The sequence below is a fragment of the Conger conger genome, chromosome 2, assembly GCF_963514075.1.
Source record: "Conger conger chromosome 2, fConCon1.1, whole genome shotgun sequence".
NCBI classification, from domain to species: Eukaryota; Metazoa; Chordata; class Actinopteri; order Anguilliformes; family Congridae; genus Conger; species Conger conger.
Window position 1 is genome coordinate 48,795,238 of NC_083761.1, and position 72,089 is coordinate 48,867,326.

At 41.3% G+C, this 72,089-nt stretch overlaps 4 protein-coding genes across 7 annotated transcripts in view; all 4 read right to left on the reverse strand.

Moving 5' to 3' along the window:
* Nucleotides 1–24,267: 24,267 nt before the first annotated feature.
* ndufa4a (NDUFA4 mitochondrial complex associated a) lies at nt 24,268–27,631 on the reverse strand. Its single transcript, XM_061231691.1, has 4 exons — nt 27,308–27,631; nt 26,049–26,137; nt 25,743–25,803; nt 24,268–24,680 (listed from the first exon to the last, which is right to left on the reverse strand). Exons 1-4 carry the CDS (start codon nt 27,347–27,349, stop codon nt 24,624–24,626), a joined length of 249 nt encoding a protein of 82 aa, XP_061087675.1. The 5' UTR covers nt 27,350–27,631; the 3' UTR covers nt 24,268–24,623.
* A 1,326-nt stretch (nt 27,632–28,957) lies between these two features.
* slc35b1 (solute carrier family 35 member B1) lies at nt 28,958–39,147 on the reverse strand. The gene is made up of 9 exons (XM_061231769.1): nt 38,347–39,147; nt 37,937–38,040; nt 37,586–37,716; nt 35,228–35,258; nt 34,211–34,365; nt 33,012–33,138; nt 31,892–31,998; nt 31,540–31,693; nt 28,958–31,295 (listed from the first exon to the last, which is right to left on the reverse strand). The coding sequence occupies exons 1-9, from the start codon at nt 38,466–38,468 to the stop codon at nt 31,243–31,245; spliced, it is 984 nt and encodes a 327-aa protein (XP_061087753.1). The 5' UTR covers nt 38,469–39,147; the 3' UTR covers nt 28,958–31,242.
* A 6,658-nt stretch (nt 39,148–45,805) lies between these two features.
* LOC133122695 (protein FAM117A-like) lies at nt 45,806–57,734 on the reverse strand. The gene is made up of 8 exons (XM_061232798.1): nt 57,170–57,734; nt 54,687–54,832; nt 52,608–52,703; nt 50,696–50,812; nt 48,466–48,594; nt 47,822–47,990; nt 47,359–47,527; nt 45,806–46,410 (listed from the first exon to the last, which is right to left on the reverse strand). The coding sequence occupies exons 1-8, from the start codon at nt 57,291–57,293 to the stop codon at nt 46,149–46,151; spliced, it is 1,212 nt and encodes a 403-aa protein (XP_061088782.1). The 5' UTR covers nt 57,294–57,734; the 3' UTR covers nt 45,806–46,148.
* A 5,592-nt stretch (nt 57,735–63,326) lies between these two features.
* rundc3aa (RUN domain containing 3Aa) overlaps nt 63,327–72,089 on the reverse strand; it is a 17,667-nt gene continuing 8,904 nt past the window's right edge. For 2 of the 4 annotated variants that reach the window (XM_061232229.1, XM_061232227.1), the window contains 5 exons: nt 71,574–71,739; nt 70,539–70,696; nt 69,592–69,711; nt 67,271–67,371; nt 63,327–64,552 (listed from right to left, as the gene is read on the reverse strand). In XM_061232229.1, the coding sequence (XP_061088213.1) occupies nt 64,410–64,552; nt 67,271–67,371; nt 69,592–69,711; nt 70,539–70,696; nt 71,574–71,739 (688 nt within the window). In that variant the 3' untranslated portion in view covers nt 63,327–64,409. The remainder of the gene's footprint in view (nt 64,553–67,270; nt 67,372–69,591; nt 69,712–70,538; nt 70,697–71,573; nt 71,740–72,089) is intronic. The other 2 variants (XM_061232228.1, XM_061232231.1) reach the window with 2 other exon arrangements.

Here is a 72,089-nt window from a genome sequence, read left to right on the forward strand (position 1 = left end):
CCAGGACATTAACTCCAATCAATTTAGAAAGTGCAGAAAAGGAAATGGGTTATTCACTTTACAGGAGCTCGCTGGAAAGTCAATTATCAGAAAGTAATGGGGGCCAACATTTGTTTGTAAGCTTCAGTTGTTTGCTTAATTACAGATCTATTAACGACATTTGCTCTCATTTACATATGTAAATCATAGCAGGGCATCCAAGCTGATTTTGTACTCCTTGCATTTGCCACGGACTCAGCATATAGATCTCCGCAGGGACTCCATTCTGTTTAACAGAAGGGTTCACTGGGGGCATTATAATATCTGATTTCCATTCCAGTGGTTCACATAGTAATTTAAGATTTGACCCCATTCTTCAGAGCAGTCTCAATCTGATCAGCTGAGATCTTTATGATATTTTCTAAATTAGATTCCTGTGTACTGGGCTCTACAGCTCAGTCATCTTTGGGTACTATCTCCAGAGTGAAACACCTCTATCAATGCTCAAATTAGACATTTTTTGCCTGGTATGCTTAAAACCTTCCAGGGCAAATGGTCAGTCAGTCGAACTGCAATTATATTTTTGTCTGGAACTTTCCCCCATTTCAGCAAGTACACAGTATGTTTAATTCATTTCATCAAGATGACAAATAATGCTCTTATTTAATTTAGTTGTTGATTGCTGATCAAATCCTATTATGGTTCAATTGTGGTGAATAGTGAAACATTAAAGAATTAAAGAAAGAAAAACAGACTGACCCATAGAGAAATCTAATGTAGGGACATGCATATGGCCCTATATAAAAACAAGACCGATATAGATGTGAGATACATACAATATAGTATTTCAGTATGGGGAACCTTGGCCAGCATTCACTTGCTACCATACCTCTAAAAGGACCAGACCTCATTACAAATCTATGACTCTTTTTAGCCTTTTTATTTATATTTTTTCTTAATAAAGCTGTTATTTTTATTTCTTTTGTAAAGCGTCTTTGGGTACCATGAAAAGCGCTATATAAATTTGATGTATTATTATTATTATTATTATTATTACTCTTACTATCTATGCCCATACAGCCAGCTGTGAACTGGCCTTCAATGCTTTCAATGTCATGCTTTCAAGGTTATGCTTTCAATGTCATATGTGTAGAGTTCTGCATCACAGCATCTGTAGAAAAATAGAACAAAAAGGACATTATTCTCTCTATAAGGCAAAACATTTGAGGGATCACTGTACTTAAAGAATTTCATTAAATGATTGTTTCAGCTGGTTTAATTTTGTACAACAATGAAGAAATAAAGATTTTGGCTTGAGAAAAAGTCAAATAAAAATTAATAGCTCCTTACATCTAGCATTGCCCAATTTTCTAAATAAATGTCTGATTCTAAATGTAGAGCATTTTGTTTTCAGTGCATAGAAAAAGATTTCTGTGCTGGCACTGTGCCACCCAGTGAAGGCTTGTGAAACAGTGAAATACTGTAAGGATACTTAATTGTCATATTTTTTCGTGTTAAATGAATGAAATAAATATCTTCCAACTGTTGATTTGCATTACTTGAACAAAGCTAAACAACCAGAAGCCAATGAACAACATTATTTGAAATAATTCTTTAAATTATTTTAATTGTGCACATATTAAATATGTTAATAACCATTCATTAATTACCGTTTCTCATCAAGAAATGAGCAAGCATTTTACAGCCGACATTAGTTCATGAACAAATTATTGATATTTACTAAACAAGTTAATTATAGCTAAAGCAAGTACATGCACAAAATATGTGATTTATATTATTACTACTTCACACTTATCATATCTATAATTCATTCATTCATTCATTATCCTAACCCGCTTATCCTGAACAGGGTCGCTGGAGCCTATCCCAGCATACATTGGGCGAAAGGCAGGAATACACCCTGGATAGGTCGCCAGTCCATCGCAGGGCACACACACCATTCAGTCACACACTCATACTTATGGGCAATTTAGACTCTCCAATCAGCTTAACCTGCATGTCTTTGGACTGTGGGAGGAAACCAGAGTACCCGGAGGAAACCCACACAGACACGAGGAGAACATACAAGCTCCGCACAGAGAGGCCCCGGCCGGCGTGGATTCAAACCCAGGACCTCCTTGCTGTGAGGCGGCAGTGCTACCCACTGCACCATCCGTGCCGCCCCATATCTATAATTCCATCCATCCATCCATCCATTATCTGAATCCGCTTATCCTGAACAGGGTTGCAGGGGGGCTGGAGCCTATCCCAGCATACATTGGGCGAAAGGCAGGAATACGCCCTGGACAGGTCGCCAGTCCATCGCAGGGCACACACACCATTCACTCACACACTCATACCTACAGGCAATTTAGACTCTCCAATCAGCCTAACCTGCATGTCTTTGGACTGTGGGAGGAAACCGGAGTACCCGGAGGAAGCCCACGCAGACACGGGGAGAACATGCAAACTCCGCAGAGAGAGGCCCCGGCCGAATTCAATGAACAGTGAACAAGTAAATCAGTAAATCAGTGTTGGACCCATATGAATAGCCGGTACAGCCAGTATTCACTATGGCATATACAAATCAAACAAATTATGCAGGAAGAACTACACCATTCTTCCACAAGAAAGTCAATCGACTGGAGCTTAATTGATTGCAATGGAATGCTGTCCCAGGAGTTGCATCACAATATCCCCTAAATGTTTTATTAGGTTCACTGCTGGAGAATGCCATTACTTATGGACAATGTAACTGTCCTGTTCCTCAAACTATTGGGTGACAACTCATGCTCTGTGAACAGAGGGATTTGTTCTGCAGAAAATAAATGCTTTAACATTGATGATCACGCAGGGTAAAGACGTCGATCTTACAAGGGTATGAGTTTATCCAACGCATGTCATTGTTTAAACTGCTTGGTCTCCATTTTTTCACTATGTGTGCATTCATTTTGATGTGATGTGCTGTAAATATGACATACTATTGCTTTCAAACTACATACCGAAGTATTATATTGCTCTATTTCATTTATTTGACAATCAACCCAAGAATGGAGAAGATTGTCATATAGGGGACCCCTAGTATTTGCTTTTTAAAATGGTATTTTGAATTAAAAGATAATATAAATTAGATACACGGTATATGTCTTTATTTCATAAACACTCATTTTGGAAGAAAAAGAAGGTTCCAGCATTTAGTGAGGTTAATATATAACACTATGGATGGTCTTCCAAGAATAGCTTACACATTGGACTACATTCATTGCAATGTCAAAAAAACATAATTGATCCACAAGATTGTGATGAAAATCTGCTGCTGACATGTTTCTTCTTCCATCCTTTTGTTGGTTTATATTTTATAACCAGAGTTTTCCCCATTTTCCCAACCACTTAACTCAAACTTGATCTCTCACCAGCAGCCACTCGTCCCAATGTCAGGAGAGGCAAGGACACGCATGTTAGGCTAGCTGAATGGTCTCAACTGCCGATACAAGTAAGAGTGTGTGAATGAACAGTGTGTGTGCCCTGCAATAGATCAGTGACCTGTCCAGGGTGCATTCCTGCCTTTCGCCAAATATATTCTGGGATAGGCTCCAGTCTCCCCATGGCCCTGACCAGAAATAAGCAGTTTACAGTAGACAATGGATGGAAGATTCATTTCCTAATAGGTTTAGGTTCTGTTGAGCCTTCTTACGAGAGACTGGCAGTGCTGAGGTATATTTTCATAAAGACCACCTTATTGTTTTAATTTCACAGATTTCACAAGGCACAGCATTTCTGATTCTCACAAATCTCCAAATATGTCGAGCATCCAAAGTGTCATAAATGCATTTGCGTGTTCTACAGGCAAGTCTGATAGTACCGAATTCGTACTGTATGTGTGATTTGTCCTCCCTGTTACACGAATAGCCGTCTCCTTCATAACACAAGCAGTCCTAATTATGTTTCTATATATTTTAACAAGTTTGGAGCTGTGCAGTAGCTGCCACCCTGACAGAACAAAATGCTAATCAGCCCTCTTTGCTCACTGGCAGCTGGTGCGCAGGCCCCGGTGCTAAAATGGGCGCAGATTACACAAGGAATGCATTGATTTATCACCGTCTTTAGTGGGCACATTGACTAAACTTACACAGTAGCAATGAGTACTCTGCAATTACCCTTGTCAATCAGAAAATAATAGAATTAATCATGGAATAAATTAAACCAAAACGTCTACAACGTCCTTTTTTTGTACCTGTGCTAAAATCCGATTTCACTGAGGGGTATCATTGGCAAGCAAACCAAAGTCTGAAGGATTGCAAAGCGTACTATCCTTTGAAAAATAGCAGCATAAAGCAGATTTCAATCCCTCCAATTTTACCTGTCTGAAATGTACTGCCAGGCCTAGATGTTGAATCACAGTTTGGACCTGAAGCACAGACAGCAGAAGGGAGTATGATGAGAATTACCGGTCTCTCTTTATTTGTTTGCGTAAATAACATAATTCTGCAGCATGGGGAAGTCGGTCCCAGTGCATTGGTGTGTTATTAATTCATTTTAACAGCAGGAGGTGGGGGGGGGGGGGGGCATGAGCTTTGGGTGGATCTCTCACAAGAGTGCCAGCAGAAGAAAGCAGTCGCACCAGCTCCCGGTTTGGCACGGCTTAATAAGAAGGAGTGCGTCTCTCTAGCTCGTGTGACGTCAGCAGACTGCGAGAGGCATCCCGCTCTGGGATTCCGCGCAGAAACACGGCAATCACATTCCTCTCCATGTGTCAGGTTGTTTGTTCTCCCTGTCTTACTTATCTGTTTCCCCCCTGCTGCACCGCGCTTCATGGAGATTAGGGTGTTTTCATGTGCGTACGCAGAATGACCTGCACTCTGTGCCCGCCTACATGGTCCTGTCTCTTTCCCTGTGCCACACAACACCGACCCGCACCTTCAGCCCCTCAGCTGCCCTGTGCGGTCTGACATTCGTCTGACATAAGAGCAGTCGTCTGGCAGTCGGAGGGTTGCCGTTTCTATCCCTGCCCTGGGTGTGTCGAAGTGTCCTAACCCCCAAATGCTCCTGATGAGCTGGTTGGTGCCTTGCGTTGGCAGCCAATCGCCGTTGGTGTGTGAGTGTGTGTATGAATGAGTGAATGAGAAGCATCAATTGTACAGCGCTTTGGATAAAGACGCTATATAAATTCCAACCATTTACCATGTAGCTGGTGCCAATCTACTAACACCCACCTCAGTTAGTCTCATAAATGTAAAAGCATCTCCTTTAGATCCTATACTGGTAACTTCTTCCCTGCTCTAGTTGGATACTGCTGTTGTACCCTTGAGCAAGGCACTTAGCCTGTAATGCTTTAGTCAATATCCCCCACTATGAAAGGACAAATACTATATCTAATCTATGTACATCTTGCCCATACTCTGACATGTTCTAAGCAAAGATACAGTAATGTAGACTCGAAAGCAGATGACGGGAGAGTAACATGTGGCTTAGTGGTTAAAGTAGCTGGGCACGTACATCTGAACTGGACATACAGATCAATGGGCACAAGTTTGATTACTGGGCAGTCGCTGTCACTGTACCTACAAGCCTGGTTACTTAACCACAATGGCCTCAGTTAAAAAACGGCTCTATAAATGGATAATATAGAAAAATTCTCCCCTGCAGACACCTGCTATGCAAATAAATAACATAAGCAATGTATATGACTGCCAAGGTCCACATGTAGACCAAGATGGCAATAATAAAGATCATTTATTTCTGCTTCATTCCACAAGCTGTCTACTGACTGGAGTAAAGCACCCCCAAAAGAGCAAAGCCAATAAACCCAAAATAACACCATGAAAGTCTGCTGAAAATGTGGCGGACTGAACATATGGCGTACATGAATATGAATTCATTTCAATATTGAATTTGTAAGATTACATACAGATAACTTGACCAAAGACCTTGGCATTATGTGTGTTTTGTTCTTTAGAAGATGAAACCCCGGACAAAATGAATGATGTGGAAAAAAGGGGAGGAATTCTCCTCAGGGCCCAAATGGCAACCAGAGCAAACCTTTCCCCAGCATTCGGCCAGATGTGTGCCAGCTTCAGTGAATCCTCCATGCAGAAAGGACAGTGGCAGGACTGAGAAAGGCACAGGCTCATTGCAAGCCCTTATTTTTCACCTCTTTTTTTATTTTCCTTGCTCCTGACCTGGACATCAATCAAGGTCCGCTATCTTTAAAGACATTCCAACCCGTTAAATATTCCTTCTAGGAGCCAGAAGTAGAAGTTAGGAACTCCCAATCTTTCCTTTGACCAAGGAAACATCAGCACATCCTTTGCAGTCATTTTTGGGAAAGCCTTGACCTTGTGGAATGATCTCTACCCAACTGCTACGCACCTGCCACATCTGTAACCGACGTGGCTTTGAATTGACATTTGAAGGAGCAAATCCTTCACGTTCCCTCGATTTCCCCTGTCTTCATTTATTTTTTCTTGTATCTTTTCCTAGCCTCTCTCGATGGGCAGAGAGTAGGATAAGGAGCAAAGAAAATAAAAAAGAGGTGAAAAATAAGTGATTGGAATGAGACCATAATGTCTCAGAATAAATGACACCTAGACTCTGGAAAGGAAGCATGAAAGGAAGGTCTTTAAGTGCCATGATATAAACCTTTATTTGACGAGGAAGTCACATTGAGATTAAAACCTCTTTTACAAATGAGACCTAGCCAATAGCAGCATAAAATGACAAAATCACAATCACGGGACCATTACAATACAGTACTATACAGAAGTATGTACGTATATACAATACAAAATGCATTACAAGACATAAAATGACAGAACATAACACTTGGCAACAGTAAAATAACACATCTGTCAGAGTCCAGAACAATAGACCCAGTAGCAAGACCACAGGAGTAAGTTTAAAGTCTTTATTAAACTTGCAGCAGAGTAAACAGGCGTGGGTTGATAACGAGCAAACAGAATCAGCAGAGAACAGGCAGTTTGTTAACAATAGTCCAGGAAATGGGACGGAACACCAGCAAACAGATATGTCAGGGATAATCCAATATGAAGTTGAAGTCACTGGCAAAGGGTCAATAACAAATGTGCAAGCCAAACAAAAACAGAATCCTGAAACGAAAGTCGACAATCCAAAACGGGTCTCGAAACTATTGATCAAAACAAACAGAAGGACAAAGCATGAGGCGGATAATACAGAACAGGTCGTAACAGAAATCAATCAGAAATAAACTGGGGACTATGACAGTAGACAAGAAGGAAGTAGATATAAGGAGTGAAAAGGGAGAGACATGAAATGAAACACAGATGAAATGAACAAATGAATGAAAGGAATAACCAGGAAACTACAGTGTGCACAGAGGGTAGCAATACACAGAAACGCTAACAACTTAGACAAAACTAAACAATTAAAAAGACAGAACCTGACAACATCAGTGTTACTAAAAACAGTTGCAGTCTTCAGTACCTGGAAGGAGAATCAGAGCATCAACACATGGGTTCAGGTCAAAAGGAGAGGCAGTAGCAGTCAGTGAGGAAAAAAACTAACAAACAGGACACACTGGGCCAAAGCGTGTGGTGGTAGGAAATACACACCAAAGAGAATTCCATGAGCAGGACAGCCTGTAAAAGGGGGCATCTGCATCAGGTGTTAACACAACATGGCCGGAGCTATCAATCTCAGATGGCATGAAGCAGCCTGGGTAACAGGCTGGCTATTATGAGCAGGAGGAGGAGCTGTCCTCTGAAAATCATAGCCAATAAACAAAGCAACAAAACAAACTTCTCAGGTAACATTTAACCATGCTCCTTGACATTCAATGGAAAGTTAGCAAGCAGGGTAACAAATTGCAGATAGATGATGCAACAAGGAGTTGCTAATGGAACTTTAGCTTCACTCTGCTGAGCATTATAGCCCGAGCCTGCCCCTCCACTTCTTCAGCACACAGCTTGGCACGCCATTGTGTTCAAGAGAAGTCAGCATGGATGTTGTAGGTCTAAAGAGCAATGAAGCTATATGCATGGTTGCTAACTATACTTTTTTCTGAGTCATTCCCTCACTGCTTTTCATAGATCTGAAAAAAAACAAGTCTGTGGTGTAAAAATGGTTTAGCTTTTCAGGATTCTCCAGATGGTGCAAAACCAATGAAGCATATGTTGAAAATGGACTGGATACAAACTGGAAAAAAAAACCTTAAAAGAGTAACTTCAACCAAAGAAGGAAAATAAATGTTTGTTCGTGACTCAAATACATTTCCTGAACCACAAACTAAAAAAGAACCAAGTTAAAATCCTCACAGCATTCAAAGCCAAGCTCTCTGTAGCAACATGTGTTAAAAGAATTAGCTTTGGCATCTTCTAACACAGCTAGAATGAAAATGCTTTGTGGGAGCTCTGATGCCTAAATTTTCAACCTGTCGCTGAAGAGCATTTCATTCAAAATTGACATATGTAGTTTGATTTATAATTTCTTTTTTCCACTTCCGCTGCTGGAGCGGGTGTGTTCAGAGATGCTCTTCTGCATACCACTGTCGCAACGCAAGGTTGTCCCTTTCCTGTCAGCTTGACCCTGTCTGGCCATTCTCCTCTGTCCTCTCTTCTCATCAAGGAGTTTTTGCCCACAGAACTGCCAGTCACTGGATGTTTCTTGTTTCATCACACCATTCTCTGTAAACTCTAGAGACTGTTCAGATCAGCAGTTTCTGAGGTACTCAAACCACCGCATCTGGCCCCAACAATCATTCCACATTCACTTATATCACATTTCTTTCCCATTCTTATGTTTGGTCTGAACAATAACTGAACCTGTTGGCCATTGCTGCATGCTTTTATGCATTGAGTTGCAGCCATGTTTGGCTGATTAGATATTTGTATTAACAAGTCAGTGAACAGGTCTAACTAATAAAGTGGTCGCCCAGTTACCGATTAAACTAAGATTAACTCAAATAAAATGTTATCAACCATTTCAGTTTTTTAATTTTATTTACTTGTTAGGGGTGCCAATAATTTTGACACCCGTGGTTTTCAGAAAACAATTAGATTACTTAATAAAAAACATTAGCGTAAATGTATTGAAATAAAAAGATGTTGTTTTCTCATAAATTTGCACATAACATATAGATTATTATCTATGTTATTTATTATATCCAGCCTTTTCATTCTTCATTTTCTTCGCTGTATCTCCACAGTGGGTTTCATTCTAAAAAACATAAACACCCACCCCATTAAAGAGGAAAAAGCCTGCTGGAATATGGTGATATTGAAGGACTATAGGCGTTTTCAGTGTTTTCAATATTTGTCTCACAGATTATCTGGGTCAGTCTATTCCCCTATTACCACAAGACTGCTATCCAAACAAACATAGGCAGAAAGATAGTTATGGATGTAGGATTTTCTGGTTCATAAACTGAATTTCACCAAGAAAAGAATTGGTGAACCAACAGTAGTGAAATCAAGTGCTCCTGCACACAACAATTTCAGTTTACAAAGAGATGATTTAATTTCATTTAGTATTTTATTTGACAGGAACAATGCACATGAAGAACAACTTTCAAAACTTTCATCAGCAACTGAGTATAATCATATAGCATTTTTTTTCATCATTTATCATGCAGTGCATATAGTCTGTGTAAAAGCATTCTTATCTATCTTCAATATAAACAGAAACAATACAGTATCAAGGTGAAACCAAGCTAATTGTGCTAATCTGCAGACCTAGGATTAATCATAATACAAAGACAACAACCAATCAAAAAATTTCCCCTGGCAAAGGCTGTTGTAATGAGCACCCATAAGAGTCCTGTGAAATTGTCAAGTTATAGACACACTTTAAAGAGGTAGGCTACTGTCAGATATAGTATGCCAACTTGTAAAATGCAGTTTTATACCATGGTCCTGGTGGCATACTCAGAAGCCCCAAACTGTGTTCTCCTTCACATTATTTTGGATCCAACATTTAGCACCAATTGTGATGAACAGACATAAGGTGGCAACTAAAGACTTACAAAAGTCTGAAAATGCTATATATTACTGAAATTAAAAAAACTAACAAAAAAACAACAACATTATTTAATAGTATTTTTTTAAACTGCCAAGACAGACCAACAGATGGATGGACAGAGAGGCTTTTGCATTAAGAAGCCTCAGGCAACGAAGTCATAAATGCATCCCGTGAGACACAGTGTCAGTCACCATTATAGTAATGATCACACCGAAGACGCATGAAGGCAATAACAAGCAATGGGATTAGACTTCTCATAAAAGCTAAATAAGGGAGATATAGGATATTTGTCACTGCTCTTGCTACAGATATTGCTGTATTTTGCGATTTCCTGGCATAAAGCCGTTTAACCCCCGTTAAACTGTGAACATCCGTAATGTGGCTTCTTTATTACGCTTGTCTGGGAATGTTATTTGTTGTGCTCACATTAATCAGGTGAGTGCACTTCCACTTCTCCAGCAGGGTATGTCGCTCTGTTAATTGTAATGTTTTCCAATATGTATTAATTGGACACGTTTTAGTTACTAGTCCACTCGGAGTAACTGTGGGGTGTAAACAAGTGCGTATTGTTCAAGCAAAAATGTGTCTAGCATCGTGTGAATGTCTGTGAATAAATTGTACGGGGAAAAAATCCAAAGAAACTGTGCACTATCAAATCATTGTGATCAAATCAAAGCCTACCAACGAAAATAAAAAGCAAAAATTCCGCTGAGGACGAATTAGTTGGATATTAGAGGTATGTCGAGTTGGTCACACAGACTGAAAAGGGTGGGCCTACCATGAACCTTTGACTTTCCAAGTAAACTGATGATTTGGATTAGGGCACTGAAAATAGCCTACTCGTTTTGGATGACCCATCATTTCTCGGTTTTCCAGTGATGAATGCGTATCCAGATTAATCAAAATACCCTTCCCAAGCCAAAGCCGCGAGTGCCACCACAAAACTGATGATTGGAAAAGAGTTCAATTTGCTCTTGTGCAGGGTAAAGTAATGATAACCTACCGTTTTGATTGTGCGGATATTTTCTGGTCTTGAAAAAAAGGAAAAGAAAATGGGGAATGAAATGGCTTTGTAAAGCGACCATTGACATTCTACGGGCGATGTATCATCACCACGGGCACGGCGAGAAAGCCCATCTGCTGGTGGTGCCGCAGTAATCGCCTCTGTTACAGCCTGGCCATTTCTCGGATCTGATTGTGACTTGATTCCTGGCGCTGCCGTCTGCTATCTCCTGGGACACACTGGGCAGCCGAGGAGGAAAATTAATATTTTTCACTTCACTCTCCTGCTGGTATTCCCCGGTAAACGCAGACAGGGAAGGATGAAAATGCCCCGCTGAGGGAAGCTGGTGGACTCTCGAACCTCAATTCGGCCGAAGTAACATTGGGTGGCTTGTAACATTAATTTTGTCTGATTAGTTTGGGATTGCTATGTCATTCGAAAATAAATACACAAATTTCACAAAGAGAGAGGAACGATTCAAAACAGAAAACCAAAATAAATGGGAAAAAGAACTTTTTTTGCAATAGGGGATTGTATAGAGGCCCCAAAGAAATATGTAGCTGACTGTATCCAAACTATCTTCTTGTATTTCCTTTGCTTGAGATACAAATGTTCCCGTTAAAAAGTAAAATAAAACAAGCAATAATACATCTCAAACCACATTGTTTAACTGTCAGATGCGGGATCTCTGCACGGTATATTCACAACAGGCACTCACACAGGATACACAGACAAAGGGATACCAGGTCTCTGTCACCATAATACAACTCGCCAGCATCAGTGTAATATTCCAATATAATCAAGTAAATCACGTGGTGGGTGAGTGGACAATAATCTAGAATGATGTTTCATGTAATGGCACTGTTATTATTTTTTTTAAAGAAATCAATTTTGGAATGCCCAATTATGTACATATAGCTGTGATCATGCTGCAACTCTGCAGGCAATGCAGGAGAGTCTAGAAAAGCATAAACTGTCCTCCAACGCACGTGTCACCAGCTGCTTCCCCTTAAACCGCAAAACCCACGAGCCAAACTCTCACAAACGCGGGTTGGAGGCAGACGCTTCACGTGCAGCTTTAGGAAGCAGACCTTGGGCACCCAGCAGGGGGTCGGTAGAGAGTGTCAAGATCCCAGCCAACTGAATCCTTTCTAACCCTGGGCAATGCTACCACTAATTATGTGCTGCCTTGCGGGGCTATTGGCCACAGTAGGACTGTATGAGGCTTCATAAGCCTGGAGTGTGTTTGAGCAACAGTGACAGCAGTGATAAGAGCGTGCCCCACGCTGGCTTTTTTACATGCACACAGGCATGCCATCCATTATTCTTCAAAGCTAACATGTAATTACATTTTTTGTTGGAAATATTTATTATGGTGTAGCCTACCTAAGACAGCTGCATAAGTATGTATGATCTAAAAAGATGTTTTTAACATTTATAATTTAGTAAACTATAAAATCATTCTGTTCATATGCGCAGTTTCTGGAAACATGACATCACTATTCAAGCTGCTTGCGAGTGAAGTGTATTTCCTTGCTTTAGCATGGAGCTGTCTCTAGAAACTTCTTATACCTAAAACGTCCTTCATTAACATGTACTATTAATGCACAGATATTCAATTAATAGATAAACTCTTTTCTAGGACACATTATTTTCCTGAGACAATGTACATTTCAGAACTGACACTTTATGTTAGAGGTGTTCTCCTGCTATAGCAAGGTCCCTTGATATCACATCAAGTAAAGCTTTGCATAAACAGACATTACTAAGGAAAAACAAGAGGGGGGCTTACCTTTGTATGTTCACGGTGGAGTCGGTGAGTGTGAAAAGAAATTACACACGTTTGCATGCTCCATGTTAAGAACTCAGAATATGAAGACGGCCACCTAGGAAGTGCCAATACAGCCCTCCAGTGGCCATAATATGTAATTGCACAAACGTCTTTATATTGGGCGCAATTTGAACACCAATAGAGCTTTATCGCTCGTGGGAGTTACAGTTGTTAAAATAAACATCTTAGACAGCCTCAATAAACCTCTGGTATCCTTAGAAGGCAATGAGATAAATGCAACTTCTTAAATCTCTGCACTATTTCCCTTCACTCCTTGGTTTATATGATGTAATGGCTAGCTGAGAGAGAGAGGTAGGGCATGTACAGATGCTAAGTGCAGTAACAGCTGGCAGGGTGGGCACACCCGTCACTGGCTCTCCCGCTCCACATTCCACTGGGCCAACAGATGGAGTCCTGGGCTCTGTCTCATTTGCCAGCACTGCTCTCAGTCAGCTTCCACAGTATGGTGGACATGCCAGGGGAACACAAGGGCAGTGTCCTTTAGCAGCCTGTTTATTCCAGAGGGTAAAGCCTTTGGAGGAACAGCTACCCGCATGCTAACACTGGATGCTGGACATCAGGCTCAGAGTGTGGTGGGACAAACTCATGAGAAAGCACACCTTTGTGCTTTTACTGAAGGAACAAGCATTTTCTTTAATACAATGTTAACATTCTGCCCCCGCAATGTATACCCTCATTGTACACAGTTATTGCAGAAATCCCCAATCACATTCATCCAGTGAATATCTGGGAGCTGGGCATTGCTATATCCACCCAACCCTTATCTAACCCCCTTATTCCTGATCAGGGTCACAGGCAGCTTATCCCAGCATGCATTGGGCAACAGGCAAGAATGCACCCTGGATAGGTCATCAATCACACCATTCACTCACTCGGATAATTTACGGTCTCCAATTAGCCTAACCTGCATAAAGCTACTCAGCTACAAACCTGGTTGAAAATTAAATAAATTTTATGTTGACAAACAAGTAATAATAGTTCACTAACTAGTATCCCAAAATAAATTCAACAGCTTCTCAGTTGCTGAGTTAGTGACAGTGGCCCTGGCTAACTTTACCACTATTATTCTACAGATATATATTCCTGGAATTCTCTATTCTCATGGCAAACGATAACTGGGACCTAATCTTTTAAGATTAACAACATCAACATGTTTGATTTATTTGTTTATTTGTTCATTTTAGAAAGGCACTTTGCTTTGAAGCATACGAATGCATTATCTATTATCAAAACAAATACAGGCGTTTTGACTGGTGCTTTCGACTTGTGATATTAGCTAAATGATTATTCCTTTAAAAAGCAACACAAAGTAACCGAAAAATAAACATGACATGAAGTAAATGTCCATCTATTAGTGACTATGAGTGCTTCTTTTCATTTTCAAATTGATTTTCTGTTCACAATATCTGCTGAATAAAATGGATAATAAGCGTTAAACTGGCAGAAATGTGTTCATTAAAACAGAATATGGATGTCCTGAATCACAAAATTACAAAAGGCCAATGTTTTGTTTCTATGCCAACCTGTTAAGAAAGAAAACCACACTAACAACCCTGGCAAGTACCTACAAATTCAAGTTAACCATTGCAAGTATTTATTTAGTGTTGTATGAATGAGTTTTTTTACCTCAGACCTCATGTATTCATTATTTCTGTAACAACCAGCCCATATTTTCGTCCTGGAGTTGTGACATTAGCTGAATAGAAGTGTTCTAGCTAAAAATAAACCCAGAGATATACAGAACCTGTTACCCATGATACTCTGTGCTGGGGGGGGTGTGAGAACTAATAATTTGAATACTAGTCATTTAATGAAGTGCCCATTAAAACAGAGCTTATTTGGATGGAAACTGCCATTGGAAGATGAAGCAGCACAGAATGCCAGTAAGTGGAGTGCATGTTAAAAGCCTAATGGTGTGTGTGCTTTTATCATTTTATACTGTATATTGTATAAGAGCTGACTATGTGCTGACTAGTATACCCAAACAGCACATCACTCAGCAAAAGTGATGCAAAACACCTAAAGGATATCCATAAGGCGCACATCTTTTTCGCAGCAGTATTTTGGTTTGTTATATCCAGCAAATCCTCTCTCAAACGGCTCTCTCTCTCGTATCGCAGGACAACTGGCACAATGAAGGACGTAGCCCTCGGGGAACCCGTTTGGCTGAGGAAATGGAGGGGCCTGGCAGGGGCCAAACCCATACCGTTTGCATTTTGCTCGACCAGAGCGGCGTGTGGCCAGAGCTCAGAGTGACCACTGGCTCCTGTTCAGCACGGTCAAGAAATAATGAGGCTCTGGGGGGAGGAAAGCCATTCTGGTCTGGGACAGGGGGTCACTGAGGGCACCTGGGTGTAGGAGAGCAGAGGAGAGGCAATAGGGCTATACGCTATGAACTAGTACCCATATAAGGCCCTGCCAGAATGTTAAATATGGTTGTTATTTTATCAGCAAATCTGCAGCAAATGTATACTTGGTTGAAAGAAGATGAATGGTAATTGTCTAGTCAAAACCTTTTTTTGCAAATGCATATGTAAGAATATTTTTTTCTTGTTTTTTCTCTGGGCTGTTCAATGCCAAGTATAGTCCCCACAAAAAGTATTGGAACAACAAGGCCAATCCCTTTGTTTTTGCAATACACTGAATACATTTGGGCTTGAGATAAAAATATGAACACGAGATCAGAATTTCAGCTTCTAGAACATAGCACCTTTGGTATCATACCACCCAATTTGTAGGTGAGCAAAAGTATTGGAACAGAGAGTATTTAAGCAAATGAAAGTAAATAACACTTAATATTTGGTAGTATATCCCTTGCTTGCAATAACTGCCTGCGACACATTGACATCACCAAACAGTTGCATACTTATTTTGTGATGCTTCTCCTGGCTTTTACTGCAGCCTCTTTCAGTTGTTGTTTGTTCCAGGGGTTTTTTCACTTCAATCTCCTCAAGGACACTTTCTCTCCCTTATGAAGTCCTTTGTTGTGTTGGCAGTGTGTTTTGGGTCATTGTCTTGCTGCATGATGAAGTTCCTCCCAATTAGCTTGGACTCATTTCTCCATAAGTTGGCAGACAGAATGTTTTTGTAGACTTCTGAATTCATCCTGTTGCTACCATCACGAGTTACATCATTAATAAACATTAGTGAGCCCACTCCAGAAGTAGCCATGCAAGCCCAAGCCTGTGCATCACAGATGAGCTTGTATGTTTTGGATCATGAGCCAATCCCTTCTTTCTCCACACTTTCTGTAGAGGTTAATCTTGGTCTCATTAGTCCATAAAACTTTGTTCCAGAACTTTTGTGGCTTATCTCTGTACTTCTTCGCCAATTGTAATCTCAATTTACGATTTGTACTACTGATGAGTGGTTTGCATCTTGTGGTATAGCCTCTACATTGCTGCTCTTATTCGAACGGTTGATTGAGATACCTTCACCCCTGCCCTATGTTTGTGATTTTCATGTTTTGGGGGGTTTCTTCACAGCTCTCACAATGTTTCTGTCATCAAGTGCTTTTGTTTTCCTTGGTCAACCTGTTCGATGTCGGTTGCTCAGTACACCAGCGGTTTCTTTCTTTCTCAGGACATTTCAAGTTGTTGTACAAGCTACCCCCAATGCTTGTGCAGTAGTTCTGATAATAGTCCCCTTTTCTAAGCTTCAAAATGGCTTGCTTTTCTCCTAAAGACAGCTCTCTGGTCTTCATGTTGGTTTATCTTTTCTAACACAAATGCAGTCTTCACAGGCAAAACCCAAGACTAAAACCAAGAGCAGACATTCAGAACTATTTATTGTTTAACCAATCAATCTAACAGGACACATCTGGGCAACAAGAAACACTTGTTTTTTTCCAATTTGCTCACCTAAAAATTGGTCTGATACAAAAGGTGATATGTTCGAAGCTGTTAACAAATCTAGATAAAAATACCAAGAAATAAAAGCTGAAATTCAGATCTGTCATCTCATGTACATCTTCTGACCTCAAACTCAATAGCAAAAACAAATAAATTGACCTTGCTGTTCCAATACTTTCAGAGGGTTCTCTATACCAACCAGCCAGCCCATAACTGACAGGCAGTTTTCTGGGTATCAATGTATCACCACGAAGTCAGCGTGCTGACGGTCCACTCTCAAAAAGATGGCATTAAGTCCTTTCGATACTCAGCACAGAAATAACTCATCCACCCCCATAGTTCTCATGAAGTCCAATGCCAAGAATGCAATGAGTGAGCAGACGGTTTTTTTTTTTGGTTTTTTTTGTCTTCAATGTTCCTGGCTGTTGCATATTTCCGTAATTACTGTATACAATTCATAACGTCCCTTATGAAAAAAACTTGCATGCAACAAACTTGTCTTTTCACAAATGTAACATTTTCACAAGTATAAATATTCACATGAACATTTTCATGCCATAAAATCACGTGTAATTCCACATTTTCACATGTGACTTAATTTTTCAAAGGTGAATTTACATTTTCACATGAAAACAAAGCATGTGACAGCTTGGCAACATTTTTATTTGTTTTTATATATATATATATATATATATATATATATATATATATATATATATATATATGTGTGTGTGTGTGTGTGTGTTTTCCCTTGATTTAACCAGGCATATAAACTGAAAACTCCACTGTTATTTTCCACAGTGCCCTGGCTCCCTGGGTAATCTATAGCAAGGTTTTGCAGCAGATTGTTTACCCAATCAGGTATAGAAAGGCAGTTTTCCCAGGGCACTCTTTACACCTACTCTTTGACAATGAGTGAGGATTATGGCCTTTAACATTGCATCTGAAGGAAAGCACTTCCTCCATCACGGATTGGCAAGACGGGGCATATCTGTTTCTGCATTTCAGACCAACTTCAGCTCTTAATTATTTAATTAGCCCAATCATTTACATGATCTGTCATTTATAGCCACATTCCATGATATGAACAGCAGCTGATAAATGTTCTTGTCAGGTAGCATTAATTGTGGTCTAATTTATGAGTGAATCGGTCATTGTGTGTATGGCTAATTATCTTATTCAGCCAGGGTAACTGGTGGCAGAAAAATCCTGCTGACTGAAGTTGCCCATCCATGAGCTAAACTGTCTCTTACTGGGGCTTACTCTATGGCAGGGTTGCCCAGTCCTGTCAACCCTAATTTGGCACACCTCTGTCTACTAATTGGCAGTTCAACAAGATCTCTAGCTGTTGAAAGAGGTGCACTTTCTTAGAGTTGAAGTGAATACATACAGGACAGTAATCTCTGGGAATGGGATTTTGCAGCCCTGCTCTATGGTATATAGCAAGTAGTTAAGATAGGGCCCAACTGACTAGGACAAGGATAAGCATAATTCTGACTTTGGACAAATGTTATATGACTGAACCAACATGGGCTGTTGCTGATATTACATAACATTACATTGCATTACAAGGCATTTAGCAGACACTCTTATCCAGAGCGATGTACAACAAAGTGCAGTTCAACCACAGGAATTCCTGGTTGATTATGGCAAAGCAGAAACATGCCAGAGTTGGTTTCCAACAATGACCATCAGTCTATCACCAACCATAAAGCAGCCATTTTGTGGCAGAATGCTCACCAAACATCAGCTAAGGTGGGGAGGGAGAGAGCCATTATATAGCCAATTAGATCAGGGGATGATTAGGAGGCAGATTGAAACAGCCAGGCATGGAATTAAGCCAGGACACCAGGGAACACCCTACTCTTTGCGATGAGTGTCATGAGATCCTTAATGACCACAGTCAGTCAGGACCTCGTTTTAACGTCTCATCCGAAAGACAGCGTCTCCGACAGCACAGTGTCCCCATCACTACAGTGTGGCACTGGGGTTTATTTGACTTACTGGCCCACCAACACCACTTCCAGCAGAAACGTTGTTCTCCCAAGTCTCCCATCCAGGTACAAACCAAGCCCACACCAGCTTAGCTTCAGCTTCAGCCACTATGCTACAGGCTGCCTGTAGCATAGTGGTTAAGGTAAATGACTGGGACACGCAAGGTCGGTGGTTCTAATTCCGGTGTAGCCACAATAAGATCCGCACAGCCGTTGGGCCCTTGAGCAAGGCCCTTAACCCTGCATTGCAGGGGATGATTGTCTCCTGCTTAGTCTAATCAACTGTACGTCGCTCTGGATAAGCGTGTCTGCCAAATGCCAATAATGTAATGTAATGTAATGAAATGGAGATGTCAGACGATTAAAAGGAGGGCATAGCCATGGATGAAGACATCATCAGCGAAGGCACTTATAGGGGGAGCTGATCAACTCCTGGCAGCGTGAGAGCATGTGGCATGACCATGGTGCCCATGCTTATGCAGGGTTTGAAGTTTAATGAAGCCAGCTGCCAGGCGCCGTTCCCTGCAGGCGCTAAGCTGGCAGTGCGCTGCACCAGGAAGTCAGCGCAGGTCTGTAGGCGGGGACTTCAGGGCTGCTGCTGGCTGGGGACCCGGGCCACCGTGGAAGCACGGCTCTCTTTGAAGATCGGCACATTTCCATATTTCATTAAGTGCTGACTGACAAGCCCAACCAGCTGTTCTATTTTCAGCTATTTAAATTCTGACCTGATTTTCTCTTTTCGAGAAATAAATAAATAAATAACACATCGAAATGCAGATGCCGCGATCGGAACTCTGCAGAGTGGCACGATACGAAGCTGACTGAATGACTCCGCCTTGGCGCTCTACCTGCAGGTGTTTGTAAAGTGACGTCACTGACATAGTTTTCATGGCCTACTCTCATCAGCTGTGACCAAAACGCCTCTAAATCTTTTCCACTGGTGCGTACCCCTGTCAAGGCTTCTTAATTTTCTCTTACCAGCACAGATAATCATGAAACGTTTGCAAGGCCAAAGTGAAAGTGAATGAACTGATGGCGACCAGCTTGGTAATTAATGGAGGGTATTGATGCCAGGCTTTTCTTTTTTTCTTAATGTAACAGAGGTAGATTCTATAGGTATTTAGTTGTATACAGTTTTAGATATGTGTGTGTGTGTATAATTGAGTGTGAATCCTGCTCACACTATGATCCAAAGCACATTACTCCTCCATGCAGTGTCTCTCTGTCACACACTTACCACTGCTCGATTTAACACTCCATGGCAGGTGTCAAATTGAAGTCCAGGGTGACAGCAGTGTCTGCGGGTATTAGAGCTTTCCTTTCAATCAGCAGCCAATTTAGACCGTGTGAACGAAGTGTGGTTTTTTCTGCAGTTAATTCCACTTCGCCCCCTTGTGGTTGAATCGTCAACGTCACAAATGATTGTTGCAGTTTAGATGCTTACCTGCCTCTTATTTGCAAAGCAGGGCAATAAAAATGCTTTTTGGTGTTACATAAATGCATTGTTCGGTCATTTCAGTACCAAACTAATGTAAAACATACCAAACCTGGAGGGCCAGTGTGTATGCAGTATACACCAACACTGGCTAACTTAGATTAGATCACTGTAAAATGTTTTATATAGTGACGCAGTCTTTGGCTGTCTTTCATTTGCTTATATCATGAAATGTAGCTAAAAATGTCAGATGACATGAATGTCAGGACTAATTAAGTGATTATGCCCAGAAATTGGCATGAAAACCAGATACGGCCCACCTCTGCTCCTGAGTATTCCAGCAATGACAGGCTGTCAGCTTTAATTGTGGGGATACCTCTAATCAGCTTGCACACAGCACACTGAGACCAAAAGCACTTTAAAAGTGCATGAGCAGAGTGCAGTCCAGTGCATAATTCCTTACGCCTGGTCACTGAAATGGCTGCCAGTCACAAGACACCTCACAGTCCTGCACCTCTGTCGAAAGCTCCTTGCACGTGCATGCGGTTTCTTTCCTCTGAAAGGAAAAAGGGCGACACAACGCTCCAGAAGACAGGAGAGGACAAGCATTTGAATAATCAATATACATCTAATCTGCTTTCCGAAGGAAATAAATGAACCGGAGGGAGGCCTGTCCCTTCTGTCGCTGCCATGTCCTGAGATGCCCTCTCTCCCGCAGAGTCTGTAAGCATGCCTGGAAAAGAGCTGGAGGGAGGTGGGAGGGCGGAGGGAAGCTGTCAGCAGTGGGTCCGCCCCACGCTGTAATTCAATCAGGAGCAAACGCTCAGGTCTGTCCTTCATCAGTCCTTTCAACACCGCCGCCTGCGTAGACAGGTATTTCTTCACATTCATTTCTTTATCAATAGTCAAATCTGGTTCAAGAGTCCACGTGTCCTATAATCGAATTAATTAAGCTAATTGGATTAAGTAGATCATTTTGTAATAGTAATATTTTTATGTTTTTAGGCACAGTTTTTCAATTATTTGGTATTATGACCAGGTCTCAAAGAATTTCGTTATCTTGTAACTTGAGAGGCAGGTGGCTGGTGTTTCAGCGTCAAAGGTAATCTCAGGAACTAGTCGATAAAAGCACATGTACACAAATAAATCAGTTATCCCCTTAAGAATCATCCCTTTTCTTAACACAAGCTCAAAAATGACATACCCAAAATAAAATGGCTACTATTATTGAACCCTTTTGACTACAGGCATAATGCTGGTGTCTTCTGAAAGGTAACCCTTTGGGCTTTGTTTTCCAAGAGTCAGAATTACTACAAGTAAGTACTAAATCAAGCTTACGGAAGCTCAAGCACAGTGGAAGTGAAAGATTTTGTTTCTCACTGAAAAGATGTTCTGTTTTTGAGTGGATACAGATTATTGTACCGGTGCTTTGCATGCTTAGAAACACACTGGAACACACAGCCAAAACACAGATTTGATGACAATAGCATCATAAATGAGCATTGTTTTTCTACGCTATGTCTAGGCACTTTTCCAAAAAGAACATTCGGACACTCCAAAAGGACACCCATCCATCCGATATCTTAACCCGCTTATCCTGAACAGGGTCGCAGGGGGGCTGGAGCCTATCCCAGCATACATTGGGCGAAAGGCAGGAATACTCCCTGGACAGGTCGCCAGTCCATCGCAGGGCACACACACCATTCACTCACACACTCATACCTACGCGCAATTTAGACCCTCCAATCAGCCTAACTTGCATGTCTTTGGACTGTGGGAGGAAACCGGAGTACCCGGAGGAAACCCACGCAAACACTAGTTGCACTTCAGGGAACAAAATCATATCACATGATATTGTACCATAGAATGTTGTACCATAAGTGAAGGTAACACCACAGACATGAATGGTTTTTAATGTGTTTTTTGAGGTTTTAAGCGTACAATTACAATATACCTTATCTTACCTCCACCAGTTTCAAAAGTCATCAGACCCCACAGTTTTGCAGGACCAGGGTCTGACATGGACCTACACATACATAAAGAGCCGAAATGTAAACTGATTGAAATCTTATTTTTATAAATATCATGGCAAAGCTTAGTAGGGCATACAACCTAATCATGAATTATTAATTGCCTTTTTAAATAATTTGGAATTCATAATTTAATCAAGTACAGTGGGAAAAATGCTCAAAAATTGGGAAAAAAACTGATTCGCTTATATTTGTATTTCAAACAATGGATAAGCGCCATGCCACTGTAATCCTTTCATACCAGCATTAATGATATATGGTTCAACTTTTACTCATGCAGAATAGTATCAATACACTTTAGTTCTATTAAAATACACTTGCATTTGATACATTTTTAAAAAATTGAATCTATATTCAAAATATATTCTAATCCTTAAACAGGAAAAAAAACATACTGTAACTAGGTGTATGTTTAACTTATACAATTAAGGAAACACCTGTAACCAGTATAAGATCATTAGGAGTCCCTGGGTCATGAACTCTGCTGTATTCAAGGCTGATTTATTGCTGCACAATGTGGAAAACACTATTTAGAAGAAAGTACACATTTTTGCTCCTCTGCTCGTTATTTCTGAAGCAGCTTTCGAAGTAGGGAGAGACAGAGGGCTTTTTCACCCTGGGGGTCACTGGGCAGGCTGGGGTAGCAGTATAGGGCAGAAGGGCCAGCAACCAGACCACGCCTTCATCTCATTTGTCAAGACGGTCAGGATAGCTGGGATTAACTGCTGTTCTTAATACTAAACACACTGCTAGTGGTCTTGTCACACACTCAAACAATATTTATATATATATATACACACACCAATCAGCCACAATATTAAAAACCACCTGTTTTAACCAGTTGTTTGTGATTAAAAAACGCTTTAAAATGTATAAACTTTTTCTATAAACACTTAATATTTTATTACAAGATATAGGTTTGTGTACTTTGAAGTGAAAATGGAAATCATTGGGGGGGGGGGGGGGGTGCATTTTTTGGTTACTTAAATATCTTGGTATGTTCTGGTGTTCATGATCACGCATATCTTAACAGGTGCTCCAGGACCTGTAGAATAAATATTAATAATAATAATAATAATAATAATAATAATAATAATAATAATAAAGAATAAAGAATAATAAAGAATATTTCAAAATGCATTGCATCTACTCAGACATAAGTTTCACTACATGCAGTACCATATCATTCCAGTGGAGGGAAGAAGGGTGAGACTGACATAGGATTAGATGCAATGCATTTTTAAATATGGCGGTTGGTCTTTATTTTTTTCAATATGAAAAATTCTACAGGTCCTGGAGCATCTGTTAAGATAGATGTCATAATGAACACCAGTACATACCAAGATATTTACATAACAAAACAATGCACCCTCCGCCCTCCCAATTATCTTACAAGACTTCCATTTTCATATAAAAATGTAACTTCTGAATGCAATTCACTTATGATTATGTGTTTATATAAGCCCACATATCATATAATGAAGCGTTTATAGACTTTTTAATCAGGAAAAAAACTGATTAAAGCAGGAGGTTTTAACATTGTGGCTGATGGGTGTAGAACTAAATAATTCAAGGCAAAAACCCATTAAAATTGCATAACCTTCAGTTAAGTGAATCAGGCCCACCACCCATAACATATTTTGTACAGTTCTAAATAATTTGCTATCAGGTTGAACTGTCCACAATGAACATTTTCGCAACATCATCTTACCTCTGGGATGCCTGGGGTGTTAGAGATTAATTTTAAAATATTACTTTTCGGTGATCCATTTATCCATACATTAGGTGTCACAAATCCCTATCTTCTTAGGCCTATATACTACCTGCTGATATTTTCAATTCACCTATTTCTTGGAAATCAGATTCTCCTCAAGGAGCTATTGCTAACCACTCTCAAAATCCAGCCTCAATGTGAATATTTCTCATTTCAATTTTCAGTTTCATTTTGCCAATTTCAATACACTTCCCATCTTGCACAACAGGACACTTTAAATACACTTGCCAAAAACAGTGCATCTGTTAATAATAATCTATCTTATTCCCTTGTGTCTATATTAGGTCTACACCTGACTCTCTTAATACCCGTATAAAAGCATCTGCAGTTTCCACACACAAACACAGACACACAAGTTGCACAGTTGAACAGCTTTATGGTGTTAGGTTAACAATATGTACAATAAATTAAAAGTTAAAGTTTCAGTTGCCATTAAATGGCAATAATCATTACACAAAAAAAAACATCCACTTTTTTGGTACTGGAGGTTGCCTGCTTTATTACCCTTTTGCAGGCAACCATAAATAATTAAAAGTGACTTAAATCTTAACACATCAGGTACACGTTATCTCCCATTACAAATCTATATAGGAAGAGAAACAAGTGTGCAGTTTGCTTCAGAAATGTTGTTCAGTGGTTTCATTCATAGATTTCTGTTAACTGTGTGGAATGGCTTCCCCAGTGCCATGACTGGCTAAGCATGGAGGTGGCTCTAGAAGTCAGGCCTGTCCTTCTTCAGTTTGTCATAGTCCATGTTTACAGCAAACATCTGCAAAATAATTCAGACCATTTTACAAAACCATTTGGTTTTATATTTGGAACATACAGTGAGCACTTTATAAAGTATTTATTACCTATTTTTTATACTTATTGGTCTTCTGCTGCAGGACTGTATCCACTTAAGTATTGCGTGTCCAGAGATGCTCTTCTGCATATCACTGTTGTAATGTGTGGTTATTTGCGAAATTGTCACCTTCCTGTCAGCTTCGACCAGTCTCCACCTACCTCTCTCATTAACAATGTGTATTTGTATGTTTTTGTTTTTTTGCACCATTTTCTGCAAACTCTAAGAGACTGCTGTGTATGAAAATCACTGGAGATCAGCCGTTTCTGAGATACTCAAACCACCCGTCTGGCACCAACCATCATTCCACAGTCAACGTCACTTAGATCACATTTCTTCCCCACATCTGGTCTGAACAAGAACTGAACCTCTTGACCACATCTGCATGTTATTATGCATTTAGTTGCAGCCACACGATTGGCTGATTAAATATCTGCATTAACAAGCTGGTGTACAGATCTACCTAATAAATTGCTCAGTGAGCGTATATGCGCACCGGTGCCTATTCTGTCAACAACAGTACTGGGATAAATAAAGACAAAATTAGTTATTAGTTATTTGGTTGCCTTGTGTTCATGTAAGGAATGATATCGCATTGGCCGTGCAATTGGGTTCGGTTGCAATTCATATAATAATTTAAACCCAAGTTTACCGGTTTAGCACAGGATAAACTTATCTGTGGAAAGTTTGCTTGACTTCTAATGCCTGAGCACATCAAGAGATTAAAGCTGAAAACTTGATGCAATCATTTCTCGACTCAAGGCAGTATGGTTCAGTAAGGGCATATATATACGTATTCTCAATGAAAACGACAAAATAGCTGGTTGGTGCCCTCAAGTTCTGGGATATACTGAGCTGCACATTAGCAGCCAAAGGCTGCCCAAGTGAACATACCCTGAGGTACACCCCAAGGCAGTAAAGGCTGGCACATTATGGCAACTGCCACCAGTGTTGGGTCATTGAGGAGACGTGCACAACTGTCCGTACCTTATAGCGGTCATTGGGGCCCAATCTGCTCCATGGCTCGGGGTTGTTCTTGTGATCCCATCTGTAAAACGAAGAACAAGCTTATCTCACAACCTCTCCAGTCACAAACTCTAAACATCTGTAACAACGTAAACGGAAAAAAACTATAAATAATCTGAATGCATTGGCTTGGCACAGACCTATAAAAAATCACTAATGGGTTTGGTAGTTCATGCATTTCCAGAACTTGTATTCTTTACAGGATATAGTTCCCCATGAGCTATACAGCAGACAGATGAACCAACTGAACCCCTTAATGACACTCACGAGACGTCAGGGCTGCGCAGGGCAAGACGTCCCAGGTACATCATGGACATTGTCGCTCCACCGCCAATGAAGATGAAGAGAGGGATCAACTGCAGGGTGAGAAATTATTATTTATGGGACCATTCTCATAATTGCATATACTGCAAAACTGTGGAAGGGACCTGTTCTCAATTCAGTCCTCTGGACCATTTATGGAAGAAAACAGCCTGAGGATATAGTCTGTTACTAATTCTGTGGATTCATTACATTATTATATCATTTGTTGGGCAGCACGGTGGCACAGTGGATAGCAAGAATGAAGGTCCGCGGTTTGAATCCCGGCCTGGGCCTGTGCGGAGTTTGCGTGTTCTCCCCGTGTCTGTGTTGGTTTCCTCCGCGTACTCCGGTTTCCTCCCACCATACAAAGACATGCATGTTAGGCTACTTTGCGGGGGCATAACAGGGCGTTGCTGAAAAAGAGCATGCGTGCTCACTCAACTTACCCTGTATAAATAAAGGTTAATAATAATAATAATAATAATAATAATAATAATAATAATTAAACAGCGCGTCCAGTTTCCCTACAGCATTTATTTGTGATCGCTGGGTGCAGTAGTACAGCATTTCCTTGCAAATGTCAGTCGTTGTAGAAAATTCCGACCACATGCGCATATGCAGTTAAACAGAAAACGGAAAGCAAGCTGAACGGTCTTGACCTCCAAACGAAGTAAACACGTTTAACCGCACTGACCTTGCAAGACATAAATATTTACCGCACGTTTACACGGAAGTACACCGCCTCATTTGTTTTAAATACGTCTCGCTAGTAATATGCTGTTAGACTAAAACAAGAAACTGAAATGAGTCAGTAGTAGTCCGTTTGGAGACATTTGGGAACGTTACAACATCCCTACATATCGCTGGCTAATGGCAAACGTCAGATTAGCCAAAATCAAATGTCAACCAACCGCTAGCTACCTTACATCTAGCGATATCAATAGTCGAAATATAACTGCTTCACGCAACACTTAAAGGTACTGCTCAGCAATCCACAGACATCATTACCTAGTTAAGTAACTATTGTATTAATCTAGCGGCTACTAGTATAGTGTAATGTAATACTACTATAAAATATTCAATGTCGGTTCGGACAATTGCACAGCATTAGACACCGTAACGTTAGATATATGACTGTGTCAGCTTCCGTTACAATGTCACCGCACGCTTTCAATGTCATTTAGGTTATGTAAATTGTATTCGCTACCATAATCCGTACTTACTGCAGGGTGGTGTTTGAGCTGTTTAACGACTGTACTCAGCATCCCGGCTATTACAAGTATTTCCTCATCCAAAAACGTAAAAAATTAAGCGGATTTGTTGATGCCTTAACCGAGACCAAAGCAATTTCCCTATTCCGCGTTCGTGCGCCGTGCCCAACTGCTCAAATGAGGGGACTTTCAGTATCTGTGTGGGGGTGCCTAAGAATATACCGTCGGAACACAGAAAGGTGTAACAATAATTACAATAAAAGGGAATACAAATGTAAAAAAAAAGAAGAAGTATAGTTTAAAAACTCAGTATAGCTACCACTCTTCCATTGAATTGTGTTAAATGTATGGAACTCGTTCTCGTCAGGCGGTGTCATAGACATCCCTAAGCCAGAAAAACGCTGTAGCGGCAGCAAGTAAATTCGTAAATCTGGAAATGTTACTGCATTTAAAAAGTAATGTTTTTTCTTCGAAGTTGTTTGCTTGTGTGGCTTTCGTTTCGATTCGTTTCGACAAAACCACTGCCAATTTATATTGAGTAAACGTCCATATTTTTGCACAGGAAAGAGGGTGTTCTCGTAAATTACTCATAAGTAGCGCCACTAGTTTGTTTCCGCCATGTGACCAGCAGGGGTTTAAAGGTGTATTTTAATGGTTGTCCTCCAGGGGTCCTCATAGGCCCTCCAAGGCCTAAATCTATTGACTAATTGTGCAATTGAGATTCTAATTGAGCCATCCAAAATCTAATATGGTGAGAGTCAGAGAGGCTTTCATTGTTTCATTGACTATATCTAATATCTTAACAAGGTCACCTGGTTTCTTCGGTCTGAATTTAACATGTGTCACTTGTAAACATCGTTGTCAATCATCGTTTATGTCTCCTCCTTAGTCCAATCAACTGTAAGTTGCCTTGGATAAAAGCGTTGGCTAAATAACTGTAATGTAATGTAACTTAGATTACTGAGGTAGCCAAAGTGAGATAATTGTTTGGGAAATGGCTCACTTGACAAATAACCCCTATAGTGAAGGACTTAAGTACCAAGTAATGTTTATATCTCAGAAAACTGCATGTTGCACACAATATCACTTGTATGTTAAAGATCCATCACATTAATCTTCCCTTGTATGTTTACATAGTTAATGGTTGAATTGCAATACATATTAAGAAAAATAGCACACTGTATATACACAATGTGGTTGTCAAGTCACCTATGACAGAGAAATCTTTCCTATTTCTAATTTAAAATATCAGTGGTGCCATACTATCAATCTATAAATCAACAAATCTGACTGGTTAGGGTTATTGTGAATACTATATTGTTAATAGTGGATACAAAAATAATATTTGTCATATGGCACCTATAAATGATACTTAAAGGGTGGTCTCATAACTATACTACAAACTTAATATCAGTTTTTGGCTTAGCAGAAAGGAGGTTCTCTAATATATTCCCCATATGGAATAATTCTAGACACCACTGTCACCAAACTAATCAATACAGCCACTATTACTTTGGGACTCAATTAGACCACCATCTAAGGCAATAAACTGTGAATTTGTAGCTGTTGTACTTTTGGCCATGGAGGGATAACAGGAGCAGTATCCAGAGAGGGTATGTAAAACATTTCATTCAAGTCCAGCGAGAAAGAGTAGTCACTGTATGAAATAACATGCTCTTAATTTGCAGTTTTATTATGGGACAGGCTATACAGAAAATATTCAGCCCACTCCTTGCACTTTATCTGGGTTCACTCATTCTGTAAAATCACAGTATAAAACATTTATTGTACATACAGCATATGGACAATATTGTGCCAATCATATGAGCATACTGAGTTTCACTGGAACAATGTCATGTGATGACAAAAACAGGAAGTAGGAAAATGACATAAACAATATATCACTATCATGGAGGGTTTATAAGTGTACTACTATTACTGGTGGTAACAATAATAGTTATTGCAGTATTGTTTAATTACTCTCTGATGTATCGATGTGGGAGGTATTAGCTCCAAAACAGTTTGCGTTCCGCACACAGCAGCACGTGAACAGATGGACAGTGAAAGAACAGCTGCCATAAATGTGCTTTAATGTGCAAAGTGCAGAGAATTCCATACCTCAAACTTGAAAGGGATCGTCATGCAACCCAAAAGAAAAGAAAACAATCCCCCTCCCCTTTCATCCAGAGATCGTCAAAATTCTCAGCTTCATAAATAGACTATATTATTTTTTTGCCACAAGCATACAGTGGAGTTCATAAGTACTTCAAGTTACAGTACTGTAGTTTTGGCTCTGTACTCCACCACACTGGATTCAAAATTTGATGGTATTTGAATCAATTTCAGATGATCAATATAGGAACCTCACTGAGGTTACAGCCCTTTATACATAGTTCCCCCATTTTAGAGGATCAAAAATAATTGGACAAATGAACATAAAGTCTTTTTGCAAATCTTTTGCCTTGATGACTGCCTTAAGTCTGTGACCCACAGACAACCCCAGAGACTGAGAGTCTTACCTGGTGATGCTCTGCCAAGTCTGTACTGCAGCCACCTGTATATCCATGCCGATTCTATACTTTCAAACCAGTTCCAGTTTCATTCCTCCCTTCCTTACTTCTTTAAGCCACACATCACTTCTGAATATCTAAGGCTGAAAAAATATCTACAGTAAACACTAAAGCGTCAGCATTAAGACTGTAAAGTTCCATTGTATTCATATTTTGGCCACAGTTTAAAATGACAAAGAAAAATTATGGTCATGATTCTAAATATTTAAAAAAACCACTTAACTAAAATATGCTTACTTCCCTAATCTCCTTCTAATATTTATGACATTTTTTATTAACCTTTATATAGGGTCAGTTGACTATGCACACAGGTACGGGGAGAACATGCAAACCCCACAGAAAAAGGCCCAGGCCGGGATTTGAACCCAGGACCTTCTTGCTGTGAGGCAACAGTGCCATCCACTGCACCACCGTCCATATTTCAGCACCCATATTAATTCTATCAAAAATTAAAACATTAAAATTAAAACATATAGGAGAGACAACCATGTTCTTCTTTAATTCTTCATTTTCCCCTGTAGTTCTCATTCATTTTGTCATTGTGATTGAGGTGACAGAGACTTGAAGTGGACCAACTGATTTCCTGGATACAGGTAATGGAGTAAGTTTATGCAAAGACTGCATAAAACATTTGCTCACACTCTGATTACAGATTTACAATGCTCACTGCCAAGGGCACAGGTCATAACTGATCAGGACACGTGATCTGTCATACAGCAGATATTGTTCTACCATAAGACACAAGAGCTGATATTATAGTACACAAAAAAAATCAGTTATTCCTTGTGTAAATAGGTGACTTATGACCTCTCCGAATTTGCATGGAGGTATGTACGAACATGAATGCGGACAGTAGTGGGCCATTGGGCCTACAACTAGCCGTGTGTACAATATATTTACTGTACATAACCTTAGTGTTAGAAATTTGTTTCGTTTTCCATCTTCCATTGAGATTGTTTCTGTAATTCTCAGTTCCTGATTTCACCTTGGCGATTATAAAGGACATAAGTAGCAGTTGGAACTGGAATGTAATATAGCATTGTGCCGATTCTTATTCATAACTGCTGTATGAGACAAAGGCAATTTGCCTCTCTCTGCTCCCATTATTTTTTGCTGAATAACAGTTCAATGTAGGGCACATGATTTTTCCAAAGGAATAAAAGTATAATGCATACAATTTAGTTTGGAGCAGAGAAAGGTTCTATAAACTAGCACTTTAAGCCATCTGAGCACCAGGAACCTAGATTGACTATAGAGGAAAAATAAAGCAGGAGATGGTTGGCTGTTTGAGCAGACTTGAGTCGGGGAATCTCATCGAGACAGACAGACAGGAGTCCACTCTGTTGCCCAGCCAAGTGTAGTGACATGACCCCGGTTCTAGTGCGTCGTTTTTTTAGTCAGCTTCCCAAATCTTGCGTCCAGTCCCAGACCTTAAAATATAGATAAATATTGAAACAGAGATGAGCTCAGAGACTCTGGTGAAAATTGAACATTTTCAATTCGTACACAATGCAATTGAACAAATCCGACAAGGAATCATCAAGATGCCAGTACGGCAACAGGGAAGTTGTGGGAAGAAACTGGGAAAGAGAGAGAAGATGGAGAGAATAGAGAACAGAGGGAAGAAAAGAGAGGGGAAATGAAAGAAGGGCTGGTTCGACAGCTATGACTCACCCATGAATACCAGGACAGTGCCGACCCACTGCAAGCTCCTCATGTTATTTCCGAAGAGGATCACAGAGCCAAGAATGGTGAAGAACTTGCGTGTGGTCGTCATGATGGAGCATGTAAGAGGTCCAAAGTACACCACTGTCATAAAGATGAAAGACTGGGAAGGAGGAGTTGGAAAACAGTTAGAAGTAATAACAGCAGACCAGTAGGGGGGGCCTTCTTAGACTCAATAGAAAACCAATGCGACAGCGAAAGGCAAAAGGTGCTGTTGGATCCACCATCTTTCTGAGGACCAACCACCTTGGATTGACTCATCCTCCATTTTGAAAGAAATCATCTGAGTCACATTACCAACCTGGCCCAAGGCACTGGTGAGACCGAACAGTAAGATGTTGTAGAAGATGGCGGGATGGCGGTCAGTGAAGCTGAGGAACTCCCACACCTCTCCGGTCCACACAGCTCCTGCAAGAGGCATGGAGAGGACAACTTCCTAAAATAAATGACTGAAGTGTTGTGCGAGGCCAGAGGCACTGAGGCAATGATCAGACTGACTAATTCAGAGCAGCACAGTCCAACTCACGTTATCTTTTTTTTAAATGTTTTGCCTCCCTAACAAGATTTATGATCAGAGATTTATGTATTTAATGCATGCATTTAGCTTTTTTTTTTAATCAAAAGAATGTTCAATGTGAAATGTATGAATCTAAAATATGATAGCCTTTTAAAAATATATATATATTAAGCAGATTATTTATATTAACTATATACATCATCATATAATATATTTAAAGTAGAGCACAACATTTATTTAAAATGTGTTGATTGTTTTCCGATTACATTGTAAGCAACTGACTCCCCCTAGTGGGAGATTGCACAAAAGGCAACTCCAGTTGGGTATATCCAGGAAGTTGGGCATACTGTCACACTTTTCTCAGGCACATATTTTGTATTAATTTCATCTTCATATCATATTACAGTACAGAGTTATAAACAGTTAAGCAGAGGGTGTGCACTTAAGTAGAGGGTGTTGTCACATTGGATTTTTCAACAAATAAGAACACAATCAAGTCATTGTGAATGTATTCATTTATATTTATTTAAAATTTTAAACCAAATATAACCAAAGGACCAGCGGAGCCAGATGTGGGAAGTGCTTTGACCCCCAAGCGCAATTGCTGGTACCCCCATTATTGTCAGCGGCCAATCTCTGTGACCAAGAACAATGCGACACGACAAGTTGTGTGATTTTGACCACATGTAAACAGGAAGTTAACCTCAGAACACATGTCACACAAAATGGTTATTCAGTTTTTGAGGTTGTGTCTCTTCTTTTGGAGAATTTACAGTGTGAAAACAACTAACCCATGTGACAACTTACCCAGCTCTCTCCTACATGTATATTAATGGCATTTGGTAGATGCTCTTACATTCTTTTGGTGAAGGTGTGCAGATATGGGCACGGTCACGTGACTTACCGATTCCCAGCACCAAGGAGGACCACAGGTTAACGTTGAGCATCATGTGGTTGGGGTTGGTCTGATAGTGTGCCCGCATGTAGTCTTGAGACACACCTGTTAGCCCGTCCAGGGTCAGAGAGAGCAGCTGAAGCACAGGGTCACAAGCAGTGTGGACAACAGTGAAACATGAAGTCAAGCCAAGAGGGCAGGTGCAGGAGCACACAAGCAGGAACTCATCCAATATGGGCCCTTATCAATAGAGACATGATGTGCCAATGCAGTCACACATCGGATGAACAGACACGCCATCTCTCAAGTCTGAAGTCAGTTGGATGTTGAAGTAACAAGCCAGAGATCACTCAATGGGCCTCATGCAAGAACCATTCTTACGACCAGATTTGTTGTTAAATCGCACGTACGAGTAATTTAAGAGAACTTGGCGCATTCAACTATTTTCGGCTGTTTATACACTCACCGAACACTTTATTAGGAACATTTTTACTTTATTACACCTACTTATTCATGTGATTATCTAATCAGCCAATTGTGCAGCAGCAGTGCAATGCATACAATCATGTAGATACGGGTAAGGAGCTTTAGTTAATGTTCACATCAACCATCAGAATGGGGAAAAAATGTCATCCAAGTGACTTTGACCGTGGAATGATAGTTGGTGGCAGACAGGGTGGTTTGAGTATCTCAGAATCTGCTGATCTCTTGAGATTTTCACGCACACTAGTCTCAAGAGTTTGCAAAGAATGGTGCAAAAAAAATTAAAATAAATCCAGTGAGCAGCAGTACTGCACACAGAAACGCCTTGTTAATGATAAAGGTCAGAGGAGAATGGCCAGACTGGTCAAAGCAGACAGGAAGGTGACAGTCACGCAAATAACCACACATTACAACAGCGGTATGCAGAAGAGCATCTCTGAACACACAATGCATCATAACTCTAAATGGATAGGCCGCAGCAGTAGAAGCCTAAAAAATATGACAAATAAACACCTAATAAAGTGCTCACCGAGTATATTTCTTAGCTAAGAAAAATATACCAACATTTTCTAGTTGTCCTGACCTGTCATACAAATCACATAAGCAACGCATTAGTTAAGAGCGTTGGTTGAATCTGATGGGGCACACTCGCACAATAAGAGAAATGAAACTGTTCTTGCATGAGGCCCGATGCGGCCCTGGAGACACATCCTGGGGAGACTCACTAGCAGCATTTCCCCGAAGCCAAAGAGCCGCTCGTCACCAGAGGCCTTCTCGGGTTTGTACATGAAGAGAGCCACCCCGCTCACGATCAGCAGCACGCACAGGTACTTGGACAGCGGGTACTTCTTCCTCAGGATGGTCACCCCCAGGAGCATCACTGCCGACAGGGGAGCAGAAATCAGCAGGGTTCAGGTCCTGGACAGGTCCTGGACAGGTCCTGGACAGGTCGCCAGTCCATCGCAGGGCACACACACCATTCACTCACACACTCTTACCCACAGGCAATTTAGACTCTCCAAAGAAAATTCATTAATTGGAAGGAAAAAAATCCTGGAATATCACTGCAATTAAAAAATTCCTAAATTGGAATTTCATTTAATTTATTGCATTGACCAAATTGAGAATAATTTATTCCAGGCCTGCTTGGCACTCGGTCACCCATGTCCTGCAAAAGGATCATTTTCTTCAAATTTTCTGGGCAACAGTCAGTGATCAAGCACACCGAGGTGGGTTGAGAGAGGAGGCATATTGTAGTGCAAATATAATCTTAAATAACTATAATGCAACAGAGTTCTAACAATTACACAAGACCCACACACAAAGGGGAGGCTCTAATCGCCTTGCAATTGTGCCCAAAATTGTGTCAATGCATGTTCTGTGAAAGACATCTGCAACCATAACATTGCAAAAAGCCATCCACTGACCGACAAATAACCCAGCAATTACCAGAGAATGTTCTTTACAGGGTAACTCTCAGAGCTGGTATGTTATCCCCAATTGGTGATAGATATGGATTTATGTCGAGTCACTCAACCTTTTATAGGTACAGCTGACAAGAAAATGAGAAACGTGGCTGAACTTCAATGGTCAAACACATCGCAGTGTATTCTAACAATCCAGCACTTAGGAAGTGTGGGCTACCCCACGTCCCCTTTACACTAGACTGAGGACACTGTGGAATCTGATAATGACTGCCTGACTTCTGTGTGGATTAAGGCAAGTGCAGTGAGCCCACCTACCTGGGATGGGCTTACAGGATTTCCCCAGCACCTGGCAAACAAATCCCAAAAGGAAGAAAAAATTAAAACAAAGCTTTTTTTTTCACCTCCTTCCCATTTCTTCCCTGTAAGTCAGTTTGAGTCTGAATGCTGGCAACAGCTGTGGTGACGTGTACAGAGAAAACAGCAGAGGATCAAGGGCATGTTTAGTCCTCTGGCCAGGGCACTGTGACCCTGCCTGAGGGGAAATATGCATGCCACTGCTGGCTGGGCACAGACTTCCTCGCATAGACCAGTCATGTAGAATCATGTTCTTTCATAAGCAAGCAAGGGACAGAGACAGCAAACAGGACAGGGAAGGGGAGCTGACCACTGCCTGATTGCCTGAACTAAAGCCAGCAGGAACTATCCACAATCGGGACTAATCTTGGAGCCAGGGATGGGCAGTATTTCTGATACATGCATTAGAAATATGTATTTGAAATACAAAATAGACTTTTCAAATTTGTATTTTTATGGTGAAGACTCGCAAAATACTTTATAGTTCTATATTTACCATACAATACCAAAAATACTTTTCCCACCCATACTTAAAACTCATTAACCTACTGTGGGCCAAACCTAGGACCAGATTTACTAAGCCTTTTGCGATTTTCAGGCACACATATGACGCATTCTGCATTGTATGTATCAAACTGCACGGGGCAAGAACCGCAGAATGCAGTTTTTCAATAATTTTAGAATGCCATTTAGGTGAGTCATCACAAGCTGCACTTCTCTCCTTAATGCATATGAATGTAATGGTGGATCGCGGAAATACAGAGTGGGGATATTACAAGTGTGTCTGATTATGTATGAATGAATTTACAAACTTACAGACGGTCGATTGTGCGGGAAACAGAGGTGCAACCCGAAACAGAGACACAGGCTCTGAATCTTGAAAAAACTTGACTGAATGAATATTTGCAACAAAACCACACTATCTGAACTCCAAGAAATCATTAACAAATTATTCATATTAAATATGAATGAATGCTTGCAGTCTAGCAATATTTCAAGCTGGATGTTTGAACAAATATTTATAAAATAATTTATAAAATATCTCATGTGAAGCAGTGGGAAATGACTGAAATAACGTGCTCAACCATAGTGACAGTAAAAAGTGCTTCAAGTTTTAAAAAATAGCTGCCACAGCTGGAATATGTACATATTTTGTCTTGCGCTGGTTACGCTTTTACGTGGCAGCCGATACATGGATATCGGCACATGCAGTGACGATATTCAAAGCACTGAATACGTGTTTTCACTGCGTTGTTTAAGATCTGCCTCATTCGCTAAATGCGGTTTGTAGTCAGTCCCATTCGCTGATTGCGTAATGAGCTGTAGCTTTCGTAAATAAGACATTCATTTCAGGCAGACTGCGACCGCAGCAACACACACTCGCCAGGCTTCATTTTGCGCTGCGAGCTTAAATCTTGCCCCTAGTGCGCGAACTTAATTTCAGGGTTCCTGGGCCCTTTCCAATGAGCTGGGCTACAGTATTTTATAGTTTATTTCGATACATTAGCATTTGGGGTATTTTGTATCAAAATACATTTTCATTTATCACTGCCTGGAGCACATTTGTGTTTATTTCCCACTACACCTCAGGAACTGTAAAATGATGCAAAGTAAGTTGTGGTCAAGAACTGCATCAAACTACTTAGTCAGTCTGCCATTCCAGTTATTGTAGTCTAATTTTATGCAATCCTGCTTCAGTTTTGTTTTGTTTTTTACCCCCAGCACTGTTTACCTGAGTGGTCTATGCCCACTTCAGCTAAATGCAAATAAATCTTTTGGTACCTTTTCCAAATGAGTCGCAGACTCAAGTTTCCTCTCAGATGGAACCCTCCGACTAGATCACTGATCATGGCTTGTAAATTGCTGCACTAAAGTCACAGATTTTAATGTATCACTTTGTGTTATTTAGTTTTATTTCTTGCATTTCTACAACTGTAGTTATTATTTACCGACAGTGGGCTCCAGAATTATTGCCATTATTGATAAAAATTAAGAAAAATATAAGAATATATATACTTTTATTTCAATACAGTTATTCTCATGGTTCAATGTTTTTTTTATCAAGTGTTCTCATTTTTTTCTGAAAAGCATAGGCAAGGTATTGGCACCCCAAACAACCATTGCAAATACTATAAAATCGAACAAACATAAATTATCGAACAAACATAAATTGGCATTTATTTTACTGAAGTTAATCTCAATCTAACGGAATACTATTGTGTCATTCCATCACTTCCTGAGAAAGGGAGTGAGAGACACAAACAATGCCACATACAGAAGAGAAAAACACAGGCAATGACTGTGTTGCAGGGTACGGACCTGGGTTGGATAGTTGACGTATTGCAGAGCAGAGGTGCTGGACACCATGGCTCCCAAGTAGGAGAGAGAACATACACCATAGAGCCAGCTTGTGGTGTGATCAGACTTGGAATGGTCAAAGAACTGGATCACTGGGAGAACAATGAGAATAAATATGCAGAACCTCTTACAAGTGAGGGATGACACAATACATCTTTCAAGCCTGAAGCTCCATAAATCAAATATTAACACGTTTCCAAGTTTCAAGACCTTGGGTGTATGAGAGTTTAAACGTTTTTGTGTTCTTTTATTATTGTGGGTTTGGCAGGTATGCCTGTCTGCATTTCAATGTGGAGCGCTAACGTTACTCACAGATCTTGGCAAAGAAGACGTTGGTGATGCACTGAATGCAGACAAGGGTTGTGGCATACGAGAATTTCTCCTCCTTGTCGCCCAGTCGGTAGACGCCTCTCGTACTGTAAATGTACAGTACATTACTTCGGCATAAGTCACTCCGTTGCAACAAAGTAGACAGAACTGCCTACATACCACCGCGCAGAATCAGACTCAGCCTCCTAGACGGTCTACCTAAAAGCATTTTAGCTTCAACGGAGAATGAAGATGAAGCTGAAATGCTTATATTTAGACCGTCTATGTTGATTCTACGCGTTAGTTAACATTATTACAGCAGTATAATGGGTTAGTAGGCTACAAAATGTGGATAACGCTAACTTGGCAGGAATGCGTGCGGAAAACTCCAGCTAGTAAGTAAAATTACTCACATAGTCTCCTGTAAAATTCCATAGTAGAAATAACAAATAAAGACCCCTATAAAATAAACAAGAAGTCGAAATCGCTCGCTGTGTAACAACGACGCCTTCTCTGTGCCTTTGCCTGTAGCCATACTGTCCCCAAACAGCACCGGTGTCTGCACCAACGCAGTCCCGCTCCCCACGCTTTCCAGTCTTGCGTCTCGCTCCACTGTGCCGCTGTCACGAGCCAAACTATGGTTCCGGTATCCCTCAAAAATAGGGGTTTCTCGGTCAGTCCAAGGTATCCGTTTCTGGGGCAGGTCACCTATCCTATCCAGTCTCGAATCATATCACTGAGCAAGCCGTGTCCGCGCTTAAGGGGAAGACAGGGGAGTGGATTGTTGGTCACCCACGGCTCCCACTTCAATTCCAGAATAACTATTTTCCCAAAACGTCCCCAACAATTCTTCAGAGCCCTGTCCGTAAGAGCCCCGCAACCGCTCGCAGTAGGATTCCTAAATGTATTTTTCGCTCTCATATGTCCGGAGTTAATTCAATCGCTGTTAGTGCGGTTTTTCAGTTTAATCTATAATTGTCTCAGTATGATATGTCTACACTCTGTTTCATTCAGGTGAATGTCGCGTCAACGTGCGCAAAACCAAACGAACCAATGAGCTCAGGGATGCCTTTGTACTTGCCAGAACTTTGTTGGAAATATGCCAATTGTAATTTTAAAGGCAGCCAAGGTGGGTAAATACTTGTCAATGCCACGTGTTCAATACAGTGGTTCACTGTGATTACAGGTTTAAGACCCACCCATATTGAGACATAGATAATTATCTGGGCAAACACGATGTATTTTTCGGATGTGTAACCCTACAGTTAACATCTTTAGCTGTAACTTACATACACCAGAACCGTCAAGCTCAAGTCAATAGCCAGACACAAATGCATTATTACGGTTATTCCTATACTTTCTAGTATATCATCCTACGTTACATATCTGTTCTAGTTCGCATCTAAAAAGGATGTATTGACATACATATCTCTATACATTAACGACTAGCCGTTTAAAAAAATATTTCTAGAATGTGAATTGGCACAATACGCTACTGGGGCTCTGACCAAAAATGTGCTTTGGCCGAACAAGACAACCACGATAGAAACATCCCATAATAATAACCAAAGTCAAAGTCGGTAAAATCTATTTAGAAATCTACCCAATGACAGTTAACTGCAATTTACATCACGTAGACAGCTGCAAGCCAGCCATTTCGTGTGGGGACGACCAGAAATTCCGGGATAACCTTGCCCCCGTAAACCGCAGTCAGTTAAGAATTACGTTTGTTTATAAATACATTTTTGGGCTGGCAACCTTCGCGGCCTCCAATATGGGATTCCGTTGCCGTAGATTGGTACTTTTAGGATGTGGATGCTCTTTATTGGTTTGAATAGTACGAGGTGGGGAAACGTCTACCAGAACACACCCCAAACTTAACGACACGTTTTAGGCCATCGACTGGAGAAAAAATAGACCAGTCTATGGTTTAGAACAGTGTTTCTCAACTCCAGCCCTTAGGACCCATTTGCTTTTGCTGTAACCAGGAACTCACACACCTGATTTAATGACTGAACCAAACCACCAAAATGCCCATGATTAGTTATATCAGGTGTGAGCTCCTGGTTACAACAAAAACCTTTTGGCAAGTATGGTTTCAGTTAACACAAATTACCGGTATTGACTGGTTTAGAGGATACATCGTTTCTACATTAAAAATATAGTGGATTAATTCATTAACTTTTAAATAGCCAGCTTTGAATAATAATAGTGGAATAATTAATCAACTTTTAAATAGCCAGCTTTGAATAATAACCTCAAAGTAGGAAAACTGCCTACTGAAAGCTACGGACTAGATATTTGTGTACCGATTGTCTAAAAGATGTATTAGGCCTGCAGGTTTGCGGAAAAATAAAGCTAGGCCTATATGTATTTGCCATCAAACTGACCATTCATAACAGACTCAACAGATAGTGACTTTCACTGCTCATGAGTTTTCTGGATAGTTTACTTGAAGTTGATTTTATGTTAGGAAAAATGTTTGTCTTTATGAAATGTTGCATCATTTTGACCAACAGATAGAGACAGATCCAAAGACTGCAAATCTGGATCAGAATGAGCCTATCTGAAAATAATTTGAAAAACTGGGACAAAACCAACAAGATCGATTTGCTCTGGAATAGCAAAAAAAAGGGATCCGGATAATTCTGATCTAGATTAAAAGTTTTGAAATACTAGACCCTGAAGAATGTTTATGATCTGTCAGACAGGTGTTGGGGATTTTTATTTATTATGGAGAGAATTCTTCAGCTGTGGAGGTCTTCCTTGACCTGCCAGTCCCTTTGCGATTAGTAAACTCACTTTATTCCCTGTAAAGTCACCTTGGGTGTCTTGAAAGGCGCTTTAGTATTTATTATTATTATTATTATTATTATTATTATTATCAGTGCTTTCTCATAATGGCTTCTTTGACTTTCATTGGCACCACTTTGGTCCTCATGCAATATGTTTCCAACGGTGATCGAAAGACTAGGTGCTGAGAGACTCTCATACCTGCATTAAGGAGACAATTAAACACACCTGAGCAATTACAAACACCTGTGAAGCCATGTGTCCCAAACATTACAGTTCCCTGAAATGGGGGGACCATGTATAAAACCACCATAATTTCTACATGGTGAAACCAAAATGTATAAAATATACCCTTTAATAGAATCTGAGAATTTGCACTTTAACCACATGTTAATTATGTGCAGCTTACCATAATAATGACATTGCTATATTTGAAGTTTTAGTTTCACTGGGCTGCCGTTTGTTGTGAGCAGTGTTCACAGCCAGCAATTTCTAACACGGCAATGAAGTGGAATACCAAGTCACAGCTCCTCACAATGCTCCAGATCACATACAAATTCACTCGGTACCAGTTGTCAGAAATGGCAGGCAATAACATTCGAGGCATCTGCAGGTCAACCAGTCATGCAGTTTTCATTCCTCACCTCAAACAAATGCTACCGCGTCAGTAACAATTCAGGGGATGAGTCAACGCTTGCATCAAGTCTTTCTGCATTTTTGCAGCAAGGTTTCTTTTGTAGGCCATATAGACCGATGTCGGCATGACACAAATCTGCAGAACACATGGGCAGCCATAATGGTGTGAGCAGCTTTTTCCACTGCACTTGCAGCGATTGACTAACCATTTGCACAGAATTATGCTGAGAAAATCTTAGGGCCCACCTAGCTGCAGTTGCCAATTCTAACAAGATAAAAGTTCATGGAATGCATGTTATGGATATCTATTTAGGGCGGCCTGTAGCGTAGTGGTTCAGGTACACGACTGGGACCCGCAAGGTCAGTGGTTCGATTCCCCGGTGTAGCCACAATAAGATCCTTGAGCAAGGGCCTTAACCCTGCATTGCTCCAGTGGAGGATTGTCTCCTGCTTAGTCTAATCAACTGTACGTAGCGCTGGATAAGAGCATCTGCCAAATGCCATAAATGTAATGTAAAAAAACACTGGGGGCCTGATTTACTAAGCCTTTTGCAACGATTTTCAGGCGCACATATGAAGCGTTCTGCCCAGGAAACGTATGCCTCATATGTATTAAACTGGCTCACGGGGCTGGAATCGCAGTGTGTGCCATCTAGGCGAGTCATTGCAAGGTGAGCTAAAGGCCGGAGAGTGACTGATTATGTATTCCGTTGAAAATACTAATGCTAACGAGGGTTGTGCGTGAAATTTTATCCGCCTCTAAAGAGCAGGCGTAAACCGAGGCACAAGCAAGACAGAGACACCAGGGTAGGCTCTGAAGATGCACTGAAATAATATTTGCAACAAGAATAAACTCCCAGACCAAGAAATGGAACAGATTATTCATAGTAAATATTAATTCATGCTTGTAGCAAAACAATAATTAAGGCTGGGTGTAAAATGTTTACAAAATAATTTGTTAAATGAACCAAACGTCTCATGCGAAGCAGTGGGAAGTGCCTGCAATAACGTGCTCAACAGTAGTCACAGTAACAAGTGTCTGAAGTTTGCCAGTAACAGTGTTGCCGCTAGTAGAAAAAATGCATCGATATGCTGCTTTTAATCATTATTAAATTGCGGAAAGAGCGTGCGTTTTTATTGCTCTGGAGGATAACTAATCACGGAAAACTAACGGGGAATTCAAGGGACTGCCAAAAAAGAGAGGAAGTCACCTGCGACTTCTGTGACAAACACCCAGCCACATAAATCATTACGCTTCTGTGACAAACACCCAGCCACACAAATCATTACGCTTCTGTGACAAACACCCAGCCATATAAATCATTACGCTTCTGTGACAAACACCCAGCCACACAAATCATTACGCTTCTGTGACAAACACCCAGCCATACAAATCATTACGCTTCTGTGACAAACACCCAGCCATACAAATCATTACGCTTCTGTGACAAACACCCAGCCACACAAATCATTACGCTTCTGTGACAAACACCCAGCCACACAAATCATTACGCTTCTGTGACAAACACCCAGCCACACAAATCATTACGCTTCTGTGAAACACCCAGCCATACAAATCATTACGCTTCTGTGACAAACACCCAGCCATACAAATCATTACGCTTCTGTGAGAAATAAAGTGTCCTGGAACCTCCCACACAACACTCCAATCCCGGCAATAGTCAAGCTCATTGCAACGTTGTATCTCGCATTTGGATTAAATAAAACAACTGCCGCCACTACACATATTGTCCTGTGCTGGATAAAATCGCACGCAGTGAAGATGTGACAGTCAATAAATGGGAAATATTGGTCCATTGTATTATAGATGCAGTGCATCAAGAATCAAAACATTCAATAGTTCACACTTCAAGTTGTACACCAATGCAAATAAATTAACACAAAAAGAAATCAAGCAAAAATATTTAATATTTTCGATATAAATTTATATTAAGTAAAAAAAAAAAGGAAACACAAAAAAAAAAAAAGCACACTTGCAGCCTCTTCAGGGCTGAAACATATGAACTGATTGATCACCAACACTAACTATATTCAGATTCTGACAGCCCAGAATTCAAATCAACCAGGTTTCTAATCTACGCCGATTAGGCTAATCTCCTACCCTCAGTCATGCAGGCTACACCATACATAAAAAATTCCTTGCATGTTAAACTTTTGCTTCATAATGAAATTCTGTAAGGTTAGTAGAATACAGACATACATACACTCAAACTCCCTGCCTCACCCGCTTTGAAATTCAGAAAAAAAAAAGAACTCAACTAATTCACTCTGATCACTTGAAAACAAACATGAAAATAAACAAATATGATCTAACGTTATGACTTTAGCTTATATAGCATATAGTTGAAGATATAACTACAATACATTCCTCCACCTAACTCCACTGTTGAACTGGAGTGAACTATAAAAATAGGAACTGCTACCTCAACGATCCTTTGTGCAAACATTTAATTCTTCTACCATTTAAAAAGACAGTTAATATTTCTATTCAAAATTAAATCTCCCTATACAACTGGCAGAGAACAAAAACATGAATGATTCAAACATGAACTATTATCAATGTACATTCACAACAGAGTAGAAGACCACATTCAAAACACACAGTTAAATTGTGTGTATCGAGTCCACTTCGGTATTCAATGCTGCTCTGAATTCTGAAATGTTAAGTTGGCAAAGTCTGGTCCTTGCCACTTTCAATGCATGAGAACACATTTAGCATTTGCTGGATGCTTTGAAATTCATTACAAGAGAAAGAATGCCATAAACGCCCCTTTCAAAAAGTTTTCTTCATCAAGGCAATGTTCGACATGACATGGCCTGGACTGGACTGAAAGGCACATTTTTACCAAAACTGTCAACTTATCCAACTGTGTCCCACCTCCAGTAGGACAATGCAATCTCAACTTATCCAACTGTGTCCCACCTTCAGTAGGACAATGCAATTCATACCGCTCTTCTGGGGAGAGAGGGGAGAAGAAAGAAAGAAAGGAAAAAAAAAAAAAAAAAAAGTACTGCTGTATTAATTTCATTGAAATGCAGACAATAATGTATGCTGTTCACCACCTTAATGGAATGGTAGTGTCGCAAATGTTAAAAATAGCACAATTATAAATTACCGACTATTTTTTATTCACAGTAGACTTTCGATGTATTGAAATCCCACGTGTTGTGATGTAGGAAAAGGAAAAGAAATGTGCGTGCTCCCTTTCAGCGCAAGATCTCAAATAAATACTAGCTTTAAATATTAAAATGGACAGATTTGGCATCTATGGTCTTGGTGTCCCCATTTCAAATAATTTAAAGGTTTAAATAATAATAATAATTTAAACCTGTGATAGGATGATAAAGGATTCAAAGGTTTTACTCACCATAAGAAAACATAGCCCTCAAAGAGGGGGATTGGTGCTAACAAAATGTTAGGTACTAGAGACTCATATTACCAAGTGATGTTGCAGTAAAGGCAAAGCTGATGAAAGGGCTACTCATTTAAACACTGAAATGGCAGTGAAAAAATTTAGCACTGCCGCTACAACAAAATGAAAACCAAATGAAACTTGAAAACGGATTAAAATGGAGAGGTTAAGACAGGAAATGAGCTTCTTAATATCTTCCACTACCATGTGATTTTAGAGTGAAACTTGAATTGCAATAAATTGTGATGAACTTTCACGCACTGTTAATCTTTCACACTGATCTAGCTATGACTGAGTGAGTGCAATGTGGTCAAAGGTCCAGGCATCAAAAGGCACATCGCAGAAAAATATAAGAGTCCAGGCTAACACCCCGGGTCAGGGCTGCCCAAACCTGTCCCTGGAGATCTACAGTCCCGCACAGGTTCTACCAAACTGCAGCTCGACGGGATCGCTCGCTGTCGAATGAGTGCCTTGGTAGTGTTGGGAGTGAAAAACTACAGGACGGTCGATCTCCAGGAACAGGCTTTGGAGCCCTGCTCTAGGGTCTGAAGTACTCCTCTGACCAAGCTGCCAAGTGCCAGCCAGTAAGGAAGCGTTCCTCTAGAAGTGCTAATCAAACCACTCACATTGACGAAAGCGGTGGGGGAAAAGAGAAAAACAATCCAGAAGTTCAGTTGCTTTCATCATTCTTAAGCAACTGATCAGTGTTCTAGGAGACTGTGTCCTTCGTACCATTTTTGGAATCTTCACACAGCTATTGGGTGAGAGATATTCCCTACCCAATAGTCCAGTATTTTCTTTGAAGAAAATATGAGTATCACAAAAAAAAAAAAAAAAAAAAAAAAAAAAAAAATCGGTCCCTTGGCTATCAGTTTCAGACCTAAAGGCCCACGGAGTGTCTGGCAAGTGCATTGAATGTGGATGCGAGCAGCAATACAGGGAAGCAAGTTCTCACTGGCTGCCCTTTTTTCTAAAAGGACCATGAACTTGAAATGAAGAACCCATCGTCGTTTTTTTTTGGGGGGGGGGGGGTTGCAAGGGCGATGGAATTCAAACTATTTCCCTGATAAATCCTTCCTTGGTCAACTAACATCCTGCTGGTGGACTTGACAGAAGCAGGGCACAGTGGCTTTGGTGTCATCTCAGAAAAACTACCCCCCCCACCCCACACACACACACACACACACACTTTTTTGGAGCCACAATCAATCTCGAGTGAACAGGAAGTCCGCGTGGTGCAGTTTCAAACTGACCGGTGACGAGATGAAAGACTGGGAGACTCATCACCAGCAGTCGAGTCTGCACCCCTGCCATTTGCTCATCTCTTCTCCCTCTCCCATGGCAGAGCCCCCTTACATGGCAGTGGTGGCAGAGTCTGAGAGGGGCCCCAGGTACACGGCCACCCCGGGCGGGGCCGGCTGGTAAGCACCCCCCTGGCCAGAGCAGCCGGTGACAGGGGAGACAGAGAGGCTGCGGAACAAGATGTCCATGGAGGGCAGCAGAGGCCTCAGCAGGCTGACGGGGCAGAAGGCCGAGCCTCCGTGGGTGGTGAAGTTCACCTTGTTGGGGTCAGGACAGGATGAGAGGAAGGAGGCCTGGCCCAGACAAGGAGAGCTGGCGGGGAGGAAAGGGAACAGATAGTGAGGAAAAAGCACACGCGTACACAAACCTGGAACATGGCCACACATTTTCACAATCCGCTCAACAGCCGGTTCATTTCAGAAAACCACACTCGTATCTCAGTACTTAAGACACAGGATGCCTCTAGGGTCACAGCACAACCCTTTTGCTTCAAAAAGCCTCCAGTGGGGCGTAGTGCATAGATACACCATCTACTGATATCACACCTTGAGGTGTCAGCCAAAGCAGGCAATATACCCCAAAGTCAGGATGCTGTGTATAAAGTCCCAAACCAGTCCCTTGTCCTCAAGACTGAAGTCACCCAAGTCCATGTGAATGTGCGTGTATGTCAGATCGGGGTTAAATACGTAATTGTTTTGAATTCAAAAACATTTCTGCACTTTACTGAGCTTGTCTGGTGTAGTGGAACCCATGAAATACTCTCAGAATGATAAACGGTTGGCATGTATCCAAAGCTCTGTACAATTGATCACATACACACACACACACACACACACCCCTGAGTAGCAGAAGCGGAGTGTAAACCACACCATCTGGTTCACTTGGTTGGCTGAATCGCACCAAGCAAGATCAATCAAGCGCAGAAAAGTATTCAAATCCAAAATAAACAGTGCAGTCCATGATTATTTGGACAGCGGTACTGCGAGGCCAACTGCCCAATTACTTTTGGTCGCCAATTGAGGGACTGTGTATGAAGAGGCATGCAACTCCTGCCCCGACATGGCAGTCTGCTCTTTAACCTCATATTCATGGTTTCATTTCAAACCCAACGCACTGGAGTACAGAGCCAAAAGAACAGAAATTATACCACTGTCCAAATACTTATGGACTGCACAGTTTTTGACCCACTGGTCGAGGACTACATTCGTAGCATGAGCTCAGAGCTACAGCATGCAGGTGTGTATACGGGAGTGAACTCACAGGGTTTCCTCACAGACGCGCACCCTCTCGCAGCCCTCCGGGGGCTCCCTCTGGAAGGAGTAGCTCTTGTTGGGACGCGGGGAGGAGGACAGCTCCAGAGGAGAGGGCTCTGCGCAGTTCAGGGGCGGGGAGGGCGACGGACGCACCATCCCGCAGCTCACCAGCTCCACTGCACGGAGGGAAACAGAGACACAAGCACTTTCACTCTGTGGCCACAGAGAACGGGGCTAACAGAGAACGGGGCTAACAGAGAACGGGGCTAACAGAGAACGGGGCTAACAGAGAACGGGGCTAACAGAGAACGGGGCTAACAGAGAACGGGGCTAACAGAGAACGGGGCTAACAGAGAACGGGGCTAACAGAGAACGGGGCTAACAGAGAACGGGGCTAACAGAGAACGGGGCTAACAGAGAACGGGGCTAACAGAACGGCTCGGGGGCGGCGGGCGCGTTGCGAGACCGACCTGCATCAGCTTCCGTGGCCACGTCTCCTTCTCCGAGGGTGCAGGGGGAGAGGGAGGAGCAGCGGGAGGCGGAGGTGAAGAGGAGCGCGGGGGAGGCGCAGCTCGGGGGGCCACTGCTGCACCTCTGGGAGGGCACGGGGGCTTTGTGGCCATCTGGAACCTCCAGAATCTAAAGGGAAAAATCACAAAGAGCTAAAATCAGTCACACCGCAGTAAAACCGGGAGAATCCCAATGCAGCTGGAGAGCCACTGGAGAGCCAGAGTCAGCTGGTTTCTGTTTTTGCCGTAAGACGGCAGCCAAGGAACCAGTTGACCCGAGTCAGCCTCGTAATGAACCGATTCAACTGAACAACTGCTCGCTACTCAAGCGCTGAGTAATGGCAAAAGCTACAGAAACACACCCCGTGGCTCTACGAAACCAGGATTGAGACCCACCAACTGAACTGCTACAGCAACGACGACGTGAAATTAAATCAAGACAGGATGTCACGGCTGACAACATCGAGTTATCAAAGTATAGTGTTTTAAGTCTATAGCTGTGGTTCACTTATGGCATACTGATGGCGTTTCTTTAGGTTCACAGAGATTCTGTTGCGGTCCGGACGAAGCCGAGGCAGGGACCCCGCGTGGCCGGGGAGGCTCACCCTGTGCTGTTCCTCAGGGGTCTCGCACACAAACACGCCCTCCAGCTCCTGGTTCAGCCCCTCCACGCTGTGGCGCAGGCGGGGAGTCAGCTTGCTGAGGGGCGTCAGGGGTACGGGCAGGGGCATCGTCTGAGAAAAGAGCAGGAGCACACATTACACACAGAAGTCTTGTGCCAGCTCTACAGAAAGGCCACTTCCTTTACAGTGACCCATTTTACTGCAACCTTCCTGTTCCGTTCTAACTTGGCTCATTTGTTTTCACTTCACAGTTGGCCGGTTGCTAGGCCGCCTCTGCGGGCTCACGCCCTGAGAACGGCCGGCAGCGGTAATAAAGGGCGACGGCGCAGAAAAGCAGAAGTGTGTTTTTATCTCTCGTTTTCCTGTTGCTTCACTCTGCGACCGGATTCATTTCCTCCCGACGGGTTTTCTGAGAGCGTGTGGTCTTCACCGGTCCACCTGGGAGGGGGTTCCTTTACTGCTCTCTGAGCTGCGGGGCGGACAGCCGGCTAACCGGAGCCCCGGCGTGCGCAAAGCCGGCCCGCGTGCCAGGCCCGCTCCGAGGGCGTGCAGCTCTGCTCCCCACTTCCTCTCTGCATGCAGAGCCACCCAGAGGGCAAGCTCCCACTGTTCAGTGCTCTTCAGAAGAGCTCTCCGCTGCTCTGCATCGCATACATCCAGGGCCAGGGGCCGATCAATGCACATGCATGTTATATAAAAAAGTGAGTTTTAATAGGCTAGCCAGAGTGAGGCCAATCTAGTGGTCCGAGAAGGCAGTCGATAAGTTTACAAAGTCTTTTTAGAATACAAACCATCTTCAAACAAAAGCCACAACTTGCCTGCTTACAAAACTAAATAAAAAATAAATAAATGTACCCTCTCTTCATACAAGGCAAAGCATACCAATTATGTGCCATGTAACACTTTGCTAGTACCATCTGCTAAACCGTGGCACCAAAACAAATTTTTTCAGCAGTTTTATACATCAGCCAACAAACACTGAAAAGCATGAAATTAATGACAACTTGAAAGTCCTTAATTCTGCCTCCTGTGCCCTCCCCCGTATGAATTTCAAAATCAGAGTTCCCAACACGTTTTGAAATTCTGTCCTCAGTGAACCACAATGAGGACATTCTGGTCACAGTGCCTGAGTGGATGAACAAATTGAGCAGAAATACACTGAATATGCTATGAAGAGTCAATGAATAGGAACAGCCATTTTCAGCCAAAAACTGAACCCACCTGCACATTTCAGTAAAACTGTAGAAAAAATGCAAAGTAACAAATATAATTCCCACAAATAGCAGCATGAAGACAAGTGAGCCAGCACCTGTGGCAGCTACACAAAACCAAACCAAAACACGCCCACCCCCATGTTTCACATGGGGCTGCATCAAGCATAGGTGGTTTTGGCTATGGCTATTTTATATCTGATAAAAGTCTATCTTGGTTTCATCTGCCCCCAAGACCTTCATCCCTAACTCTTTAAGGTATTTTTTATTATATGCATTTTTTTTTAAACTAGTGGTTTGCATTTTGTAGCGTAGCCTCTGTAGTTCTGTTTGTGCAAGTTTTCTGCAACAGTAGTCACTGACACAACCACGACTGCCTTTTGAAGGGTGTTTCTGATCTGTCAAGCTTGCTTCATAATAGTGAAAATTCTTTGGTCATAAACAGTTCAAGTCGTCTTTGGCCTTCCAGTCCCTTTTGCAATTTACTGAGCTTACGAATGCTCTCTTTCTTAATGATGTTCCAAACAGTATATTTTGGTAACCCTATAGTTTGGCCTGTCTCCGACCGTTTATGCTATTTCTCAGCCTCAAAATGGCTTCCTTCCTTAACGTTCATTGGCGCAACTCTGGTAGACACCGAGATCTTTCTTATACCTGGACTAAGGATGCAACTCAACACAATTGGACTAATCAGAAACTTGTCCCAAATATGGCAACCTGAAATGTATAAAAAGTGCAGGAATTTCTGCATTGTAAAACCAAAATAAATAAAAACACTCCCATAAAAGAGGAAAATTTGCACATTTGAATTGCTTGATAATGAATATAAAACTAGTAGAGAGCCAAATCAAGAAGAAAAAAAGTCTGTCCCAAGATATTTCAAACGTATACAGTGAGCTCTGGCACTCACAGATGCGCATGCATACCCCACCTAAGAGAAAGGGAAGTGGTTACCCCAAATGAAAGACGGTAAGAAATGGTGCATGGCGCAGGTGCAGTACCTGTGTAGCCCCAGGGGAATGGCTCCCAGATAGGGGAGGCTGGTGCCGATCTCTATCTCTGCCCCCGCGGGACCCCTGTTTGGAGCGCTGCTGCAGCTGGTGTTTCAGTTTAGCGATCTACAAGAGAATTAAGAGGAAGAGCAAGTCAGCCGACCCCATCCAGCACTGCAGGCCAACACAGTGCTTCAGCTGCTTCCTAGTCAGTGGGACCTGGTCTCAGAATCAGTTAGTCTATTATTATCCAGTTATTAGCTAGTTATTTGTGAGTGAAACAGTATTGTGACTAGGGATGTGACAAATCCTCAGTTTTTGTAAACTTTGACCATCCCATTTCGTAAACGGTTAACAGTGTAACTGATACCCCATAAATCTTATTTATGATATAACTGGAGTATCCTACTAACAATTTTTATTCCAATTTCAAACTTTATTTTTAGCCATCTTAAATAGTTCAATTTAAATGCCAACATTGTAAGTCAGATCATAGCCTAATTGCCAAATTAAATATTTACATTTACATCATGCTCACAGATGTCCAGCAGAGTAGTTAAAGCCGTGTAGGTTACGTCCATGCTGGTTGATAATTTCCAATATTTGTGTGATATGAAGCAACAGAACGTGGTGACACGATAAATCTGGTCTATTTTATGCAGGGATTTTGTACACATACCATAGTTGACTGCTCTAATGATTTTACTTTCATGGTCTTGACACAATATGGCTTAAATTGTTATATAACAGCATGTATGGCGCTGGGCAATCTTTGTGGTGATACGATTAATGTGGTCAGTTTAAAGCAGGGCATTTTTGCTTTCAATATCCGATGGATATGACGGGCTACTGGTCTCGGGATTTTCATTTTATGCCAACAATTCTACTTGATTTTAGAAATAGTTAATCTACTATCCTGGAAAATCTTGGTAAACTAGCTCTAGCAAACATTAGACGTATAAAACACAAAAACAAAAACATTGGATAGTAATTGCATTATTAAATTAGTTAAGTTGTACTTAACAAAATAAATTGTTGGAAAATTCTTGGGATTTAATAAAATGAACAGTGGTTACACACAATTATAGCCTTTATTTTTAAACTATGTTGTGTGCAACAGATGTCGCTTTATTTGTTTTTATGTATACAGCATAGTGGAAAGCTATTAGCTATTAGAATTTGTATGTCAACAAATAAACACAGAATCTTTGTGAACCTTAAGAAACGCCATTCAATATACCATAAGTGAACCACAGCTATAGACTTAAAACACTTCACTTTGATAACTATAATACAGCAGCATTCAATCCCCTGTGGTGTTTGCATTCTTGAGCTTGTTGAGTGCTAGCTTAGAATGTAAACAGACTGACAGGAAGTTATTACGCAGCCAGAATATTTCTTGCAATCGACAAATCTGTGTGTTTGGTCAATATGGTGAAAGTGCATTTATTTTAAATTCAGCTTAAAATTTCAGCTTCTAAAAAAAAAAAAAACGGTTATCGGTTAGTAATTTTTTGTACGTTTGTTTGTTTACGGTTTTGGTTAACCGTTTAAACTTTTATCCATTCACACCCCTAATTTTGACATCAACATACACTTACTTTTGTCAGAAAACATAAAAAATCCTTAAGAAATGTTTGGCTCAATTAAGCCATCAGCTCCGACATCATAAAGAAAGTTTCAAAACAGCAAGTAAATATCAGTCTGTTTGTCATTTAGTTGTGTGATAAATGCTTAGAATATTTGGCAAATGGTTAAATGCTACCGTGACGTGACCAATAATGTTGTATGACTGTTTACAACATAATGGAAAACAACATAATGGTTTCCATGTCTACCATTTTGCAAGAACAGGGTGGAGATGAATGAAAATGACTGAACAGCAGCAATGGCCCAGAAGGCTTGAACTGGAAGTACTTGCCTCCCTTAGGTGCTCAGCGCTGCCCCAGGAAGCAGAACGTTTGTGCACCCCTCCCCCTCTTCTGCCCTGAACTTCCTCCGTCCATGAAGAGGGTGTCTGCAGAGAGAGACAAGAAGACTGAACCACCACCATCAACTGCCACATCATCAGTGGTCCACAGTCCTACGTAAGCAACCGGTCTGTAAAGGGCGAGCAATTATCATGCACTTCACAACCGAGCTGATCAAATACCAGCAATGACAATGGATTAGAGATTATAATGAAATCAAATATGAACATCTTTAAGTCCAGTTAGTGTGATTCAGGTGGAGAAAAAGGCAGTGGGCCCCTCTCAAACACAGGAAGAACACCATCTTGAAAAGAAGTGAAATAAAATGCATACTCAGGACCATCTGATCTGCATGTAACTGAAGTTAACACGGTTGAGGAGATGTTTTTAGTTTCAAAACAGTTATCATCATGTACAGAACTCCTGAAACCATTGCTCGAGTGGTTAATTTGAATAAGTCAGTGATACATCTCCGTAGTGTCACACCCAGGTGCCAGGTCAACACCTGCTCAGCCTAGCTGTGTAGTGGCTTTATTACTGCAAACGCGCACGCAGATGAAACACTTTTTTTCCGCAAGTATGAAGGGGGGGGCGAGAGAGAGAGAGAAAATAACGACAAACAAGATTCAGAGGATGCCTCTTGAAAGCTGAAGCTCCCACGCCTCGCACACACGAGCCCTGCACGGTCGAGGCGTCCTCGCAGGGAGGATGTGGGCACAGCTGTCATTTGCAGAGCCGGGCGCAGCTCGCCTTGAAAAGCCCCATCAGCTGACACCGTGCGTTTCGTATACGCCTGCGGTTTTCCATCAGTCTGTCCTCAGGAAACACGGGCTCTGCGCCGTCCCAATGCCCTTGGCTCGGTCACGGACCCTTCCGGAAAGTCGCGTCAGAAGAGTCTCGGCACAAGCGGTGGGTCGCGAGCAAACGTTTAACGGCAAAACTCTGGAAAAAGCTGCTATTATGTGGGCACCCCTTGACAAAATTAATTCAGAAGCACAAATTGAGTCGCAGTAGCAATGCTTCGTGATTGCAACGCCAGGCTTGTGAAGCCACCGCTTCAGCAGTACTGCAAAAGCCACAGTGCCTGTCCCTGTTCACTCATTCTCCTGCAGTGTTAACTGCTGACTTTAGACTACATGTCTTCAATTCTGATCAGATCATTCTGATCTGATCAGTATCTACCATTTAACATGCATTTACTACATTGCTTCTCTGCTTAGACTGGCACATTTTAAGACGTGCTGATAGTTACAAGAAATTACATTTACGCCTGTTCAGCAACCCTGAACCCGGTTATTTATGAAGTTCTTATCTTGTGCACAAATGAAAATGTATAACTGGACACAAGTCAAGGATGATACTTAAAAAGAAAAAACAAAATCCCTTCTGCAGAATACATCTGATAAATGTGTTGGCAGGTACAGCAACAAGGAGATGATGCATTTCAAAACAAAATAGTTGGAATAGACATAATGAAAAATGCAAGTCTGGCATAATTTCAAGATTTCCAGACAAACGGAGTTCATACTTCCTCCCAAATTCATAACCACACACGATAGGTTTAAAGACCTCTGCTTCAAGTCATGTGCAGGTCCATCAAGGAGAAATCAATATACTTAGTCAAAACAACATCTGCAAATCCTTGGTTATCAAATGGGGCAAAGTCAGCGGTTATAAAGCGCATAAGGTCAAAATAAACTGCTTAACGGCTGTTTATAAAAAAATAAACTGCATCAGATTGTTATTATGTACACATTTCAGTCCTCGGGGTCAATTGAGCCTCTGTTTCAAGCCACAAGTCAAACAATCATTCAGTTGACTCATTCAATTACAACCTACTAAGGTGTGTCATCAGTTTGTTCACACCTATGCGCCAAACTCAGTGTAGTGCATTAGAAATGGCAAAATATTCACATGTAAACCAACACGCACAATCATTTTTCTTTGAGAAGGTGGGAAATGTTGATTTCAAATGCGCAAAGAGTTTTGCTGTCTTTTCTTGTTCCAGAAGGGGGCTCATGGTAACTCACCTGTGTGGCCTTGTCGTTCGTGCTGTAGATCCCCTGGCTGTCCAGCTCCTTCGGCCACTGGCCCTGCAGGTACGGTCCGACGATGGTGTCCAGAGACAGGGTGCGACGGATGCTTGGTTTCGGGGGCCGCGATTTGGTCTTCTCAGCTGATTGAGAGGGAAAAGTTTGCATCCCTTAAACAATGATGGAAGTCAGGGACAGAGAAAAGATGGGAGCTTCAAAGCTTCATTATGATAATATAGGGAGGGCATGAGAATATGGCCAATATTGGTGAAAATCAGATGAGCCATTAACATATAAAATAACGTAACTATAGCAAAATCCTGTATCAACAACACTATTCAGACTGTATCCCCAGTGAGACATAACCATTTTTTGAAATATGCAGCAATATGGCAAGCCATCACTTTAAGGAAGCTACCATGCTGACCATGGGCTCATTCTTTGGGAACGGGCACTTTTGTCAAAGGCGCTTACTTGTAACATGGTCACTTTGTTTCCGGACATACAATAGTCATTCAGTTCTAAGAGACGGAGTTGAAACTCAAACCTTGTCATCTTAAACCTTGCAAGTACTTCAGCATTATTCTAATGAAAATAATTTAATCAGTCTAAAGCAGCACAGCGCTCATAGGTATTCAGAGTGGGACAATAAATTATATAGCATGGCACAAGACAAAGAAGTGTGGCACTACACCACTCTTCTTGTTGGAAAAAACCTGTGCCATCCTTAAGCAACAATAAGCTGTTATCCCACACAATCCTACAAACATTGAACTTCTCAGAGCTCTTTCTGAAACAGTAAAATGACTGCCCAGTGTCAGGGCATTACTCTAGTTTTTAATATGGATTTGTAGTTCATCCCTGCCCTTACTGGACACTTTATTGAAACAAGTGACGGGATTAGAGCCAGCCGACTTGTGAACAAGATTACTTGTGACATGGTGGTTTACCACACCAAATATCCAAAACAAAGACAGTGGAATGGGGAAAGAACAAACTGACAGTACTTAAGAATGGGAAAAATATGTTTTTATTTTTTTAATAAAGCCTGTGAGCTTCTTGCTGAGTACCTATATATACACCCATAAATAATGGCCAACTGGATAATCTTCAACAGGTGCAAGTGGTGTAGCAGGGAGCAGATCAGTTATGCAATGTTATGGCTATCATTCTGGCGAGCTTCCGCCAACCACCACAAAGACCATTCACCCTCAGCTGACAGGATGTAAAAATACACTCTGCTGATTCAAAGAAAGTCTAGCAACAGCCAAGAACTTGCAGAATGACGCAGGCCTGGACCCCTAAATCATGACCTTACACTTTTGAGGGTCAGGCGTACAAGACGAGCATGGGGCAATCCGAGTTCACTACAATTGGACATGAGATGGCTCTTCCTGTTTGTGTGGGATTTCTTTAAGAGCACAGCCACATTAGCTACATTTATAAGGTTACGCTTTCAGAGTTTGTGAAGGGAATCCTGGAACAAAACAAGAAGCACTGTGTTTAGTTGAACAAACGCAACCATTTTAGATAAGCGTCTGATAAATAACTACACAAATAGTGTGTGTTGCTGTGAAAATCTCCTAGATGCGGATGCACTGAAGCAGCAACTCCAATCATGCCGTTTCTATGCATTAATTAAACGTTAATGTCTAAAACTGCAAAACCTCAAATAAATATGGGTGAAGTAAGGTTACACATACATGAGCAGTAAAGAGTATCCCCTGGTACAAATGTCAGCCATAACAGTGCTGCCAACAAGCGTTATTAAAATACTTCTGCATCATTTTCAATATTAAAATTCCAATCCACGTATGATTTGAGCTTACAGAAAACGCATAAAGAAGGCCTACATTACGCCTATAAATGATGAAAAACATCCCTGCACAGAAATTTGAAGGACAAACTCACTGAACGCAGACATAGGTATTGGAATATTTAAACTGTTACAAAGTTTTTTTAGTTTAGCAATCACAATTGCTTTCAGGTTGCTTCCGCTGCCAGTTCTCAGCAGGCGGTGACATACAGAGATAAAGTAGACATACGTGATTGTAATGAGATGTCGTGCCGCTGCGTTCTCAAGTTTAATTTTTGAAGTTGAGTTTCTGGACGATATATGGTCAAGCTCACCGAAATACAAGCCCCGCGAACTTTCTGCCCCTACAAATGCATAATTCATTGTCGCAACTTGGCATCAACAATAGCATTTAGACCTGAACATTAGTTCGCTAACATTGTAAGTTAGCATAATGTTACTTTAGTGGATTTAATTGAAGAGCATTTCTACTCTGTTCTATAACGTAGATAATATTAATACAGCCACAGCTATGCAGGCTTGCTAAGGACTACAAAGCCCAAGCAAGTTAACGTTAACATTCATTCTTGCCATGTTGCTAACTAAACTAGCTCTTGCGGCACACTGACCCCACACAAGCAGACTCTTCGTGTTTTTGTGCATACCAGGAGTGGCTTCTTTTTACCTGTCTTGGCATCTCTCTGGCCCGGCTGTGCTTTGTTATGTAGCTGGAATGGAACCGTGGCTCTTAGAGGTTGTAGACCTGTGGTGCCCCCCCTTATCACCCCCATTCCGCTACGGCACGACATCCTCACCGAAGGCTACTCGAATCGAACACACGCAACTTTTCAAGACCGAGCTTCAAAGTTAGCTAGCCAGTGCTTCGCCACTTCGTATAAAAGCATTCGCGAGCAATCTAAACGTTGAGTTTATACTTTAAGTTTTCTTGAAACTCAGTCTGTAAAAGAAATCAACAAACTAGCTAGCAGCTAAGCTAGTGATTGACATAGATAGCTTATCCAAAGCAGACTCTCGTCTCCGCTGCAGAGAATAATTTCTTTTGTGACGATTATGCTGTTTTCCGTGTCTTCTGGACAGAAGTTCAGCCAGAACCGTCAACAGTATTAAACTACTATGAACTCTACATCTTATTGTCGGTTTATAAACAAAAAAATATTAATTAAAGCATCGGTTATAATATTGTGGCTACCAACTTAGTAACAACGTTTTCCGCCTCAATTCTCTTAAACTGCCACCTATCTCTGAAAACTGACAACAGGCTAACACGCTCGTGTCCTGTTTAATTATATGGGGTGGGACTGACGCTCTATCCCTGGTGTGGTTGGTTATGAAATGTACTACTTTAACTCTATTGGTCAACCCAGCATCAATATTTTAAAGTACTAGCCCCCTACATCTAACATCCCCGCCTACGTTGTGCTTATTACTATCTTGACGTTGTGTGCTAGGCTGCCATTCATTTCTGAAATTGCTGTGGGAAGCCAATCTAACAGAAGACGAAAACGATATAGCCTACCAGTTTGTAGACACCAAATCGCTGCCTATTCGAATAATATTTACGGATAAAAACGTCTTATATATGGCCACGTGCTTCTTGAAAATAATTCAGAAAATAAAAAGTACAACTTAATAGTCACACAGTAGACATACTTAGCAAAGTGGTAAAACAAGCGTCCCGATAACCTTCTACTTCCATAGCTACTTGAAAGTTTGGGATCTTTTTATTTATTTAACTGAATAATTGAGAAAGCGAGTTAAAACTAAGTATTGCAAATAATAGCCTATAGTTGTGACACAGGTAGAAAACTGCTTTTTAAATAGCGATTGGGCCTTGAGCACAAACCTTTTTTTTTTTAGGGTACACCAATAATCAATGTGCATAATGACATTCCTTAACAGGGACGTGCCAGTGTGATCCCAGTCAATTAAAATATCTTTAATATTAATATTACCATATATCACAATGTTTACATTTTGCCAAACAATGGTTCATAAGGGCGACATTAGCCTGCATCATACGTACACAGTGCAGAGCATATGACATTGTCTTGGTGATGGAAACCAAGCGGAAGTCTGAATAGGCAAGTTTGCAGTCATGAATGCAGTTTGAGTTCAGTTTTAGTAGTGCAGCTCTTTCTACCACTGAAGCACCAGTGTGGGGAAGAGGTAAATTTGAAGTATATGGCCACGGATGGGAAGAACTTCAGGTTGACCAGAGTTTACAAAGGAAAGAGCTGATGATGAGGGCAGGATGAAACTGTAAGATTGACTGCCTGGCAGACCTCCATGAGGATCATGAATTTGATGTGAAAATTGAAAGTAAGAGTCAAGACACAGGCATACTTGGAGCAATCAATTTGGGCCAGGAGGAAGAGCACTTGTGTCATAGATTTATATACAGCATCACAGTCACAGGAAGAAACATGGGCAGAAATAACACATAGTTTAGCGTAAAGGGTAAATAAGTATACCCAAGGGATTTCCATGTTGACAGTAATATTCATACAAAGCAAGAGGTCACACATTTTCCTATAAAAACTCATATTTCATCATGTACCCAGAAACAAGATCAGCAGTAATTTGAAAATATATATTTTCAGGTTTTCATAGTTTGCACTGATGCCAAAATGATAGAATTCCCATAGGAAAGAAGGCAATAATTAATTGTATGTGTGAAATAAAGTAGCAGGGTCTGTTGATAGCCGAATATGATCAGTACCGAACATCACAAATAATATTCTAGGACTGTATTTTTCTGAATTAATCTTTTTTTAATAAACTAGTCAAGTTTGTAAATGTGGAATTATTGTTTTCACTTGTTGTCAATAGTCAAATCTGTGTTGACAAAATCTTTGTCGAGGTTTCAAACTACACAGCTAATTAATATAGGAGAGTGAGCCCCACAGACCTAAAGAAACAAAGCAGTTCTTGTTTCACGACTGTCTGGTTGGGCGGTGTGGACTGGGTGGATGATGCATTGTATCTCCTCAGACAAGTGATGGTCGTAGCACTGGGCAGTTCTGTGAGGATGCCAGGCAGTGTATGAGAGCATGTGGTATGGAAGATAACTGGGCTGGGGTTTTCTGTGCAGGGAGTGCCTTTAGTGGTGCGGGATAAGCTGAGAGATAACAAGCCTTCACATGGCTCCCCCACCAGGGATGGGAATGAATGAATAATATCACCAAAGGAGTCAAGCTTTCAAGTAATGCAATTGAGGAACAGGCATATTGCACAGCACAAGGAAAACAAGTGGATATCCCATTATGCTCTGCAAGTCAACATATGTTCACTGGTTCTAGTCAGAGTTAGGTTACAGGATAGCCCAGCTATGTTATTGCGGCTTTTTAAAATGTTGCTTTTTTTACCAACCCAAACCACATCTTTACAGCAACTCAGTAAACATGCCTACACCAGACTTTTCCACACTCTGCAGGAAATGTGAGTATGTGTTTAAGGTCTTGACAACATAAGATTTTCACAAGCTTCTACAATCTTAAAAAAAGTTGATAAGCATTGATCACACTCACAAATAAAGTGACATTTTTGCTCTTCAAGAATCACATTTCCCTAATGTACCCTGAAAGTACAATAACATTCTCTTTGGGCACAAATGAGTATGTTTTACAAGCAATTCTGATGTCTAAGTTTGCAGAACAGAGATCTGATTGGGGTGTAGTCTGATAACAGCCTGAAAATGATGAGCTGGCCTTGTTGATGCACAGCCTGAGTCATGACTGGTAACCATTTAATCTGGCGAGAACTACATTCAGGTACACCAGCAAATAGACTCATCAAAGTGGGTTGATCATTTTGATTTAATAATGGAGGTATCTATGGTTCCAGTTCCCTGCTGATGCTGTGCATGACAGCACATTGTCTAAGTGCTTTTGCTGAAGAAAGAAGCTCATTTTCACAGTAGTTGGGCAGTTGACTGCCCACCCAACTGAAACCATGTCCCACTATGTGACTGTGGCTAATCACATGTCACCCTGTGGATTGCCTACCCTCAGATGTCAGTGGCATAGTCAGAATTCAATTATGAAGTGAGGCATACGACAGTGCTAATGACTAGAATTGAGCTGGTTACACAACCAAGGCGGTCCTTGTTAATAGCTAATGGGAACGGGGAAGAGAATAGCACACAGAGGAGCAGTCTGACATTTTATATCTGTAGAATGGGCATTGTGCTGTTGGATATTGAAGTCACTCAGCAGAATCGTCAGCATGCTAGTTCTGGGAAAGAGATAAGGCTCATCTGGAAATACTGGAGGATAATAGGCGACAATAATGTACATTTTATTTGGAATAGTATCATTTGTAGAGGCAACAGTATGATACCTGTACACAAGTGAGGTGTCAGAGAGATGATTTGGGCTAGAACAAGAATATAATGAAGTAGATATAAGCAACTGCTGCCTCCCAAGTCAGAAAAACAAGGATTATTGGAAAATTACTGCTGCATACAGAAGAGAGCATCAACAGCATAACAACATTATTAAGTGTTACGCCTGTCTCACTGAGAGCAAGGACCAGTAAGGGGGAGAAAAGAAACATAAACCAATATTAAGCTCACCTTTTGAAGGCTGACTGGCAGCTCCAGAGGCTGCTAGTAACTTAATAATAAAATAATAATTTGACATTCAGCTGATGCTTTTACCCAAAGCGACTTACAGTTGATTAGACTAAGTAGGGGACAATCCCCCTTGGAGCAATGTGGGGTTAAGGGCCTTGCTCAATGGCCCAACAGCTGTGTGGATCTTACCCTGGCTACACCGGGGCTTGAATCACCAACCTTGCATGTCCCAGTCATGTACCTTAGCCACTAGACTACAGGATGCCTGCAACTTGAAGGCTGGCACTACAGTATGTGATGGTAACACAACATTTGTACTGTACTAGTTATTTTGTACTACAACCACACTGTATGCAGCTGAGATGTTTTGGCTGCCACTAAGGGATATCACACTTTTCCATCAGTTCACCATTGAATATCTTGCCACCATGTTTTATTGCTCCAGAGCTGTTTTTTTTAGTCATGCATTACCGGGAGATGCCACACGAGGGCACTTTGCAGCAGCACATTGCAAATACTGGGTGGTTAACTCAAACCCGATTGTAATTTTTCAAATGTACGCCTAAAGCTTGCGTAATAACATATTGCTTTCACTGACAAAATATCCATCAAACAATTATATACAGATAAATGGGAGTAATGTGCAACTATTTGCAGTTTATTTTTCTCTATTCAATCTACCACTCACAGCTCCTGTGCCAATACCATTACACAACATGGCCTCCTTAGAGACAGAGGGGCAGAGGAGGCAAACAGGAAGAGTTAAGCAGTCCTCTAATGCGACACAGGAGACAGAGAGGTTTCTGACTTAGACTTGTGTCACACATTTAATGAGCTATTTGCAGGCATATAACCAAAACCTGATACTGACATTGAGACAGGTTATATGAATAAAACAACCAAGATTCTTCTGATAAGAAAATAGTGAGCAAAACTATAGTACATGCTGAGAATTCAGGCATCAGAATCACTGTTGGCAAAACAGCAGAAGAAAACAGGCCAGTTTGGTGCAAGCAAACAGCGTGTGACACTTGAGAACATGGGAGACAGCACTCAACCCAGCACAGCCTTTTCACTTTAAAAGAGGGCAAACATTGCCTGCACTCCCCCCTTTTCTCACAGGGACTAATTAGAATTGTGCATGCACTGAGGGTGGGGGGTAGAGTCTACCTCAAAGCTGACTTAAGCAGTTGTTTGTGTATCTCTGAATTTAGTTCCATCCCAGTGTTAAGCAGCATCCTTCTCACCACTGGATTTCCTCTGATGTCCAACAAAAAGATAAATACATTTTGTTGGTTTCAATTGAGATACTAATACATGAATGTTAATACGGGTTTTTTCAATTCAGTCAGAACATGCTTTGAAATGTTATATGCTATAAAATGAAATGAAATGTAAATATTTGTTTTGGTGCTCAATATATAGCAAACACTTCTGCGTCATTCTGCCTAGTTATCCAATTTATGAATATTGCAGTAGCTAATGCATTATCAATGCCATCACTGCTTGCTAAGTATACAAACCACTCTTTTCTGTAGATGAGGAGAAAGATATGTGACCAGAGCATTGACCTTTCCTGGAATCAAAATAATTAAAAGTCTTGCTTTTTACCCATTGCAATTTGTAAATTTGCAACCAACACACTCATGCTACAAATGCATCATAATTATCATTTGGAAGCTAACCATTTATATGTTTCAGAAGATTTCGTTGACATTTATGAATGGTTTTAATGTATTTAAAAACCATTGCAATTATGATGATTCTCTTAACTATGGAAGATTTGTTTCCACATAGTAATAACATTCATTTATTGATTCCACCCGAAGACTGACATCTTTGAGGCCTGACAAGGCATCTTGTCAATCGATATCATTAAAGATTGCAGAACACATTTTATATAAATAAGTATTTAAAACATTTTATATTACTGGTATTTTGCACACAGCAAATGGTTTCAAGCATAAAGCTGATTGATAACACCATGACAAGAACGTTGCCTCCCATTTAACATCTGGCAGAAGAACCAAAGGTGCCCTATAAACTGCATGCAGTCATACTGGTCGTCCATGTTTCAGTGTACAGTGTTCCTTTGGAGTCTTATCGGTTATACATCCTCCCATTACTGCTAACATCTGTTTAGCCAAGGAACAGTAATAGTCATTAAACCTGCAGAGGACAAACATTACCACTGCAAGGGTCTGCACAGAGCAGAGCCACGCAAACTATTCAATGAAGAGGTGCCATATAAGGACATGACAAAAAGGCAGTTTTATTGCAATGTAAGATGACAGCCAGCATAGCCATTAAAATATATATCATTTAAAACAAACAAACCAAAATGCAAACCAGTGAACAATTTTAGAAATGAAACCATTAACAATAATGGTGTAAACAAAGCAGAAAAAAATGTCCATAGGTAGCTGCATACATCCACGTGTTCATCCATACGGAGGGCATCTTTTTGGCCAGAGGAGGGGATGCCAACCCCACCTTCTTATGGGATTTTTTACTTTTGATAATGGTCGGAGAGGTTCCATGCTTGAAAATCAACACACATCTCAACAATCATATGCATTCACAGATCACACAGGTCACAAAATGGCAGCCATTTTGTCAGCTACTACTCAAATACACCGAAGACACTAACGGAGAGTGGAGGCGGAGAGTGTAGGCCAAGTAGAGTGTAGCCTGCTCATTCAGTTTTTATGACGAGATGATAGTTATCAGTTCAGTCTTTTTTTATTAATTTTTTTTAATCTACCATGGACAGATAGAGATATTATAGACAGATTGAGAAGACCGAGACAGACACAGAAAGATAGATATAGCAGGAATTGGACACCGAAATAAGTGGACAGAAGGGATTAAATAAATTTTTTGTGAGTTCTGTAGTTCTGGAATGAAATAGTATGATGGCGGCAATGGCATTCTACAGATGGAAAAATTCATATTCTAGAGATCTGGTGGATTTTCAGGGTAGTAGTGGGGTGGGTCTGAAGGAGGACCAAAGCTGTAGATGTCCCAGCTGCTGTCGACACATCGGACAATGACACAAACGTAATCCTCAAGGAAAGACGAGCTGAATCCTTCATTCACTTCACAGCTGTCTGGGGTTGCCTTCCACCTTACTTGTAGGGCCGCAGAATAGTCTTGGGGGCGGGGGGTGTCTGGGGGAGGAGGTGGGGATGGAGTAGAGATGGTTGTGGGGGTTGGTTAGCAGGAGCAAGGCCAAGGAAGGCACAGAGGCCCCCACTGTGGTCAGGAGTAGACGTGGTGTACCACAGAGCCGACACTCTGGCTCTTGAACAAAGACGGCAGACGGCGCCCCCTAGCTAGGGGAAAGGGCAGGGCTGGCCTCTGTGCTGATGTTTACCAGACACTCACTCGATTTGAGGCTGGCCAGGGACTTGCAGCTGGGTAGAGAGGCCAGAGACCCACACAGGCCTAGCATGGAAGGGGTGTAGTCTTTTCCTAAGGGAGAGGAAGCATTAAAAGCGCCACATCAATATCAAAATTGCTATCTTTTTTGTTGCACATATTTTGATCATGTATACCAATGATGTCATGCAAGTATAACCAAAACAATGCAAAGCTCTCTTTGAAATATTATTTGTATCATTTAAAAATAATCATGGCACACAAAACACCAAATACAGTAAAAAAAAAATATTCTTAAATGCGGGACAACGTAAATAAAGTACTAAGGCATGCATAAAAGTAAAAACAAAAATATGATATAGCTGTGTGAACAAATACAAAATTAGTACACAACACAAAGAAAACAATATACATTGGAAATAAGTCAGACACAGTATTTAAGGATGTAATGTTTTACCCTCTACAAAGGATTAAACTTTTCTTTATACCCAGTTTTAATATTATCCTTTATAGATCCACTATCAATTTTAGTGTACATACACAAGTACATGTTTGTAGTATCTGTTGTGCACCAGGCTTGTGTGTGGGAGAATATTTATAAGCATCGTGGCAAAGACGTCCTCACACATATAGTCATGTTCCTAAATCAGAAAAGTTGCCACTCTTTAAGAACTGTAGGAGAATTCCGCAAATACTGAAACTCTTTTCTAGAGCAAACAGAAAGATTCTTAAGCCAAAGGCAAAGAGGATAAGGCACAGCTTATATTTATTCAAATCTAAAGCGATTAATTGCTGCACATGAGGTAGGCATAACAGTTCATCTTTTCTCTTTATGACTTAAAGAAACACTATTTGGGTAAAGGCCAAGTATATATCCATTTGAGGATAGAGGTACTGGATGCTCTGTAATTTGTGAAATTGCGTAATCAGTCACTCGTCTCAGAATGACTATTATTTTTGGCCACTTCCACAGGAAATGGGTCAAAGTGGCCTTTGAATATCGCATTTAGTACTGTATACAGATCTGATAAACTGGAATAAAATGTGTTGCGTTAGTAGAGTAATATATGTTCTCATGTTCCAATTGCATTGTATGCTTCTGATCAATTTTTGCGTTTGAGTTTTTGTACATACTCAGTGGCCACTTTATTAGGTACGACCTCGTTAATGAAATATCTCCTATGCAGCATGATTGTGCAGCTACTACAACTGTGTGATGCCATCATGTCAACAAGGACCAGAATCTCGAAGGTTTCCAGCACCATGTAGAATCCACGGTAAGCTGGTGTAAATACCTATTAAAGTGGTCACTCATTGTACATATACTGTACACTAAGTGTGCATGTGCATATACAGTTCCCTCCATGTTTGAGACAAAGACCCATTATGTCTTTATTTGCCACAATTTTAGATTTGGAATCACATAATTAACATGTTGTTAAAGATTTTATTAGCTAACACAGCTAATAAAACATTTTTTATTCATTTTGGTTTCACCATGTAGACATTACAGCTGTGTTTATAGATAGTCCCCTCATTTCAGGGTACATGGCTTCACAAGTGTTTGTAATTGCTCAGGTGTGCTTAATTGCCTCCTTAATGATCTCGCACCCAGACTTTCCATCACCTTTGGAAACTATTATTTCCGTTTATCAACCTGAGGACCAAAGTTGTCCCAATGAAAGTCAAAGAAGCCATTATGAGACTGTTTTATTCTTGTTTCTCAGAGACATAGGCCAAACGTTAGGCTTAACAAAATTACTGTTTGGAACATCATTAAGAAGAAAGAGAGCACTGCTGAGCTTACTAATTGCAAAAATACTGGCAGGCCAACGGAGACCTCCACAGCTGATGACAGAAGAATTCTTTCCATAATAAAGAAAAATCACCAAACACCTGTCTGACAGATCAGAAACATTCATCAGGAGTGAGGTGTAGATTTGTCAATGACCACTGTCCGCAAAATACTTCATGAACACAAATACAGAGGCTACACTGCAAGTTGCAAACCACTGGTTAGCCGCAGAAACAAGATGGCCAAGTTACAGTTTGCCAAGAAGTACTTAAGAGCAACCACAGTTCTGGAAAAAGGTCTTGTGGACAGATGAGACAAAGATGAATTTATATCAGAGTGATGGAAAGAGCAAACTATGGAGGAGAGAAGGAACTGCCCAAGATCCAAAGCTTACTACCTCATCATATGGCCTGGGCATGCATGGCTGCCAAAGGTACTGCCTGATGATAGAAAAATGAATTCTGAAGTGTATAGACACATCCTATCTGCTCAAGTTCAAGGGAATGCCTCAAAACTCATTCTACAGCAAGACAATGATCCCAAACATACTGCTAAAGCAACAAACAAGTTTTTCAAAGCTAAAAAATGGTCACTCACCTCATCTGAACCCAACTGAGCATGCCTTTCACATGCTGAAGAGAACTTAAAGGAGACTAGCCGCCGAAACAAGCATGCGCTAAAGATGGCTGCAATACAGGCCTGGCAGAGCATCACCAGAGAAGACCCAGCAACTGGCGATGTCCATGAATTAATGAAGCAGTCATTGCATGCAAAGGATATGCAACAAAATACTAAGCTACTAAACTTTTATTTAACATTGCTGTGTCCCAAACATAATGCTGCCCTGAAATGGGGGGACTATGTATAAACACGACTGAAACATTTTATTAAAATCTGACAATGTGCACAAATCACAAATAATATAATATTTGAGGCAAATAAATAAATGATGGGTCTTTGACCCAAACGTTATGGGGGGCAATGTATGTGTGTGTGTGTGTGTGTGTGTGTAGTACCGGTTGTGCACCAGTCTTCACCATTCTGCTTCCCGTCCTTGTTGGATTCAGAATCCAGACTGATCTCAGTGGATAGCTGTTCCACACTAGGAAAGCTCCTCCTGTAGGAAAATGCACACAGACTCAGAGACACTGGTTTCAGCCTCACTGCTTTCACAAAGAATGATTAATTCTTGCTTTCACATACAGCAGATACCGTGGGCCCTATAATATTTCAGACAAATGGCCAGTCAAGAAACCTTCTTTTTAGCAATATGTTTGGGATCAATGCTTTGTTCAGGGTGAAGTGCCATCCAATAAAGCATTTGGTTGAACTTGAGCAGATAAGATACTTCTGTACACTTCAGAATTCAAATACGTTTCACCAGGCACAAAAAGTATTACGTATTCGACCCAGGTCTGGTTACACCATCAATGAAGGCCTATGGCCATCATACATGCCCACACCATAACACACCATCCCATGTTTCACAGATGTGTGATGAAAATGGTAAATGGTTGGCATTTATATAGGGCCTTTATCCAAAGGGCTGTACAATTGATGCTTCTCATTCACCCATTCATACACACACTCACACACCGACGGCGATTGGCTGCCATGCAAGGCGCCGACCAGCTCGTGAGGAGCATTTGGGGGTTAGGTGTGTTGCTCAGGGACACTTCAACACAGCCCGGGCGGGGGATCGAACCGGCAACCCTCCGACTGCCAGACGACTGCTCTTACTGCCTGAGCCATGTCGCCCCTGATGTGATGGCAAGAGCAAAGTATGGAGGAAAAAAAGGAACTTTCCAAGATCCAAAGCACTCCACTCAAGTGAAACTAGGTCTCATCTGTCCTGTTCTTTTCCAGAACTCTGCAGGCTCTTTTAGGTACTTCTTAGAAAATTCTAACCAGGCAATTCTGCCTAGCATCTTGCAGTGTAGCTTATGTAGTTCTATTTGTGAAGTCTTCTGCAGACAATAGTCTGCCTCCTTAAGAGGCTGTCTGTCAGACAGGTCAGACAGGTATTTGGGGATTGTTCTACATTATGGTGAGAATTATTTTGTAATCAGCTGTAGAGTCTTCCTTGGCTTACCCAGCCCTTTGCGATTTCTGAGCTCATTAGTGCTCTCTTTCATCGTAATGGTGTTCTAAACAGTTGACTTTGGTAAGTCTAAGGTTTTAGCTAAGTCTCTGACTGTTATTTTTATTTCAAGTGCTGTGCTGTAATTTCTACATGGTGAACCCAAAATATCCTTTAAAGATAAAAATATCCTTAATAGACGTAGAAAATCTGCACTTTAACTAGGGATCTGACAAATCATTAGTTTTTGTAACCGGTTACCATCCCATTTTTTAAATGGTTAACAGGTTAACCGATACTGCTTATGACGGCTAGGGGTCGTTTTTTTTTTCGCATCGGTTAAAATGATAATTCTTCATGTTTTCATCCCTCGTCCCTATGGCTTCTGCCTGATAGACTTGGCATGTAATCTGTATATATGCTGTTGTGAACCATTATTTCGCTGATAGAATATAACACCGTTTTACCATAGGCGACTGGTCTAATAATTTTACTTTCCTGCCAATGCAGGTCTCTGTACAATTTGATATATTTTTATGTAACCATAAACTTGCATTTTATATTCCAATGCATTTTATATGGCGTGGGACAATAGTGGGGGTGAGATTAACGTGTTTGCTTTTTTTCAGCGAAGTTCAGTTTGCCGTTAGTTTGAATTTGCGTGTCAACGAATAAACACGGATGAAGAAACGCCAGGAATAAGCCATAAGTGAACTAACAGCTACAGATTTAAAACACACAAAAGATATTTGATAACTATAGTACTGTAGCATTCAATTCCGTGTGGTATTTGCATTCTTAACCCTCTGAAATGGCCGCCGATTGCTTGTGCACAGCGTATTGTAATATTTAGTGCAACATTTGTCCAATAATGCATTGCATTGTTTATTTGTAGATACAGCATAGTGGAAAGCTATGTTCAGTTTGCGGGTAACATGCATTTATTTTAAACTGAGCTTAAGGTTATCAGTTATCATTTTTTTGTAACCGGTTACAAATCAGTTTCGGTTAACCGTTTAACCGTTCACACCCCTAATTTTAACCACATTATTTGATTACAAATCTAAAATTGTGGTGTACAGAGCCAAATCAGGAAAAGTACCTCTGTCCCAAACATTATGGAGCTCACTGTATAAAAACTAAAAAAAAGATTTTTACAACATTTAATAACTGTGTACAATGCAACAACCCGTAAAATCATATATGTATGTAATTTAAATATTTATAAATCCATAGAGTTACTGATGCGAATCACACCTGCGGAAGAGCTTGACATCCTCCTGGTTGTTGAAGGTATGTAGCGATGGCCAGTTGTTGATCAGGGGGATTGACATATCCTTGGCCAGGTGGTTAGAATCGCAGGGAATTAGGTTGGTCCTAAACAGACAGGAAATGACAGTAAATAACAGCATCAAAATATCTTACAAGCTGCATTAGATGTGGTTGTATGTGTGTGCATGTACATGTGTGCATGCATAATCTGAAGAGAATACGTTTTAGAAAAGAAAAAAAAGAAACCGGACCTCTAATATTCCGAACTACACATCACATCACTATTATACAAATTTATCTGCATCTAAAGCAGGGATCATCAACTTTGTCCCTCAAATCCAAATCCAGACATGGTTCTCTTTTCTCCCAGCTAACGAGAGCTACTGATTGGCCAGATTGTTTTCACGCCTACTTTCCAGGTAAAAGGAGGCCAGAAAACCAGCAGTTCTCGGCCCTGGGGGACTGCGAGTTGCTGATCCCTGTTCTAAAGTGTTCCGAATTTGGTTGTATGGGTCAATAAGTGCACCTGCATCTATGTACCTTGGCAATACACGTCTGAACTGATCTTTGATTCAGCCTATATCCCTCCATCCATCTGTCCCAGTGTCCTTCCATCCCATCGTCTACCCTGCGGTCTGTCCCAGTGTCCTTCCGCCCCACGCTCTGCCCCAGTCTGGCCCCACAGTCTGGCCCACAGTCTGCCCCCACAGTCTGGCCCACAGTCTGGCCCACAGTCTGGCCCCACAGTCTGGCCCCACAGTCTGGCCCCACAGTCTGGCCCCACAGTCTGGCCCCACAGTCTGCCCCCACAGTCTGCCCCCACAGTCTGCCCCCACAGTCTGCCCCCACAGTCTGCCCCCACAGTCTGGCCCCACAGTCTGGCCCCACAGTCTGGCCCCACAGTCTGCCCCCACAGACTGCCCCCCGCTCACAGCTGCTCCTGCAGCTCCAGCACGACGCCCTCTAGCTCCTTCTTCTCCTGCTCGCTCTGCTGCCTCAGCTCCTCCAGCCGCAGGGTGAGCCGCTTGTTCTCCGTCTCCAGGTTCTTCAGCTGGGACTCCCGCAAGCGCACCAGCTCCTCCAGGTAACCCTGCAGGGAGCCAGGCGCAGGGTCACTCAACCAGCCAACCTTTATTCAGTAGCCTATACACCTTACCACAACACAAAGCGCTTCACAGAGAAGGAATTAAGAACATATGAATACAAAATACAAATAAAAAAATACATTAAAAAGTATTAAAAGGAAATGCAATAACCCAGTGAGCAAAAGACGCGATCTAGACCGATCAAGACATCTAGAGGGCTGTTTTCACCTGGCTAGATATGTACGTCTAGAACCGTTTAAATATCCAGACATTCAGGTGAAAGCCCAGCTGTATTTGGTAGAAATGTGAAAGTGTTCCAGCTGACTAGGCCGTACCCAGGCTATATCCAGCTGAAACCTGAGCTTCAGTCCCAGATTTCCAAAGTAAAGGGAGTGCAAAAAGACACATAATGATAGAATTGAAGTAAAATGAATAAAACATTTTAAAAACCATCTGCATCTGATATATATGGTGATTGACTGATTACCATCCAAAGACTAAGGACTAAGGACATATTCCAAAGGCTGGGGCCATAGACTCTGAATGATGCCCTGCCAAAGATCTGGTATTTTGCTGTCAACAAGATAGTACTGTCAGAGGGCGCAGGCATGCAGCAGAGAACAAGAGGGCACAATACAATGAAATGTTTTGTAATTTCTTTTTAAGATCTATTTTTTCAAATGACTTGCTGTCATTCAACTGGGAATGTAGCTATGTGGAACTGAAACATGAATGTTTGGCAACTGGAGTTGGGGAAAGAAATCTATGCCTTAATTCTGCTGGAAATTTGTTCAAGGTAGCTCACCCAAATAGCTTTAGGAAACATCCTGCTGTAATCTGTATTAAATGAGCACAGTTTTGGGCATTACAATGAATGGTCACCTTCTGGGCGTAGACGATCTTGAACCTCTGCTCCATCTTGCGGCACTTGTTGCTCCAGCTCTCCTCGTCGGTGACCAGTGGGATGTAGGGGTGCTCAGGAACGCTGTCGTCACTGGTGCTGCTGTCCACACTGCACCGATCCTCATCATCACTCAGGTAGTCATAGCTGTGCAGACACACACACGCGCATAAGAGCGCGCGCACACACACACACACACACACACACACACGCACGCATAAGAGGGCGCGCGCACACACACACACACACACACACACGCACGCACGCATAAGAGCGCTCACACACACACACACACGCATAAGAGCGCGCACACACACACACATACATACACACACACACACACGCGCATAACAGCGCGCACACACACACACACACACACAAACACACACACACACACACGCACGCATAAGAGCACTCACACACACACACAAGTCGCTTACATAGATCCAGCCGGAAAGAGTGGACATGCCCACAAAAATCCCATAATCCCTCCACCC

Bases quoted from the DNA above. Each gene is read 5' to 3' on its own strand.
- ndufa4a (XM_061231691.1), bottom strand. From the start codon at position 27,349: ATGCTGAGTACAGTCGTTAAACAGCTCAAACACCACCCTGCA. The intron at 26,138-27,307 runs GTAAGTACGGAT...CTCACCCTGCAG, and splicing joins AGCTCAAACACCACCCTGCA to TTGATCCCTCTCTTCATCTT. The intron at 25,804-26,048 runs GTGAGTGTCATT...TTCGTTTTACAG, and splicing joins CTGCGCAGCCCTGACGTCTC to ATGGGATCACAAGAACAACC.
- slc35b1 (XM_061231769.1), bottom strand. From the start codon at position 38,468: ATGGCTACAGGCAAAGGCACAGAGAAGGCGTCGTTGTTACACAGCGAG. The intron at 37,717-37,936 runs GTGAGTAACGTT...TTGTTCTCCCAG, and splicing joins CGTCTTCTTTGCCAAGATCT to TGATCCAGTTCTTTGACCAT. The intron at 31,694-31,891 runs GTTGGTAATGTG...CCTCCTTCCCAG, and splicing joins TCACCAGTGCCTTGGGCCAG to TCTTTCATCTTTATGACAGT.
- LOC133122695 (XM_061232798.1), bottom strand. From the start codon at position 57,293: ATGTCGTGCCGTAGCGGAATGGGGGTGATAAGGGGGGGCACCACAGGT. The intron at 54,833-57,169 runs GTAAAAAGAAGC...CCTCTCAATCAG, and splicing joins CCAGAGAGATGCCAAGACAG to CTGAGAAGACCAAATCGCGG. The intron at 48,595-50,695 runs GTACTGCACCTG...CTCTTTTCTCAG, and splicing joins ATTCCCCTGGGGCTACACAG to ACGATGCCCCTGCCCGTACC.